We start from the raw sequence: 51966 nt of genomic DNA, 5'->3' as shown, positions 1-51966 counted from the left end.
TTGCGAAAGTAGCTGTTTTCAGTGACTGAAACCTCCGTATACAGTACCAGTCAAAAGTTTGGAAACACCTTCAAATTCGATGTTTTTATTTTTTTATTTTTTTCCTACATTGTAAATGAATACTGAAGTCATCCAGACTATGCAGCAACACGTAAGGAATCATTTAGTAAACTTTAAAATGTTAATCAAACCAAAATATGTTTTAGATTTTAGATTCTTAAACTAGGCACCTTTTGCTTTGATTACAGCTTTGCACACTCTTGACATTCTCTCAATCAGCTTCATGAGGTAATCACTCGAAATGGTTTTCCAACAGTCTTGAAGGAGTTCCCAGAGGTGCTGAGCACTCGTTGGCTGCTTTGCCTTCACTCTGCGGTCCAACTCATCCCAAACTTTTTCGGACTGACTGACCTTCATTTCTTAAAGTAATGATGGACTGTCATTTTTCTTTACTTAGTTGAGTAGTTCTTGGCATAATATGGATTAGAGCAGTACTCAAATAGGGCCATTCACAGTATACCAACTCTTCTACTTCACAACACAACTGATGGTCTCAAACACATTAAGAGGTCAAGAAATTCAAGAAATTAACTCTTGACAAGGCACAGCTGTAAACTGAAGGCCATTCCAGGTGACTACCTCATAAAGCTGACTGAGAAAATGCCAAGATGTGCAAAGCTGTCATCTAAGCAAAAGGTGCCTACTTTGAAGAATCTAAAATATAAAACATATTCTGGTTTGATTAACACTTTTTTTGTTTACCAAATAATTCCATATATATTTCTTCATAATGTCGATGACTGACTTTAGTATTAATCTACAATTCAGAAAATTTTAAAATAATGAAAAACCACTGAATTAGAGGCATTTCCAAACTTTTGACTGGTACTGTAGGTGTGAATGAAAGGTGCAACCGAATAAATAAATATGCGTCTTTTTTATCTGGCTACATGTAGGCTATCACTGCGCAAAGCCTCTAATGTTGAAATGGTAGCAATATTGATTAAAATAATAGTAGGCTAATTTCCACATTAATTGGTAAAATGGCACAAGGGATGTGATGGGGGGATGGCCGTTTTATAAGGGGGATGATTTGAGATTTTTATTTCAAAAGGGGGATGCCTCCCCCCACATCCCCCCTCAACTCAAGTACTGCGTATAAGGCCATATTTCACCGGACATAGGCCCTTCGATTTCCATCACTAGAGCGCGTCAAATTACTTTCAGTTTTGCCAGCATGGATGTGCTTCTTTTAAATGAAGGCACAGATGTGTCAGACATTGACAAAACAGTAAAGAATAAGTGGAGATGGGCTTGGCGAAATGAAATGGGCGATAATGGCAAGCTCCTGCTGCTGTGCCAAGGAAAAAGAAACAAAAACAGGCATCAGGTGTTGCCAAACTAGATGCCTTTGGCTTCACTGCGAAGAAGCAGAAAAAGTGAACTTTCACTTTACTTTTCTTGTTTCCTGGCTTTATTTCAACAGATTTTCTTATTTTTCTTTCTGTTCCACTCTTTTGAAAGCATGGTTCAAGTTCAACTGCACTTGCACTTTTCTCTTAACCACTGTTGTGCATTACTAAAGTATTGTTGAAATAAATTTGCACTTTGCGCTGAAAACTTGATGTTTCATCATTTATAGCCAGTAATGACAATGGTAAAGTCTTGCCTTAGCTTTAGTCATTGTTAAAATTATGTAAATGTACTATAAGTAGGGGCCGAGGGGATAATGGACAACATGACGTTTAAAATTTGACACATCGCTGACATGGTAGGGGCCAACGACATGGAGCTTTTTTTTCAGTCAGATGATTTTTTTTTGCTTTAATCCATGCGTCCAGGTCGTCCACGGAAGTTAATACCTCGACAGGAGTGTCTTCTGATGAGAACAGTTGAAGAAAATCGGCATGCAAGTTCACTGCAGTTATCTAAAGAAGTAGAAAGCCAAACTGGGGTGACTATTTCCCGTGACACAATACGGCGTACACTGCAGAGGAATGGCATGCATGGATGCCGTCCACGAAAGAAGCCTCTCCTAAAGCCCAGGCACAAAAAAAGCCCGCCTAGAGTTTGCCAGGGCTCATGCTGACAAAGATGAAGACTACTGGGACTCTATACTCTGGAGTGATGAGACCAAGATAAATGTTTTTGGAACTGATGGCTTCAAAACTGTGTGGCGTCGCAAAGGTGAGGAATACAAAGAAAAATGCATGGTGCCTACAGTGAAACATGGTGGTGGCAGTGTCCTTATGTGGGGCTGCATGAGTGCTGCTGGTGTCGGGGAGCTGCATTTCACTGATGGCATCATGAATTCATAGATGTATTGCTCTATACTGAAAGAGAAGATACTACCATCGCTCCGTGCCCTTGGTGGTCGTGCACTTTTCCAACATGACTAAACACACATCTAAGGCCACTGTTGGATTTCTGAAGAACAACAGGGTGAAAGTGATTCAGTGGCCAAGTCTGTCTCCTGATCTGAACCCAGTCGAACACCTATGGGGAATTCTGAAGAGACAAGTTGAGCATCACTCTCCATCCAGCATCCAGTCACTAAAAGAGGTCATTGCTGGAGAATGGAAAAAGATTGATGTTGCAAAATGTCACCAACTTGTTCATTCCATGCCTAGAAGACTTGGTGCTGCCATTAAAAATCATGGAGGCCATACAAAGTACCAGATGTCGTAGTTTTTGTTGTGGGGTGTGCTCATTTTTGCACCACCCTAATTTGAGTAAAACTGAAAAAATGTGTAATCTAAGTTATATTATTAACCTTACTTTCATGTTATAAGTTAAACAGATGTTATATTAAACTTTGTCTTGTCAACATTTTGGAAATTGTTTGTGTTCATTGAGATATTGTTTAAAATGTTACTTTTCAAAGGGGGTGGACTCATTTATGCTGAGCACTGTATTTCAGTGCACTATGAGATTTCATGAGTGCTATAGATATTCTCCAGTATACTTTAGAACATCTCATTATCTCTAGCCGCTTTATCCTGTTCTACAGGGTCACAGGCAAGCTGGAGCCTATCCCAGCTGACTACGGGCAAAAGGCGGGGTACACCCTGGACAAGTCGCCAGGTCATCACAGGGCTGACACATAGACACAGACAACCATTCACACTCACGGCCAATTGAGTCATCAGTTAACCTAATCTGCATGTCTTTGGACTGTGGGGGAAACCGGAGCACCCGGAGGAAACCCACGCGGACACGGGGAGAACATGCAAACTCCACACAGAAAGGCCCTCGCCGGCCACGGGGCTCGAACCCGGACCTTCTTGCTGTGAGGCGACAGCGCTAAACACTACACCACCGTGCCGCCCTTTAGAACATCAATCTAGCAAAAAAAAAAGAAAAAAGATTTTGGATATTTTAAAAAGATTTAAAAAAAAAAGAGGTTTATACCTCAGGGTATGTTGCAACAACCCAGTGTATCAGCTGAACATCAATCTAGCAAAAAAAAAAAGAAAATAAAAGATTTTGGATATTTTAAAAAGTTTATTTATTTATTTATTTAAAAGAGGTTTATCCTCAGGGTATGTTGCTGAACCCAGTGTATCAGCTGAACATATCAATCTAGCAACAACAAAATTTTTTTGGATATTTTAAAAAGTTTATTTATTTATTTATTTAAAAGAGGTTTATCCTCAGGGTATGCTGCAACAACCCAGTGTATCAGCTGAACATCAATCTAGAAAAAGAAAAGAAAAGATTTTGGATATTTTAAAAGGTTTATTTATTTATTTAAAAGCGGTTTATACCTCAGGGTATGTTACAACAACCCAGTGTATCAGCTGAACATCAATCTAGCAAAAAAAAAAAAGAAAAGATTTTGGATATTTTAAAAAGTTTATTTATTTATTTATTTATTTGAAAGAGGTTTATCCTCAGGGTATGCTGCAACAACCCAGTGTATCAGCTGAACATCAATCTAGAAAAAAAAAGATTTTGGATATTTTAAAAAGATTAAAAAAAAAGAGGTTTATCCTCGGGCGGCACGGTGGTGTAGTGGTTAGCGCTGTCGCCTCACAGCAAGAAGGTCCTGGGTTCGAGCCCCGGGGCCGGCGAGGGCCTTTCTGTGCGGAGTTTGCATGTTCTCCCCGTGTCCGTGTGGGTTTCCTCCGGGTGCTCCGGTTTCCCCCACAGTCCAAAGACATGCAGGTTAGGTTAACTGGTGGCTCTAAATTGACCGTAGGTGTGAATGTGATTGTGAATGGTTGTCTGTGTCTATGTGTCAGCCCTGTGATGACCTGGCGACTTGTCCAGGGTGTACCCCGCCTTTCGCCCGTAGTCAGCTGGGATAGGCTCCAGCTTGCCTGCGACCCTGTAGAAGGATAAAGCGTATCAACAGGGTGTATCAACAGGGTGTTTTTTTTTTTAAACGCGTTTGGAATGAACCTTCTCGCTTTCCGTAGTCAGGAGTGTGCGGCATAGCGGAAATAGTCGTTTGTTTTTCTTCGATTTGTATTTACGATAAAAGAAGTTCTGTCGGGGTTTCGCGTACGCTAAAAACAGTGCTATCCACAGTAGAAGAGCTGGAAGAATCTGGATGTCATTGTGTTACTGATAATTAATTACATCGCTGGCTAGTTTAACGAACCTGCCGCAGAGTGTCGGGCTGTGAGAGGCACAAGACTGGGCATTGATTAGCAATGGTAAAACACACAGTGCGGACTTGTGGGATTATATTCTTTCTGTGTTTGCTGTTCGGAGACAACAACATTCAAGACAAAACACCACAACAACAACAACAACAACACGAGCGCGTCAGTGAGCTGACACCGGACAGTGCGGACCAAAGCTGTTTTTGTCATGTGAGTACGAGGTGATGAAGTATACAGGAGTTGTATTCGCTGTGTTGTGGTCATTATTTCGGTGGTGTTTATTATCAGTGAATCCTTCTAGCACTTTCCATAGATTGGCACTTGCGTTTGACGTCATCAGTGCGCGAGCGCTCCATGTCGTTGGTGCATGTACACACTTCCTCTCTGTCCAAAATCATTAAATAACATTAAATCAACTGATATTTTATGCGTTTCCTGGGAAAAAAGGACTCGTGACCATAATTCAGTACAAGATTTCAGGCTAGCATTCTTCCTGAAGTGATTAATAACTATTTCATGTCCGTATTTACCTGTCCCTGTTCTTCAATTATTCACTTTTATATAATACACACGTGTGTGTGTGTAGGTATATGCTTTTAAAGAGGAGCCGAGGATGTGTGTTAACTGTGTAGAAAAAGCTGTAAAGGCTGAACATTTCACTTTTGTTGCTTTAATTCCTTTTTCTGTGTGTGTGTGGGGTTTTGAAAGGATGATAAATGTCATCCGAAAACACCTGAACGTGTAAACCACATTCAGAAGAAGAGGAGGAGTTGTTTTTTGTTTGTGATTTTTTTTTCATTAGTGAAGGAGAAATATTTTACAAACATGCTCAGTCCACTTTAGCAAAAATCAGAGTCCATTCAGCGGTGCTTACTTGAGCGTGGTGTTCTCTGATTGGCTGAGCACAGGATTATGGGATTTGTAGTTCTCTAAACCGCGCGCGACCAACCGCTCTCTGCTGTTCTGGACCGAATGTAGAAACTACAGCAGGTAGGCGGAGCCACGTTGGGACGTCGTCCTTGTTTGTAGGCGTGGTTTAATATGCACGCCGCGCTTGATTTTCTTTTTAAAGCGGCCGCCTGACAGGCTGTGGGCAGGATTCCTGCACGGAGCTGGGGACAGCTGTTAACTGCGTGCTGATGAGGAAGTGTGAATAATAACAGAATGCTGGACTCATTGTGCATCTCATGGAGGACGAGCCTTCTTGCTGTCAGCCTGTTTGGACTTGTAAGATTGTGCCAGCTCTCACACAGTGTAAGGATCTCCTCCTCATGACACCTGAGCAGCGCTCACTGAATGAATAGCTTTCACAACATGGCAAAGTATTCTAATATTATACAATAACCTAACACTTTGCCTGTTTTAGTGTTTCTCGGGGATTATTAGAGCTGGGCGATATGACTTGTATGTGTTTATCTAATATCCACATACACTACTGTCAAAGTCTTAGGCATCTTTTTTTTTAGTGCAAACGTTGTGATATAGTTTTGTTGAATAACTTTTATGACATTGTTGAGGGGTGGCACGGTGGTGTAGTGGTTAGCGCTGTCGCCTCACAGCAAGAAGGTCCGGGTTCGAGCCCCGTGGCCGGCGAGGGCCTTTCTGTGCGGAGTTTGCATGTTCTCCCCGTGTCCGCGTGGGTTTCCTCCGGGTGCTCCGGTTTCCCCCACAGTCCAAAGACATGCAGGTTAGGTTAACTGGTGACTCTAAATTGACCGTAGGTGTGAGTGTGAATGGTTGTCTGTGTCTATGTGTCAGCCCTGTGATGACCTGGTGACTTGTCCAGGGTGTACCCCGCCTTTCGCCCGTAGTCAGCTGGGATAGGCTCCAGCTTGCCTGTGACCCTGTAGAACAGGATAAAGCGGCTAGAGATAATGAGATGAGATGACATTGTTGAGTCAGTACAAAAAAACCTAAGCGATTAGTTTTACAGCACAAAATTAAACGTTCAAGAAAAATGTTTGTACGTCAGTAAAGAAAGCAGCATGTTACATATTAAGAGACCACTTTTTGAGGTGTCTTTGCTCTACGGCATTTATTTGCGTTGCACAGTAGTGTGTGTGTGTGTGTGTGTGTGTGTGTGTCTATCTAATATCCACATACACTACTGTCAAAGTCTTAGGCATCTTATTTTTAGTGCAAATGTTGATATATTTTTATTTAATAACTTCTATGACATCGTCGAGTCAGTACAAAAAAACCTAAGCGATTAGTTTTACAGCACAAAGTTAAACGTTCAAGAAAAATGTTTGTACGTCAGTAAAGAAAGCAGCATGTTGCATATTAAGAGACCACTTTTTGAGGTGTATAGCTCTATAGCATTTATTTGCATTGCACAGTAGTGTGTGTGTGTGTGTGTATCTAATATCCACATGCACTACTGTCAAAGTCTTAGGCATCTTTTTTTTAGTGCAAACGTTGATATAGTTTTATTTAATAACTTCTATGACATTGTCGAGTCAGTACAAAAAAAACTAAGCGATTAGTTTTACAGCACAAAATTAAACGTTCGAGAAAAATGTTTGTACGTCAGTAAAGAAAGCAGCATGTTTACATATGCACACCGTCATCAGCAACCAGAGGAGCCTGTTCAGTGACAGAATGCTCCTTCCCAAGTGCAGGACGAACAGACTTAAAAACTCCTTTGTCCCTCACGCCATCAGACTGTACAACTCGTCTCTGGGGGGGGAGGAGGGGTAACAGGAGGACAGAGGACGGGAAGAGAAGGAGCAGTAGCCTAGCCTAACAAAAAGCAGTACTGACAATGTGCAATACTTTTCCTGCAAGATTTTTTTTTTTTTCCATATTTTATTTTTTATATTTGTATATGTTAATTTATCTAGAGAATAAACAGAGAAAACTTCTAATGATGCTGTTGGAATTTTAATTTCCCCGAGGGAACCCTCCCAAAGGGATCAATAAAGATCTATCTATCGATTGATCAATCGATCGATCGACCACTTTCTGAGGTGTCTTTGCTCTATAGCATTTATTTGCATTGCACAGTAGTGTGTGTATCTATCTAATATCCATATACACTACTGTCAAAGTCTTAGGCATCTTATTTTTAGTGCAAACGTTGTGATATAGTTTTATTTAATGACTTCTATGACATCGTCGAGTCAGTACAAAAACCTAAGCGATTAGTTTTACAGCACAAAATTAAATGTTCGAGAAAAATGTTTGTACGTCAGTAAAGAAAGCAGCATGTTACATATTAAGAGACCACTTTTTGAGGTGTCTTTGCTCTATAGCATTTATTTTATTTGCATTGCACAGTTGTGTGTGTGTGCGCGTGCGTTAGTTAATGTGTGTACATCTTGACCAATTCTCAGTTATAAACTGCTAATAAACATAAATAACAAGGAGAAGCCTCAAGAGGATATAATATTGTCTTTTCACAATGCACTTCATCGAGAGGAGCACAGGTTTGGATCTATTTCTAACCCTGACGAACTGGAATGTTACTCATTGTCAGTATGTACAGGAAGTGTTTTTTTTCTTTTGTTTTTGTTTTTTATTAAAGTGACCGTTTTTCCTTATCAGATATTCAAGATCATATGATACTTTTGCCACGTCATCTTTGCTTTTATTTTTTCTCCTGCATTTTTGTACAAATAGGATGACTGAGTTTAGACCTGTTGCTTTGATTGGATGAAGGTGTTAATTATTTAGGTGCCTATCGAATACCACACCTATTTATCCCAAAGCAGCTGTTCATTTATAATGTATGGGTTGTTTGTGTTCGATGTGAAAAGGGAAAGGAGGTTTGGAGGTTTCTTGTTAAACCTTTGTTTAAATGGTGCTGGCTGATTCTATCAGCGTAATTACACTAAATTAAAAGTGCACTTTTTAAATCATGAGTGATGTACAGTACTACGCAAAGGTCTTAGGCACATGTAAAGAAACGCTGTAGACCAAAAATGGCTTAAAAATAATGACAAATGTTTTAACATTAAAAATACTATAATCAGTAAGCCATAATAAATGAAAGAGTCAATATTTGGTGTGAGACGACCCTTTACTTAAAAAAAAAAGCAGTCTCGGGTACAATGAGTGCAGTTTTATAAGGAAATGAGCTGTAGGTTTTACTGAGCATCTTACGGAACCAGCCACAGTTCTTCTGGACACTTTTATTGTCACACTCGCTTCTTAATTTTGCACCAAAACCCAGTAGCCTTCATTATGTTTTTTTCTTTTTGAATCTGAAAAGTGTTCTGTTATGTAATATGCTGCCAGATACGAACTTTTTTTTTTTTTTCTGTAAAGTTTAATTTTGTACTGGAAAACGAACGTTTGGACTCTAAAATGTTTCTGTACTGACTTGATAATGTAGAAATCTATAACAGTTTGTATGCAAAAAAAAAAAAATAGGGCACCTCAGACTTGCACAGTACTGTATGTGGTTGGTATAAACATCTGTTTCTCTTCCTCTTTTTAAATAAGAAAATATGTTGTTATCTGAAGTTGACAGGTGTTTTGGACGACTGCTTTTGTGACATTGAGAGCATCGATGTCTTCAACAACTTCAAGATTTTTCCTTTCATACGCAAGCTCATTGAAAGAGACTTCTTTAGATACTACAGGGTAAGTCAAGCTGACTAACCGAAACTCATTTTTGTAATTGCATTATCATTATTGGGTATTTCACATAATGGCCGGCTTTCGATTTGCTTCTCTGTTCTTGCAACGAAGGGACAAACTGAAACAGAGGAGCCACATTATGATCTTTTAATGCCAAAATCCTGTCCTGTATTTAAGCAGACTGTAAATTAAGACGTTTTCCTCTCCTAAAACAAATTCACACCTGCTGACTTCCCTCTTAGTCTTTTTTTTTCCCCCCCAGCATCAGAAGGTATCTAAGTGTTAAATGATTCACCGAAATTAACCACAGCACGGAGAAATAAATTGAAAAGGCTGATAAATTCATAGTCATGGGCGTACGTGAGAATGCAGTATGCAGTGCAGAAAAAGCATCCTCTGTACAGAGCTGCTTTACAGGAAGTGGCATAGTGTCAAAGATACAGCTTCAATATCTGGCTAATCTGTATCGAATCTGTCATTGGCTTCCTCCATGTTAATGAATTTGCTCATTTCTTCAAGCCATGTTAGTGCACTGTGATATTACAGAAAAAGCTGCAGTAATTTCCTGTGCTTTCTCTCGACAGGTAAACCTGAAGCGTCCGTGCCCGTTCTGGCCCGATGATGGCCACTGCTCTATCAAGGACTGCCACGTGGAGCCCTGCCCCGAGGTTAGGGCTTAACAGCTTTTCTGTGTTATTTTGTCTCTTCATCTTATTATGTGAGACATGAGGTTGATTTTTTTTTTTAATTTAACTCACCATGTGTTTCTTTCTAAAGAGCAAGATCCCTGTGGGAATAAAATCAGGCAACTATAATAAGGTGAGAGAAACTCTGGAGTGAATATGCAACTTTTTAAAAAAGTTGCATATGCAAATTTAAATAAATAAGAAAATGGAAATTATGTAGATGTATTCCCATCTATACGAGGTATAGATGGGAATACTTACAGCAGAGGCTCAAACTATTAAGGATTGGTGCTGCTCTTTAATTTATCCAGGAATTATTTTTTGTGATGTTTGAAGTTTACTGGATGTGTGGCTGAGTTCTGAGGTGTTATGATCATGTACCATGTTATATTGGATCGCGTATCATATTCAGAGGATTTACATAATTCAATGTATGTTGCAGATTAAATCCGGTCTTAGGCTAAACCTGTATTCAACCTAGGTTCAGTTGTCTGAAAAGGGATTTTTTTTTTAATGGGGTGCCATAAAAAAAAAATAGGGGCGTAGTGTTTTTTTTTGTTGTTGTTTGTTTGTTTGTTTTTTGTTTTTTTTTGTGGGGGTGGGGTGGTGTTTCAAATAATTATAAAAAAGTAAGTAAATAAATAAAGAAGAAAATGGAAATTGACATCTCTCTCTCGAAAGTAATGAATTTTTGTTGTACTCACCAGGATCTGAACTCGCACCCTCCAGATCTGTAGTCCAGTGTTTACCACTACACTACGCAGGTTAACGTTGCCCTAAAATAAAGCGAACCCAAACCCCGACAAAAAGCGAACCCAAAGACTAAAATAAAACGAACACTAACAAAATTCTAACTGTCTCAAGACATACAAAAATTATAAATTTAACCTAGATTGAATGCTGTCTATATATTTAACCTAGGTAAAATATGATTCACCAGTTCAGCCTAGGTTGAATACAGGTATAACCTGAGAACGGATTTTACCTGCAACGTACAACCCCAATTCCAAAAAAGTTGGGACACTGTGTAAAACATAAATAAAAACAGAATGTGAAGATTTGCAAATCATGGAAAACCTATATTTCATTGAAAATAGTACAGACAACATATCAAATGTTGAAGCTGAGAAATTGTATTGCTTTTTTATTTATTTATTTAAATATATGGTCATTTTGAATTTGATGTCAGCAACACATTTGAAAAAAGTTGGAACAGAGGCAATAAAAGACTGAAAAAGTTGTGTAATGCTAAAGAAAACTAATTTGGTTAATTGGCAACAGGTCAGCAAGATGATTGGGTATAAAAACAGCATCCCAGAGAGGCGGAGTCTCTCAGAAGTAAAGATGGGGAGGGGTTCACTGCTCAGTGAAAGACTGCGTGGGCAAACAGTGCAACAATTTAAGAATAACGTTCCTTAATGTAAAATTGCAAAGAATTTGGGGATCACATCATCTCTGGTACATAACATAATTAAAAGATTCAGAGACTCTGGAGAAATCTCTGTATGCAAGAGACAAGGCTGAAAACTGACATTGGATGCCTGTGATCTTCAGACCCTCAGGCGACACTGCATTAAAAGCAGACACGTGTCTGTAGTGGAAATCACTGTATGGGCTCAGGAACACTTCAGAAAACCATCGTCTGTGAAAACAGTTCATTACTGCATCCATAAATGCACGTTAAAACCGTATATTAACAATATCCAGAAACACCGGCACCTTCTCTGGGCCCGAGCTCTTTTACGATGGACTGAGGCGAAGTGGAAAATTGTCCCGAGGTCTGATGAATCAAAAGTAGAAATGCTTTTTAGAAATCATGGACATCACGTCCTGCAGGCTAAAGAGGAGAGGGACCATCTGGCTTGTCGTCAGTGCACAGTTCAAAATCCAGCATCTGTGATGGTATGAAGGTGCATTAGTGCACATGGCATGGGTAGCTTGTACATCTGGGAAGGCATCATTAATGCTGAATGATATACACATGTTTCAGAGCAATATGCTGCCATCTAGACAAAATCTTTTTCAGGGAAGGCCTTCCTTCTTTCAGCAAGACAATGCCAAACTGCTTTCTGCACATATTAAAACTGCATGACTCTGACGTAAAAGAGTCTGGGTGCTAAACTGGCCTGCCTGCAGTCTAGACTTGTCTCCCATTTAAAACATTTGGCGCATTATGAAGTGCAAAATATGACAAGGGAGACCCTGAACTTTTGAGCAACTGAAATTGTACATCAAGAAAGAATGGGACAACATTTCTCTTTCAAAACTACAGCAGTTGGTCTCCTCAGTTCCCAAACATTTGCAGAGTGTTTTTTATTGTAGATGTGATGCACCACAGTGGTAAATATGCCCCTGTCCCAACTTTTTTTGAAATGTGTTGCCGACATCAAATTCAAAATGAGCATATATTTTTCAAAAACCAATAAAATTTCTCAGTTTCAACATTTGATATGTTATCTTTGTACTATTTTCAATGAAATATAGGGTTTCCAAGATTTGCAGTTTATCACATTCTGTTTTTATTGGCAGTTTACACAGCGTCCCAACTATTTTGGAATTGGGGTTGTATACAAGTACCAGTCAGAAGTTTGGACACACCTTCTAATTCAGTGTGTGTTTTTCTTCTGTATTAATATTAATTAAGTCACTTCATGTCTTAAAGAAATGATGGATGTTGTTGCTCTCTACTTATGCCCCTTTTCCACCAAAGCAGTTCCAGGGCTGGTTCGGGGCCAGTGCTTAGTTTGGAACCGGGTTTTCTGTTTCCACTGACAAAGAACTGGCTCTGGGGCCAGAAAAACCGGTTCCAGGCTAGCACCAACTCTCTGCTGGGCCAGAGGAAAGAACCGCTTACGTCAGCGGGGGGGGGGGCGGAGTTGTTAAGACCAACAACAATAACAAGACCGCGAAAGATCGCCATTTTTAAGCGACGAGAAGCAGCAGCTGTACACACGCAAAGTAATTTATTATTATTGTTGTTGTTGCCGCTGCTGCTTCTTCCGTGTTGTTTTTGCTTTGATATTCGCACCAAGCTTTATGCAAACGTAGCGCCGTAACTTCCGTATACAGCGACGTAACTGACGTATGCAGCAACCTAATGACGTGGCTCCGCTTAGCCCTGCGAGCTATGGAAAAGCAAACTGGTTCTCAGCTGGCTCGCAAGTTGAACGAGTTGTGAACCAGCACTGGCCCCGAACCAACCCTGGAACTGATTTGGTGGAAAAGGGGTATTAGTTGAGCGGTTCTTGACATAATATGGATTACTGCAGTTGTGGAATAGGGCTATTTACTATATTTTTATTATTTACTGTTTGATCTCAAACACATTAAGAAGGCAAGAAATTTCACTAATTAACTGTTGGCGAGGCACATCTGTTAATTGAAAAGCATTCCAGGTGACTACCTCATGAAACTGGTTAAGATCATGACAATAGTGTACAAAGTGTCAAGGTAAACACTGGCTACTTTGGAGAATCTAAAATATCAAACTTTTTTTTTTTGAAACACATTTTTGTTTACTGCATAATTCCATATATGTTCCAGAGGTTATTTCATAGTTTTGATGTCTTCAGTATTGTTCTACAGTGTAGAAAATAGTCAAAATACAGAAAAGCCTATAAATGAGTAGAGGTGTCCTATAAATAGATGGATAGATATAATATTGTATTTGATAACATATAACACATGCGTATGTTCTGTCGGTAGTTAAGAAAACATTTTGTCCTTCTTTGTCTGTGGAAAACAAAATAAAAGTGATGATTATACATTGTGATGCATTTCCGTTCCATGATCAGCCGGGATGTTAAATTTGTTTTGTTTGTTAAAAGCCTACAGGTGTGTGTAACGGAGCAGAACCCTCAGGATAAGTGCACTCTTTCTAGCACTTAGTGTCGCGTCAGCACACAGCACTCTTTCAGAGAGCGCTCACTGTTTATCTTGTAATGTGTGTGCCCAGTGTGCTGAGACATCTGGTTCTGTGATAACAGTCAAGGTCACTTGTATTGCGGTTCAAAGCATTTAGACCAGTCTGTGAATTCTGAGCACTGACCATCTAAACATTTCTTAACGACTAGAGTGAGCTTATGAACTGTCCATATCGTTTATTGCATTTTTATTTATAGACATTGTCACAAAGTAGCTTGACATGAAAATCCTGATTTAGATTTAGGTTCAGATTCCTCATGAACATGCCAGAGATGATGGAAGAACTCCTTGAGATGGCATGAGGAAGGAGCGCTAAGAGGAATCAGTCTTTGCTGTAAAGACAAACAGTATGAAGTGTATTGAAAGTATGACAGTGTTGAGAATAAGAGTCGTGAGTTGAGGTTGAGCACAGGACTAGCTTTGTGATTTACAGCAGCAGTTCTTGGGTACAGAGTTACAGTATCCATGTGAGATTGGGCAGTGCAAATCTTTAGAGTATCTGTTGGATACTTTATTGGAGATACTTTGCTGGAGTATCTGTGTTGGCTGTGGATTCCATATACAGATACAGTGGTGCTTGAAAGTTTGTGAACTTTTAGAATTTTTGCATAAATATGACCTGAAACATCAATTTTCACACAAGTAGATAAAGAGAACCTAGTTAAACAAATGAGACAAAAATATTATACTTGGTCATTTTATTTATTGAGAAAAATTATCCAATATTACATATCTGTGAGTGGCAAAAGTATGTGAACCTTTGCTTTCAGTATCTGGTGTGACCCCCTTGTGCAGCAATAACTGCAACTAAACGTTTCCGGTAACTGTTGATCAGTCCTGCACACCGGCTTGGAGGAATTTTAGCCCATTCCTCCGTACAGAACAGCTTCAACTCTGGGATGTTGGTGGGTTTCCTCACATGAACTGCTCGCTTCAGGTCCTTCCATAACATTTCGATTGGATTAAGGTCAGGACTTTGACTTGGCCATTCCAAAACATTAACTTTATTCTTCTTTAACCATTCTTTGGCAGAACGACTTGTGTGCTTAGGCTCGTTGTCTTGCTGCATGACCAATCTTCTCTTTGAGATTCAGTTCGTGGACAGATGTCCTGATATTTTCCTTTAGAATTCACTGGTATAATTCAGAATTCGTTGTTCCGTCAATGATGGCAAGCTGTCCTGGCCCAGATGCAGCAAAACGGCCCCAAACCATGATACTGCCACCACCATGTTTCACAGATGGGATAAGGTTCTTGTGCTGGAATGCAGTGTTTTCCTTTCTCCAAACATAACGCTTCTCATTTAAACCAAAAAGTTCTATTTTGGTCTCATCCGTCCAGAAAAATTTTTCCAATAGCCTTCTGGCTTGTCCATGTGATCTTTAGCAAACTGCAGATGAGCAGCAGTGTTCTTTTTGGAGAGCAATGGCTTTCTCCTTGTAAGCCTGCCACACACACCATTGTTGTTCAGTGTTCTCCTGATGGTGGACTCATGAACATTGGCTAATGTTAATGTGAGCGAGGCCTTCAGTTGCTTAGAAGTTACCCTGTGGTCCTTTGTGACCTCGCCGACTATTACACGCCTTGCTCTTGGAATGATCTTTGTTGGTCGACCACTCCTGGGGAGGGTAACAATGGTCTTGAATTTCCTCCATTTGTACACAATCTGTCTGACTGTGGATTGGTGGAGTCCAAACTCTTTAGCGATGGTTTTGTAACTTTTTCCAGCCTGATGAGCATCAATAACGCTTTTTCTGAGGTCCTCAGAAATCTCCTTTGTTCGTGCCATGATACACTTCCACAAACATGTGTTGTGAAGATCAGACTTTGATAGATCCCTGTTCTTTAAATAAAACAGGGTGCCCACTCACATCTGATTGTCATCCCATTGATTGAAAACACCTGACTCTAATTTCACCTTCAAATTAACTGCTAATCCTAGAGGTTCACATACTTTTGCCACTCACAGATATGTAATATTGGATCATTTTCCTCAATAAATAAATGACCAAGTATAATATTTTTGTCTCATTTGTTTAACTGGGTTCTCTTTATCTACTTTTAGGACTTGTGTGAAAATCTGATGATGTTTTCGGTCATATTTATGCAGAAATATAGAAAATTCCAAAGGGTCCACAAACTTTCAAGCACCACTTTATGAATGAGGTGACTGAGAACATATACAAGCAGTGTGAGAACACACACTGACTACACAACTTGTAACTCGTTGATTAACTGAACTGAAAATACCGAGCACACACTTGCTTTCTTGTTACTAGGAAACAGAAATAGCAAAACGTACACAGGGGTCTCAGCAGCTTGGTTCAAGACTCCAGGTCTTGCAATCCAGCCTTATCAACAATGTTAACAATCCATTCAAATATGATACAAGGACCAGTATTCAGTACCAGCCACTTTGATGACGCCATTGACGCCAACCGTTTCTAAAATCAAAGCCTGATTGTGCATCATGGCTATAATCATTGTAAAAGTTATGTAATGTAACCCGAGCTTGTTATTTGTGAATCTAACTCTTCCTTGCAGCCAGGGTTCTGACATGTTTCTCTTCTCTTGGCAGTATTCTCTCGCTGCGAATGCTATCAGAGACATTCAGGAATGCGAACAGGCCCATGAACTTGGTGCCATTAACAGCACACTGAGGTATGTAGTTCACGCACACTCAACAGATCTGGTCATTGCTGTCCTCCTGTTGGATATAGTCACTTTTTGTAAAAGCAAAAAGCATGCATTATTACACAATTGCACTTATGTATTAGAAATCTTTCTGATTCTTTACAACTGTCTTCTTTTCTGTCTGTAGTAATCAAAGTAAAGAGGCGTTTGAGGACTGGGCTCACCATGATGATGCCCAGGATCACTTCTGTGGCCTGGATGGTAAAGTTTCACACTTTCTGTATTACAAACCCTTTCAAACACACAAGTTTTTATCATTCTTGTCATTACATGAGTAAGTTCACGCCTAGACACACTCTTATTTCCTGTCTTGGACCGTTTGCAGATGAGACATCTCCTGATGCCGAGTATGTAGATCTCCGGTTGAATCCCGAACGCTACACCGGGTATAAGGGACCCTCTGCGTGGAGAGTGTGGAACAGCATCTACGAGGAGAACTGCTTCAAGTGAGATGTTTGGATTACAGGGAAATAGAAGATACGAGTCTTTTGTGGATTCATTAATCAAGTCAAGTCAAGTTTATTTGTATAGCGCTTTTAACAATAAACATTGTCGCAAAGCAGCTTTACAGAATTTGAACGACTTAAAACCTGAGCTAATTTTACCCCTAATCTATCCTCAATGAGCAAGCCTGTGGCGACGGTGGCAAGGAAAAACTCCCTCAGACGACATGAGGAAGAAACCTCGAGAGGAACCAGACTTAAAAGGGAACCCATCCTCATTTGGGCAACAACAGACAACATGACTATAATATTAACAGCTTTAACATGAAGTCAGTTTCGTTGATGTTATAAACTCTTCATTGATGGAAACTTGAGTGCAAAACTGTTCATGATAACTGCAGTCCTAAAGTTAGCAAGTCAACTGTAGTCCTCAGCCATAAAAGCATTACTGTAAGAGTCCAGAGCGTCCTCCAGGTATAACCCTCAACTGTCCTCATGGGGCCGTCCTTCACAGGAGTGGTGCGATAAAACTCCGACCAGACACAGGGCTTAATCCAGGCTCAATTCAGAATTATGGCCCTTATTTAACAATTATTCACCAAAGGTGAAGTGAATAACAACTGAGATGAAGTCAAGGTTATTATTAGCTACTTAGTAACTGAGCACGAGGTCTTTACAGGAAAATATCAGACCGAGGTCTTGACAGTACGGGTCCGTACAAAAAGACGGAGGTCTGATATTTTCCCGTAAAGACAGAGCAAGCGAGGTTAATAAGGAGTTTATTATATGGTTTTTTTTTTTTATTTCTAAGATTAAAATAGATGGTCATTATAATGAAATGTGACACTGCTTTCAGTCACGTCATATCTGTAATGTAGTTGAGTCACGCATGCAGAATAAGCAGCTAGCGGTTTCAAAACTGAATTTCGGTTAGCGGTTAGCAGTTCCTGAACGCTCTTTGTTGCTCATTTCTTGAATAACTCAGGGACTCTTGTGTTCTGGCCGTTTTTGATTCCATTTTGATTTCCAATTAATCTATTTTGTTTCTTTTTTTTTTTTTGCAACCTTGAAAGCCGGTGCCTTGGAAAGAAAGTCCATAATCGCCCACGGGCGTTACGGGAAAATTTTGCCCGCCAAGGAGCCAATCAGAGCGCACGATTTTACCGGAAGTAGCTCATGCCATATAATCACTGATATTCACTGAGCCTGAGAGAGGTAATTGTTTCAGTATAAATACATAGGTGATTATTTTAACAAAAGGCATTTATTTCAAATTTCAAAAGACATGCAAATGTAATAAAGACGCGGCGCAGATTTGTCATTTATCGCCGAGTCATGCAAAATACTTTGTTTTGAAGTAGATAAAATAAATCACAATTCCACCTTACCTCTGAATAGTTTTAGACCAAGCTACATCACATCTTTGGCGCTTTTAAGTACAGCATTTCTTTCATAATTTGTAATTCTTCCTCACTTACGATGACGAAGCGCTTGGTTGCCATTTTGCCGAGTCACTCGGGGTGATTTATCGAGAAATAGTCCGAATCTCTCGACCAGTCAGTGCATGCGATTTTTCTATAATCACCTCCATATTTACATGAAAACCAAATATAATATTATACCAGTTATTCATCAAGCAGACAAAATGACAGTCATGGTAATAAAGCACATCATTGGTCATAAAAATGAGTCACTGCATCTATAATGTTTTTTTTTAAATTCTTGCATTTATTTCAGGGTTTAAGTTTGATCACATGAAAGCTTCTAATGCAGAGATATGCACAAGATGTACATTGTCCCAGAAATAACATGGCAGCGAATACTTCCCATTTAAACAGGACAATTTCATGGACCGCTTAAGTGTAGACCAAAAATGTTTCTATACTAAACAAAAAATGCAGCACGTCTCTTTTCATTTAGTAAAATGTGCTCCTGTGAAAAATTCACACTGTTTGAGTGATAATGGTACTTGCAGGTTCTCAGCAGTTTGAACATGAAATGAAAATAATTATGGCGTGAAACAACGTTAGAATAGGGCGGCATGGTTAGTGCTGAAATGGTTAGTGCTGTCGCCTCACAGCAAGAAGGTCCGGGTTCGAGCCCCGTGGCCGGCGAGGGCCTTTCTGTATGGAGTTTGCATGTTCTCCCCGTGTCCGCGTGGGTTTCCTCCGGGTGCTCCGGTTTCCCCCACAGTCCAAAGACATGCAGGTTAGGTTAACTGGTGACTCTAAATTGAGCGTAGGTGTGAATGTGAGTGTGAATGGTTGTCTGTGTCTATGTGTCAGCCCTGTGATGACCTGGCGACTTGTCCAGGGTGTACCCCGCCTTTTGCCCGTAGTCAGCTGGGATAGGCTCCAGCTTGCCCGCGACCCTGTAGAACAGGATAAAGCGGCTACAGATAATGAGATGAGATGAGACGTTAGAATTTCACACGATAATAACGACAACTATGAGCAATAATAGTAACGTGTTCTATAATTTCAGGGGCACACTGTGTGCTCACATTAATTATTCATTTTGTTTTATCTACTGTCTATTTTTAGGCCTAGGTCAGTGTATCGGCCTCTTAACCCCTTGGCTCCAAGTCGTGGTGAGTTTCCTTTTAAGTTTCCATGAGTTTCCTCATGTTGATAATTAACTTTACAGTTTTGAATTGCTTTACATTTCGAAAGGAAACAAATGGCAGAATTCTTCTGTATAAAGATGGCACAAGTGTGATTTATTTATTTTAAATCATTCATTATTTCTATTCCTCTTCTAGGTGATGATGATGGTGAGTATAAATCTCGAGATATTTTATATAAAAACATTTGGATGTAGAACCTTCACTGTGGATCATGTGTGTCAGAATTTCAGTAGAAGTGGGCTTTTAGCGGTTTGCTGTGTGTTTAGACCCTGGGCCAATACGGTAACATGGATAGGAGAGATCAAATCTTTAATAAGTGCTTATTATCTTGACCTACTTGCTCTGTCAGGGCTGATTTGATGTGCAGTTTGTGTTTACTTTGTTCATACAGGTGAAGGCTTTTACAACTGGCTGGAAGGTAACTTGATCCTTTCTGATTATTAGCACATTTCCACAGACACAGTTCCAGTCAGTACAGCAGACAAATACACCATAGCTGAAAACACACACTGCACAGACCAGACATTGTGAACCTTGCAGTGTAATATGCTGTTCCTATTTATATAACACCCTGCTAGAACGTATTCCCAATGAGGGTATTTGAGTTTCCTGTCATAAACAGCGCCAGTTCACAGAGATCTTGTGTAGCCCTCTGGTACATAGGGAAGGATGGCACTGTAGGGCTGCTAAGCTCACCAATGTTCTCAAAGGCACATAGAGCGAAGAGCATGGAGGAGAGTAAAGGTTTCACCACGAGGTTTTTATACTAAGATGGTCTTAAGCGCTAAATACTGCGTAGCTAAGACTAATTTTGAGGGTGGACGTTTCTGAGACGTTCCGTGCATCTTCAGGTGGGGAAGAGTCCACCAGTTCTGACAAGTGTACGAACTGGTAATAATATTGTTTCTATTGTAACAGCTCATTCAAATAGACTTGTATGGCAGACACGCCATATAATCCAATTCAGCTGTTTAGATGGAAGAAGGGTTTATTCCATACAACACTGTAAAATTTAAGCCCAGAACGTTAGTCATAGTTAAGCCTAGGTCGCAACCGGACGTACGATTTTTTTTTTTTGGCTGTGTGATTTTTGGCATTTCCCAAATCGCTGCGTTTTTTTTGTTCATGGAGAAAGACGCACATTGGCCGTAAGTTTGTCTTGCAACCTGAAAAAAAACGTAAGCACCCGTAGAGTTTGTTTGACATGACAAAGAACCTCTGCGGCCGGTCTACGGCCAGTCTGCGGCTCGAAAATCAGCACGTCACATGCGCGCCCTCCGTGCGTTTCTTGCGCTTTTTGCACGTACACCGGCCGTAGGAGCACATACGGCCGGTTGTGACCGAGGCTTTAGTCTTATGGGAACCAACCACTAGTGCCATGACTGATGCTCATAATCTAGGGTTATCTGGAAGACTAATTTGAGAACTGGGTTTGTTTTTATAATACTGGCTGTGATGATGCTTGGAAAAAAAAAAAAATATATATATATATATATATATATATATATATATATATATGGTTGGTCGGGGGCGTCGTGGCTCAGGTGGTTAAGGCGCCGTACCATGAATGCGGGCGACCCGGGTTCGATTCCGGCCCGAGGTCATTTCCCGATCCCTTCCCGTCTCTCTCTCCCGCTCATTTCCTGTCTCTACACTGTCCTATCCAATAAAGGTGCAAAAAGCCCAAAAAAATATCTTTAAAAAAAAAATATATATATATATATGGTTGGTTCTCTGCTGTAGGATTGTGTCTGGAGAAGAGAGTATTCTACCGGCTTATTTCTGGCCTCCACAGCAGCATTAATATCCACCTGTCTGCCGAATACCTCCTGGACGGTGAGTGTCAAAGAACCATCTATTAATAATTCTGCTGATGTATTATCAGTATATTATTCATTGAATGTAGGGTGTCTAAACTTTTGATAGCGTGTATTAAGATTTTAACAATGCACTTTGAGGGAAGCGTGCGATTCAGTTTACATTATGCTGAACCGCTAACTATAAGCTTCACTTTGTTAGTCACCTTAGCAATGTAACTCCTGTGCAGAGATCTCGAAGCAAAATCTGGACACCAAACATGTCTTTGGCTGATCAGCTACAAAAGGAGGAAATTATTTGTAATTCATTGTTGGCCAGAGTTTAGCAAGGAAGAAAATGTACAACCAAATAAAAGAAATCTCTCTCTTTTTTTTTTTTTTTTCCCCCCCTCCCTCCCAATTGCTGCTGCTGAAATGGTTTTCTGCTTTCTTACACTGTGTGTGTGTGTGTGTGTGTGTACACAGAGGGCTGGGGGAAGGCAGTGTGGGGCCCAAACGTGCACGAATTCCGCCGGAGGTTTGACTCTGCTGAGACCAAGGGCGAGGGAACGCGCAGGCTAAAGAACCTTTACTTCCTGTACCTGATCGAGTTGAGAGCGCTGTCCAAAGTGGCGCCGTATTTCGAGCGCTCGTTCATTAACCTGTACACGGGCAATGCACAGGAAGACTCGGCTACCAAAGAGCTACTGCTGCAGATCCTCAACGAGACAAAGTGAGACCCATGTGCATGATTAACCCCTTAATCACCCAGGATCCAGAACCTCTCGTTTCTCACTCTCATAACGACATACTTTTGTTTTGTTTTTTCAAGAGTCGTGAAAGTAAATGAATAATTCAGTTATTCCTGAATTTTAAGTCGACTCCATTGAATAATAAAGTGGTTAAGAACTAAAGCTTGGTTAGATTTGTGGGCCAGAAGTGCCCTAATAAATGTAGCAGTCATATTATAAAAGGGGCACACAAAAAGCCTAAGCTTTAATATAATATACATAATAATTAATAAAACATGCTGGGCTGTTATTTAACAATTATTCGCCAAAGGTGAGGTGAAGATCGGTGAATAATAACTGAGACGAAGTCGAGGTTATTCTTCACCGATATTCACTGAACCTGAGGCAGATAATTGTTTTAGTATAAATATATGGGTGATGATTAAAAAAAAAAAATTAAATCGTATTTAAAAAAAAAAATTTCAAACTTCAAAAGCAGCACGCAAATGTAATGTGTGCAGACTTCTCACTATCTATGCAAGTCACATACTTTGTTTTGAAATGGATAAAATAAATAACGTTTCCACCTTACGTTTGAATAGTTTTAGACCAAACTTCATAGCATTTTTAGTGCTTTTAGGAACAGCATTTTCTTTCGTGATTTTTAATTCTTCTTCACTTACGATGACAAAGCGATTGGCCGCCATTTTGCCGAGTCGCTCGAGGTGATTATCGAGAAGTAGTCGGAGTTTCTCAACCAATCAGTGCACATGATTTTATATGATCGCCTCTGTATTTATATTAAAAGAAAATAACCGGTGATGGGGTAGTGTGATGCATTACAAGCCCAAATTTGATTATTTTCACATTTTACATCCTTATTATATTTTTGTGGCTACTGCCTCATACTGTACAGGCTGTAGCCGCTATGTCATCGTGTTGTACGAATGTAAGAGTCTAACAATCGCGCACTGCGCATACGCATACAGGTGTTCCTGTTAAAATGGCCAGTGAGTGTATAAAATTCAGTTGACCATTTGAAATAAATGGACTAGACTAAAGAAATCACTTTCTGACATCTCATCTCATCTCTAGCCGCTTTATCCTGTTCTACAGGGTCGCAGGCAAGCTGGAGCCTATCCCAGCTGACTACGGGCGAAAGGCGGGGTACACCCTGGACAAGTCGCCAGGTCATCACAGGGCTGACACATAGATACAGACAACCATTCACACTCACATTCACACCTACGGTCAATTTAGAGTCACCAGTTAACCTAACCTGCATGTCTTTGGACTGTGGGGGAAACCGGAGCACCCGGAGGAAACCCACGCGGACACGGGGAGAACATGCAAACTCCACACAGAAAGGCCCTCGCCGGCCACGGGGCTCGAACCCGGACCTTCTTGCTGTGAGGCAACAGCGCTAACCACTACACCACCGTGCCATCCACTTTCAGACATGTTTATGCTTATTACCGAGGGAAGGTGCAGTCCTATTTTAAAATATACTCCAGGTTATCCCCCTTTCCTCGCCTTCTTCAGCCTGTGGTCCCATGTGTGATGTAGATGTGATGGGAAGTTGTCAAAAAGAGTATTGAGACCACTGAGCTCTAGTGCCGGGCCTTTTCCGGGAAATAAGAGTTTGGGTCATGGTGACAGCGTGTGTATGTCAGCCTCGGTTTAGAGGTTTCAGTTTCAAAAACTGTAAGAGTAGAATAATATAAAGTACAGACACTTGGTACATTTTACTTCTGTGATTTCATTTTTGGATTATGCTTCGTTTTTGTGGCTACTACCTCAGTGTGTGTGTGTATATAATACATGTTATTTTTACTGTATGGACATGGTATCAGAAAACAATTTTATTTATAAGCAGTAGCCACATGTACCTATAGGGTACCTAATTTGTTTTATTTATTACACAACGTCACATTGTACTTTTTATCTGGTTTTGGTGATGTTTAATGTTGTGGAATGTCCACAAAACAAATTAGTTCCTGTTATTGTTTGTTATAGCAGCTGTAAACAGTCATTCCCTCACCATTCTTTTTTTTTTTTCCCCCTCTCTTGAAGATAACACACAAGACAGCAGCTTGTCATGTTTCCAAGAGACTTGAAAGTTGGTGGAATATTAACTGATCATTACTGACACTGGAGTCTCCTCCACAGATTAATGTTAAATAAATGCCTCGTTACCAAAAGCATCACCATATGAACACTTTATTTATTAATTAATTAGTCTTGGATCATGTGTTCACCATGCAAGTCCCTGGGATTGAGCTGCTTCCTTAGAAATGATAATGTGTTCGAAAGAGCAAATTTATAAACATTTGTGATATGAATTACAGCCTGCGCTGCTGTTCTAGAAAACTAATCCCCTTCTGACCCTCACAGTTGAGAATTAAAGAGTGCTGTTATGTGAATTTGTAATAAATTTTATTTTCACTTCAGTACTGTTTTTCTGTCTGTCTCTCTGTAGAGCTTTTCGCATGCACTTTGATGAAAGCTCCATGTTTGCAGGCCACAAAATGGAAGCCAGAAGGTTAAAGGTGAGTAGGTAGGCTTAGTAAACACACTTGTACGTTTGCAAATCACACACAGACTGCTCTACAAGTGACGTGAAAGAGGAACTTTGTGTTTGGCAATTGTATTTAAAGTGCATATCACGGGTAAATTCAGGAGCAAGATCAATGTAATTCTCCTATTTTATATTAAACTTTGGTCAGATATCTGTAACATTCTGCATTCTCTACAACTTTTTTTACCTTGTGCAATACCAGAAAAATTCAGTTGAAATCAAGCCATTTGAGGCGAATTGGTCCACCTCTGAAAAAACTTGGCATTTGGATTTCGCGGCAAACATTGATTTTCGTGACGTCACGTGTGGGACGCCTCCTTCTGAATCCTACATCAGCACTGGTTTGTTTATGAGAAAACGACCTGGTGGTTTTCTGCAAATTTCTTCAACGTTATCGCGTAATTATTAAAATGGTTAACAGATGTATCGTAGGAGGGTGTAGCAACACCAATCTTGATGGGATTAGTACTCATCGTTTCCCAAAAGACCGGACCATGAGAGAGAAATGGGAGCGCTTGGTCTACACAGGCTGTGCACTGAAACCGTGCAAAGCTCGCGCAGCCTGCTGGCGCTTCCGCAGGTAACGTCACGAATCTGGCTCCAGACTCCCTTGGGATTTTTCCAGACGTGTTTTGTTATTTTATTTTTTTCTGCTGTAGACAGATGGCCTTGTGCAAAATTACCCTTCTGGATGAGTGTGTAAAGGGACATACTTTCATATAAAAAAAACAAAATTGGTCCAGAATATGCACTTTAATGCTATACATGTAAATAGGAGGAATATAGAAATTTTTTTTTTAAATGAATCCCTCTTTCCACCATTTTATTCAGCAAGAATCCTATGTTTCTTTACTGTTGTTTAGACCTGAACTGTATCGGCATACAAGCCAGTGTTTCTTAGGCCACACCTCTGGGGCCTTTAAATGGGCCATAGTTTTTTACTTATCAAGTAAAAATATCTGTCAGTGCAGCAAGATAATTTCACTAGTATTAAGTAATTTTCTCCTCAAATTCAGTTTTCATTTTTTTGCAGTGTGCTTCACATGATCAAGCCAAATGTGACCTGCTTTGGAGAAGTTTTAGAACAGCAATGTTTCTTTCCCTAAATTGCAATAATTTTGTTTCAATTATGCAAATATTTCCAGTGACTGAATGTCAGTTTCGAGTATTTTGTTTTGCATACACTAAGCGTTGTGTTGTTGGGTCTGTCTGTCAACAGGAAGAGTTCAGACTCCATTTTAAGAACATTTCCCGTATAATGGACTGCGTGGGCTGCAGTAAATGTCGACTGTGGGGGAAGTTACAGGTATGTGTACAAGTGTTGCAATCATTTTGGAAAGCCCCTCTTTTTGTTCAGAGTTGTTCATCATTTGTGTCTAGCGCAGAAATTGACATTCTCTACATTAGGTGTAATTATTATTATTATTATTATTATTATTATTATTATTAAATGTACAAAAAAAATCAATCATTTTCTTTCTTTATTAAAACTCCTTTTTAACTCTTTTGGGCTACATTTATATTGTCAGTAAGGATTTTGTACTAAACCCCGTTTATAGTCTACAGATATTTTCAATCGATGGAACAGATTTCAATAATCTTTATACAACTCCACTAAAGTGTTTTTGAACACACCCTAAAGTCATACATGCTGTTTCTCTTTCCTCAGACCCAAGGACTGGGCACTGCCCTCAGGATCCTCTTCTCTGAGAAAGAGATCAAGAATCTTCCAGAAAACAGTCCCTCCAAAGGCTTCCAGCTCACACGCCAGGAGATTGTAGCTTTGCTTAATGGCTTCGGGAGGTACGGATTAAAGAGTCAGAGTGTCTGATGAAATGTGGGTTAAATGCAAGTGCAGTCTGGCTGTCTCACTGGGTTTCTTTTCGTCAGCCCATGTTCTCACGCGAGAGCTTTTTTCAGTTTCATTATAAGCTTTGGTCTGTGGACTGTACTGCAGCCCTTTTGAATGGCTTTAAAGGCGGTGTCAGGGATTTTAACATCAGAACATCTTTTGTGATATTTGATCAGTATTTTCTCAAAGTGGAGAAAAAACCCCACTCCAGTCAGTCTAGGAAAAAAAGGAACAAATGATGTGGAGGTCAAGGTTCCTTCACTGGGACTGACACAAGCACTAGTAGGAGAGTACCAGTTATCACGCACACTGTCCAAGGCTAGTTTATTTATATAGCACATTTCATACACAGTGGCAGTTCAATGTGCTTTACAGAAGTAAAAGCAAAACAATAAACAATAGAAAATAAAATTACATAAAATAAATGGGGAAGAAAAATAATAAGAATTAAACAATAGTAGAAATAAAATAATAAAATGAAATAAAAGTTCAGTAAAAGAAAAAAACAGCAGAATAAAATAGAATAAAAGTTAAGTAAAATTTAAAATATGCAGAGACTGTAAAAGTTAAGAGTTTAAAACGTAGAGATGACAATATTAATAATTTAGCAGAAAGCATCTGAGAACAGCTTGGTCTTTAATCTAGATTTGAAGCTGCCAACAGCAGGAGCATTTTTGATGTCCTCTGGCAGTTGGTTCCATAGCTGTACTGCATAGTAGCTAAAAGCTGCTTCACCACACTTTGTTTTAACAACAGGTTTTAACAGTAAATTTTTTGCTGCTGCGATCTGGTAGATCTGATCGGGTTAGGCCACTGCAACATATCAGAGAGGTAATTGGGCCCTGTACCATTTAGAGATTTGTACACCAGCAGCAATGCTTTAAAGTCAATTCTGTAGCTTACTGGAAGCCAGTGAAGGGACCTTAGAAACAAGGAAACATGTTATTCTCACAGGAGAAGAGATTATCCTTAATAGTTATATTTAACTTTATATTCTATTTTTTTTTACACTTTTATGTAAAAACAGGCAACCAGCCTCACCAACAGTATTATAGGCTCTATATATCTATCTATCTATCTATCTATCTATCTATCTATCTATCTATCTATCTATCTATCTATCTATGATGGGCGTGAACAAGTGAGATATGCAGACGTAAGAATGAAGTGAATCACTGGTCCATATGAAACCAGTAGACTAAAGGGTTGGTTTTATTTTGAATAATTACAGATAGCATTCAGTATTTGTCTGAGGTTGTCACTGTCCCTGTAATCATTAGGCGTGTAATGATTCACCCAATTCATGATTCAGTTCGACTCATGATATTGGGTTCACAATTTTGATTTTTCTACAATACTTTTTGAAAAAATATTATATTTCATTACAAAAATGCAACATTTTCTTTTTCTTAATTAATTTAAATATTCATGCAAAACTTTTTTTTTTCCATTTTCTTAACCAACAATAGTTGTTTACCCACATTTGTAAAGGCTGGAGTAAAATATAACAACCTATTAACTAAATTATTCCTTTTTTTAAAAAAAATTAAAAAGGTAAGAGCATATTTCTTAACTTTTTTTTAATGAATGTGTCCTACCTTCATTTGTGTCCCTTTTCTTTAGCTTTCAACAATCCTATAAAAAGAGCTCTGATTTCTTGTTAAATTTGTACAGTCAGTTGCACAACAGCTCTTTCCCATTTTAGACCTGTTTGTTTTTTGTGGCATTAGAGCTGTGTTACTTCCATCTAAGTTGAAGTCACGTGCATTCCTGCTGTGTTAAGTTATTGTGCCCTCTGCTGTCTAATTACAGCTAGGAAAAACTAAGATTACTGAGCCTGATAATAATCATGATTCATTTTTTATTTCGTTGATTCGAATCGTCATAAATTTATATCGCGATTTATCGTCCCACAATGTCATTGCATGCCTAATGATTACGGGCAAGTTGACTGCTCGTTCTGGGCCTGTCCCGAATAGCCTGTCATCCTCCTCGAATATGATTTTGTATTTTTAAAATCTGTTTCCATCTCTCTCTCTCTCTCTCTCTCTCTCTCTCTCTCTCTCTCTCTCTCTTCCTTTTTGCCATAGACTCTCCACCAGTGTAAAAGAGTTGTACAACTTCAGAACCCTTCTAAAGGACAAGAGGTAACACACACCCAGGCCACTAGGTGGTGCCAGCCCAGAGGACACTGCAATAGTCTCCTCTTCCACAGAGCGAGGCCTTTATCAGGGACTTTAGAATTAAATGTGGCCAACAGAACCCTCCCCACGAGCTTCTGCTCTGTTCTGCTTTTCTCTGCTGCCCACCTAACAGGTAAAAAAAAAAAAAAACCACTACAACTCACAGCTTCTGATGGGAACGAGAATCAGAGGCGGGACCAGAGAGTGTGCACAGCACACATTTCATCCAAGAAGTGGTCCAAACATCCCAGCTCTTTCTCTGTGGCTCCTCAGAAAGTAGTTTTTCTTTGTTTTTGTGTGCGAGTGAGAGAGATGGAGAGAATATTATGTTTGTGTGTCAGTGAAAAGACGTATTTTATGTGTTTAACACCTTAAAAGGCAAATCATCGTGAATTATAAATTGGCTTTAATGTTAACATGTAATGCTGCCAAATAGGACCATAGGCTTCTTTATGTACTGAAATAAGGAAATGTAGCATACGTTACAACCCTGAGCAACTCCTAACAAGCAATATGGTTACATCTTTAATTTGTCTGCAGTGACAAATATTTCTAGGATGATTGAAGTTCAGTGTTTAATGTTAAATTCTCTGTTGCTTGGTTTGCAATCCAAAGCTTTTCTAAAACGTGTCTCATTGTTCGTGTCGGCTATTTCCTCTTTTGACTGTCATGTATAAGCCAGACGTGTGTTTGTTTTATTTTTAACTTTAAAAGACTAATATTACTTGTGAAGGAGTGTGTGTGTGTGTGTGTGTGTGTGTGTGTGTGTGTGTGTGTGTGAGGGAGAGAATGAATGAATTTCCTTCTTCATTACAGTGGGATTTGGACTGAAACACCCCCCCACCCCCAAATTTTGGTTCTCTTGTGAGGTCCGACCACTTTAAGTGTGTAAGTGGAAGCTGCTGCCGCATATTTTTCTGTACACATACACAATACAAACAACTGAAGAATTCTAGTCACCCTTCATGAAAATTCAAGTATGGAATAAAACCGACATACAAGAAGTAATTTCGATAGTCATACTGGAGTGCTGCATGCAGTTGTCATCATTTTTTGGCACAAAATTTGTTCAAACACGGATTGTTTATTACAAAGGAAATTATTGGCACCCCTCCGGTTAATATTTGCAGAAGCTTCCCTTTGTCTGGGAAAGTCACACAGTGTGGTGTTGTGTGTGTGTGTGTGGTGTTTTTTTTTAAAGCACACTTTGGCTTGGTTTGGCTTTTTTTTTCTCCCTTAGGAATGCCAATAATATTGTTTAAATCCAAGCAATGCCACAGCCATCCATCTCTGGGAGTCCAAGTGATCAAACTTGGCCATGCTGTCTGGGTGGGAGGGATGGAATACCTCTCCCTCCCTCTGTCAATCACAATGGCATGAGCCAATCATGGGCATCTGTGAGCTGATGTATGCCAAAGAGGGCAGATGGTGCTTTCCTCTGAGTTTCAGAGTGCTGCCCTGAAAAGATACGGTTGGCTTCATATGTCTCACAGAAGGCACATGCTCAACTTCAGCCTCCCTGATTGATAGCTGTTGTGTGATGGGGAGAGCTGGCTGGTGGGTGTGGGATTTGACTAAATTGGGGTGAAAAAGAAAAAAAATATTGCAGTGTATGTCATTTTATTTGTTTTATTTTACTTTAAGAAAAATATGAACATTAATTAAAGCAAAGCTACTGTAAGTAGTTCCCCAAAATGAGTAAGCACAGCTATTCATGGTCGTGTTTAGCTTCTACAGTCAATCTGGCGAGTTTTCATGAAGGGTGACGGCTACTTGAGTTCGCTGTTTTTACACTGGGTTGCCAGTTTATTGGGTGCACTTTCTAAGTATATCATTGCTGATTTCTTGCTGTGTGTACGCTGTCAGTGGATGTGAAGGGAGAATCATAGTACCACCCCCGACCATTTTATTTTATTTTTTTGGGTGGTCCATTACAGCAAGTAAAATTAATCCAGATGCTAAGATGTGTCTAATAAACTGGCAGCTTACTCAGTGTGTGTTCATTTTTGCTTATTCTCATGAACGGTGCCAATAATACTTGAGTTGACTCTACATACAACACTGGTCGATGGTGTTCATGTGGGGAGATGAGAATGTACAACCTGTAATCGTGAAGATCCATGACTAAGAGCAGCTATGTGTGTGTGGCGTTTGTATGATTTTCTCGAGCTCCACAGCATCCTGCGTGTTCCACTTGTCTGCCTTAAAGTTACAAAATGCAATTTGTAAAGCAGCTCACATACAGGAAATTTCACTACTAAATAGATTGAGTTTAAAGTCTATGTTCCTATGTTTTCTTATCATTTTCTTATCTGTTCTTCAATGAACATCAGTGATGAAAAGGGGACTAAAAGGACTCAAATATGATCCTTGCGAAAACTGATTCATTTTCCGTGACTGTGATTTTGGCCTTCTGTGCTTTAAATGAGCAATACCGATTTTGTTTTTTTTTTTTTTTTTAATTGAATCGTTTAAGAAAGGATTGTAAATGTATTAAAGTAGGAAGTACTCTGAGTACAGCATCTGAGGTCACCTGAAGCCAGTCTGCAGGTGACGAGTCACAAATACACTCCTTCAAAAAGAGTGGCTGGTGTGTGATTTTTTTTTTTTTTTTTTTTAATTTCTTTTAATTAGTCCTGATTTTGCACCATTTGTAAAAGTGGTTTTTTTTTCCAGCTCTCTTCACTCTGTGCATTCTAATGACTCATTTGTTTTTGTGAACTTGTCAAATCTATTTATTTAAAAGGAGGAATAAATCTGTCAGTCATCGGATGTGTCTGTGTTCATTCTTTGATTACGTGCAAAGGATTAATTTTTCAAAACACTCTTAAGATGTGAAGCAGTCTATAAAAACCAAATATAGGTTTTCAGAGTTCTTGATCATTTATAATAAATCATAGAAAATGCATAGAAAATTGATCAAATGTCATGGAAATGTGAAAGAAATGTGTGAAATTTTGCTATTTGCTCATCTGGTCTTGAATACATATTGGTAGATCTCCATACCAATTCACAGTTTCAATGAGCTTATATTTAAATAGGGAAAAAACATTAGAGTGTACTGTTCTAAGAGAATAATCAATGACTGATTATTTTCCAATAACAGCCTGTCCTGAATTGTTTTATTCCTCCTGTATCACAGGAAATTGCCAATGTTTGTTTGGCATTTTTATTAATTAAAGAATAGGTCATACATTTTCTTCATTTATAGTTATCTTTTAATGTTGTGAAACATCTGTTAAACAAATCAGTCCCTCATTTCAGTTAAGGTATATCAGCTCGAAACCATTGTACTCTTAGGTGGTGTTTACATTAGACCGTATCCGTATCGTTTTCGTTGCAGATGCACTGTCCGTGCACATTAAAACACCGGAAAACGACTCCACAGGCGGAACAGTTTGAATCCGCCAGGGCCCACGTATTCAACCCAGTACGTATCTGATCCGGTGCTGTGTAAACATTGAGGAACGAGGATACGCAGTGCTGAGCTCTAGCTGACGTCATTGGACAACGTCACTGTGACATCCACCTTCCTGATTCGCTGGCGTTGGTCATGCCACGTTGGTCATGTGAATGAGCAATACAGGAAGTGTGTTGAGGAAGTCATTAAGTGAATGAGCAATACAGGAAGTGTGTTGGTTACTGTAGCACTAAATAGTCTTGTTGTAATCGCAAAAAACGGCCGTTCTGCGAGGTGAAGAGTGTACCGAACACTGTTAGATCCTTCTAGCATAAACACGAAGGCCATACACGGTGTAAAAAAGGCGTCATTGTAGTACCAGTACCGCCGATAACAGACTGGCATACTTCATTTTTTACAACGACATCCTTCCTCTTGCAAGTGGTGAGTGACTTGCGCATGCCCGATATGCACTGGGATCATGTGACGTGCCATCTAATTGGTCATGTGATTAGCGTATCCATGTATTGGCGTTGCTGTGTGCACGGGGAACGGTTTTGTTGCGGGCACAGAAATTTTGTGTGTGTACGCGAATCGTTTTAAAAATGTTAATCTGATGATCCGCTGATTCGAAATAATGTAAACAGGGCCTTACTTAGCCTTTTTCTTTCTCTCTCACTTGAAAGCCACTTCCCTGAAGATTTTCCTGTATCGTAATAAATAAATAAATAGTATTACAATTTAATTTTTACTGTTACAAGCACCGACACTGGAGACTCCTTCTGAAAATGTTAAATAAACAGATTTCTCCTCACAGAAAACTTCAACAGCCATGTCAGCAATTTATTTTTATGTGGAGCATCAGCCATGTACACAAGCCATTGTATAAATTGTTAAAAATGAACAACTATTAGAGTGAGCGCATTTAATATAAACTTTGCAGCCAGAACTAGTGTCAGAGCTGCTTTTATAGAAAATTAATCAACACCTTCTGACCAATCAGAATCGAGTATTCAATAATGTCATACACTCACTGGCCACTTTTAATAGGAACTTGTTTTGATTCTAAGATTCCTGTTCTTGGCTGGCAGGAGTGGAACCCAATGTGGTCTTCTGCTGTTGCATGCTGAGATGCTTTTCTGCTCACCACGGTTGTAAAGAGTTGCTATGAGTTACTATATCCTTCCTGGCAGCTCGAACCAATCTGGCCGTTTTCCTCTGATCAACAAGGCGTTTGTTTCCACCCACAGAACTGTCGCTTACTCAGTGTTTTTTGTTTTTCGCACCATTCTGTGTAACTCTAGAGACTGTTGTGTGTGAAAACCCCAGGAGATCAGCAGGTTCTGAAATACTCAAACCAGTCCATCTGGCTCAAACCAACACCCATGCCACTCACAGAGATCACAATTTTTCCTGTTCTGATGTTTGAAGTAAACATGAACTCAAGCTCTTGCTTTGTATCTGCATGATTTTATTCATTGTGCTGCTGGCAAGAGATCGGCTGATTTAGATGACTGCGTAAAACAGCAGGTGGATGGGTGTTCCTAATAAAGTGGCTGGTGAGTGAAAATGGTGCTACTATTAAAATATTTGCTTTAAGGTAAAACTAACAGTAACAATTTAGCTGTTTCAGATTTTTGGTTGTGGCAAACAACACATTTCCTTTTCAAACATCAAAATATTTCTTTATTGGTGAACGTTTACAATCTTGTGTTGAACAAAATACAGTACTTTTAACCAACAATCCCACTGACGGCTTATTTTCACAAATAGCTTGAATAAAGGGTATGAAATACTGCAGAATAAATAAAGACTTTTTATTCCTTTAACAGGAATAACTGCTGGAACAGGAACAGTATTTCTTGTCTTTTTCTATTTTCTATTATTATCAACACAAATATAGCAAATAACGTGTTCATGCTGTAAATAATAGCTTATTTTAAGGTTGTTTTCACTCGTGTATATGATAGTGACCTATACCGTATGTTAGGTGAAGTTATTAGTGCTCAACAGAGTTAAAGGTACTCCAATTAAGATTTTTTTAAAGATTTCTTTGATTCCATACGATGATTTATAACTGAACTGTGTGTGTGTGTGTGTCCGCGTGCAAGCAAGAATAATTAGTGTATACAGATTCCTACTAGGTTTACCTATAAGTGTGTACTACAGTAACAGTTACAGCTTACATGTGACGTTTGTGGCCTTTTGATTGAAGACGTGACGGCTGAAATCTTGATTAGTGTACCTTTTTACATTAGTTACAGTGTGAGAGATTACAATGCAATCAGACAGGGTTACCATGGTAACCTGTGCATCACTTAGCCATGATCACCATGGTAACCCATGCCTAACTTAGATCTCGCTTTGCACAATCCCCTTCCTGGCTGGCGTGTGCCTCAGAAGTGTTAGTCAACTGTAAAGGCCCATATACGCAGATGTCCATGTTAAAGTGCAGTGCATCAGAGGATTTACAAACAGCAATATACGGAGCTCTGGTGTTAATGGTTTAGGCCTGGTGACGATCGCTGATTTTCTCCACCCAGGTTTATAAGGAAGCTGCTGCTTCGGCTGCCCCAGTCATAGCAGTCTGAGGACAAACTGAGAAACAGAAGCTATTCATGGTCTTGTTCGTCTTACACCGCAACAATTCGCCAAAACTAACTATTTTATTTCCAGTATGCAGACGTTTATAGACACCTGACCATCACACACACACACACGTGCTTTTTGAACATCCCATCCTTGATAGTCCCCTTTACTGTTATTATAGCCTCCATTCTTCTGCGAAGGCTTTCCACTAGAGTTTGGAGCGTGGCTGTGGGGATTTGTGTTCATTCAGCCATTAGTGAGGTCAGACAGTGATGATGTGTGATGAGGCCTGGGGTGCATTCAGCATTCCAGTTCATCCCAAAGGTGTTCAGTGGGGTTGAGGTCAGGGACACTCGAGTGCAGGACACTGAGCTCGCATTGTGCACAGAGGCAGTGTCATGCTGGAACATGTTTAGGCTTCTGAGTTTAGTGAATGGAAAATGTACAGTAAAGCTACAGAATATAGACTTTCTAGACAAATGATTGCTTCCCTCTTTGTGGCAACAGTTTGGAGAAGAACCACATATGGGTGTGATGGTCAGATATCAGCATACGTTTGACAATACGCTGTGTGCACAATTACAGTGGTACTTGAAAGTTTGTGAACCCTTTAGAATTTTCTATATTTCTGCATAAATATGACCGAAAACATCATCAGATTTTCACACAAGTCCTAAAAGTAGATAAAGAGAACCCAGTTAAACAAATGAGACAAAAATATTATACTTGGTCATTTATTTATTGAGGAAAATGACCCAATATTACATATCTGTGACTGGCAAAAGTATGTGAACCTTTTGCTTTCGGTATCTGGTGTGACCCCCTTGTGCAGCAATAACTGCAACTAAACGTTTCCGGTAACTGTTGATCAGTCCTGCACACCGGCTTGGAGGAATTTTAGCCCATTCCTCCGTACAGAACAGCTTCAACTCTGGGATGTTGGTGGGTTTCCTCACATGAACTGCTCACTTCAGGTCCTTCCACAACATTTCGATTGGATTAAGGTCAGGACTTTGACTTGGCCATTCCAAAACATTAACTTTTATTCTTCTTTAACCATTCTTTGGTAGAACGACTTGTGTGCTTAGGGTCGTTGTCTTGCTGCATGGCCCACCTTCTCTTGCGATTCAGTTCATGGACAGAACTTAGAAGTTACCCTGGGGTCCTTTGTGACCTCACCGACTATTACACGCCTTGCTCTTGGAGTAATCTTTGTTGGTCGACCACTCCTGGGGAGGGTAACAATGGTCTTGAATTTCCTCCATTTGTACACAGTCTGTCTGACTGTGGATTGGTGGAGTCCAAACTCTTTAGAGATGGTTTTGTAACCTTTTCCAGCCTGATGAGCATCAACAATGCTTTTTCTGAGGTCCTCAGAAATCTCCTTTGTTCGTGCCATGATACACTTCCACAAACATGTGTTGTGAAGATCAGACTTTGATAGATCCCTGTTCTTTAAATAAAACAGGGTGCCCACTCACACCTGATTTGTCATCCCATTGATTGAAAACACCTGACTCTAATTTCACCTTCAAATTAACTGCTAATTCTAGAGGTTCACATACTTTTGCCACTCACAGATATGTAATATTGGATCATTTTCCTCAATAAATAAATGACCAAGTATAATATTTTTGTCTTATTTGTTTAACTGGGTTCTCTTTATCTACTTTTAGGACTTGTGTGAAAATCTGATGATGTTTTCGGTCATATTTATGCAGAAATATAGAAAATTCTAAAGGGTTCACAAACTTTCAAGCACCACTGTATTAGGCAAGTTGTATTCCTGAGAAGTAATTTTATCGTTGAACAAATAAGTACTCTCAGTCAATCCAAATTGTTAATAAACCTAAAACCTGTATGTTTAACAAAGGAAAAGGGAGTTTAGGCTTTCTCAGGGGAATATATACAGTAAGTGTGCACAATTATTAGGCAACATTTAGTATGCAGAATTATTATGCAACAAAATGAAAAGCTAAAATTTTCCCATCTCACTTGTTTATTTTAATTTTTAGAGTAAGTGTAACAAATAAACACTTGGCATTTAAAAAATATTCAGTGACCAATACAGTCACCCTTCTTTTCAATAACTGCTATGAGCGTTCCATCCATGGAGTCTGTCTGTTTTAGTTTTTTGATTTGTTGACCATCACCTTTTTTGTGCAGCAGCAACCACGGCCTCCCAAATGCTGTTCAGAGTGGTGTATTGTCTTCCCTCACTGTAAATCTCACGTTTAAGAATGGCCCACAAGTTCTCAAAAGGGTTTAAGTCAGGTGAGGAAGGAGTCCATGTCATTACTCTGTCATCTTTAAGGCCTTTGCTGGCTCACCAAGCAGTGGAGTACTTGGATGCAAGTGATGGTGCGTTGTCCTGCATAAAAATCATGGCCTTCTTGAATGATGCAGACTTCTTCCTGTACCACTGCTTGAAGAATGTATCTTCTAGAAACTGGCAGTAGGTTTGGGAGTTGATTTTAAGTCCATCTTCAACCCAAAATGGTCCAACTAGCTCATTCTTAATAATAGCAGCCCATACCAGTACCCCTCCTCCACCTTGCTGGCTTCTGAGTCGACGTGGTCCTGTGTGTCCATTAGTTATCCAACCATGGGCCCATCCATCTGGTCCATCAAGAGTCACTCTCATTTCATCCATCCATAAAACCTGTGAAAAATCTGTCTTCAGATATTTCTTGGTCCAATCTTGACGTTTCAACTTGTGAGTCTTGTTTAGTGGTGGTCGTGTTTCAGCCTTCCTTACCTTGGCCATGTCTCTGAGCACCGAACACCTTGTCCTTCTGGACACTCCAGGTAGGTTGCAGTTCTGGAATATGGTGGCACTAGAAGATAATGGGTTCCTGGTAGCTTCATGTTTAATCCTTCTCAAGTCTTTTGTGGTTAATTTGCGTCTTCTCCACATTTTTTTTTTTTTTGCGGCTCTGTTGACTATTTGCAAGAAAATGCTTGATTGTTCTGTGGTTACGTTTCAATAGCTTAGCTATTTCAAGAGTGCTGCATCCCTCTGATAGGCATTTTACAATTTTTATCTTTTCAGTGTCTCTTAAATCTCTTTTTTGGCCCATTTTGCCTGAGACAAAGAAGCTGCCTAATAATAATGCACACCTTTAATATAGGGTGTTAATGACTTTAGGCCACACCCTTCCTCATTACACAAATAAATACCACCCGAGAATGCTTAAATCCAATTAGCATTCAAGTGTGTGTATAGCTTGGGGTTGGAAAATATGTATAGAAATAATGGTAGGGTTGGAGTACTCATTTGCTTAATAATTGTGCACACAGTGTATAGTGTACTTTTACACCTTCTAAACAATCAGATTCATGTGTTCAACAGCATTCAGACAAAATACTGCAGTAAACAGAATATCGGATTTGATTTTTTTTTTTTTGTGGTTTTAAATTCGTCCGATATAGCATCTCTTCAGGAACGCTGCAATTTCCCTGTGCTGTGCTGAATGTGATACAGTGTGTATTGACGGGCTGTTTTTACCTTGTTGAAGAATTCTGAGGATATGATCCCCAGGCCAGATCGTCGTCACTGTCATATCGTCGAGGATTGTCAAAGAAGTAGCGTTTGGTGGAGAATACATGACTGGGGATGGCAGATGCACTCTAGACAGGAGTTAAGAGATACAAATGCAGTGGGGCATTAGTCCTTCAATATTACGCACTGAATACACAGTGCTGTGGAAAAGTCTTGGGCGCATGTAAAGGAATGCTGTCGACCAAAAATGGCTTAAAAATCTCATCTCATTATCTCTAGCCGCTTTATCCTTCTACAGGGTCGCAGGCAAGCTGGAGCCTATCCCAGCTGACTACGGGCGAAAGGCGGGGTACACCCTGGACAAGTCGCCAGGTCATCACAGGGCTGACACATAGACACAGACAACCATTCACACTCACATTCACACCTACGGTCAATTTAGAGTCACCAGTTAACCTAACCTGCATGTCTTTGGCCTGTGGGGGAAACCGGAGCACCCGGAGGAAACCCACGCGGACACGGGGAGAACATGCAAACTCCGCACAGAAAGGCCCTCGCCGGCCACGGGGCTCGAACCCGGACCTTCTTGCTGTGAGGCGACAGCGCTAACCACTACACCACTGTGCCGCCCCCTGGCTTAAAAATAATGAAATTAAATGTTTCAACATTTCAAAAATACTATAAACAGCATGCAGTAAGCCATAATCAATGAAACAAAGTCAGTATTTGGTGTGAGACGACCCTTTGTTTAAAAAAAAAAAATAGTAGTCTGAGGTGCAATGAGTGCAGTTGTATAAGGAAATGAGCTGTAGGTTTTACTGAGCATCTTACAGAATCAGCCACAGTTCTACTGGACACTCTGACTGCCACACTCGCTTCATTTTGCGCCAAAACCCAGTAGCCTTCATTATGCTTTCTTTTTTTAATCTGAAAAGTGCTCTCTTATGGAATATGCTGCTCAGATACAAACTTTTTTTTTTCTCATCTCATTATCTCTAGCTGCTTTATCCTGTTCTACAGGGTCGCAGGCAAGCTGGAGCCTATCCCAGCTGACTACGGTCGAAAGGCGGGGTACACCCTGGACAAGTCGCCAGGTCATCACAGGGCTGACACATAGACACAGACAACCATTCACACTCACACTCACACCTACGGTCAATTTAGAGTCACCAGTTAACCTAACCTGCATGTCTTTGGACTGTGGGGGAAACCGGAGCACCCGGAGGAAACCCATGCGGACACGGGGAGAACATGCAAACTCCGCACAGAAAGGCCCTCGCTGGCCACGGGGCTCGAACCCAGGACCTTCTTGCTGTGAGGCGACAGCGCTAACCACCATGCCGCCGGTGTGTAGAAGATATTATTGTAAAATTAAAGCAAGTCAGAATGATCAGGTAAGAATCTCATCTCATTATCTCTAGCCGCTTTATCCTTCTACAGGGTCGCAGGCAAGCTGGAGCCTATCCCAGCTGACTACGGGCGAAAGGCGGGGTACACCCTGGACAAGTCGCCAGGTCATCACAGGGCTGACACATAGACACAGACAACCATTCACACTCACATTCACACCTACGCTCAATTTAGAGTCACCAGTTAACCTAACCTGCATGTCTTTGGACTGTGGGGGAAACCGGAGCACCCGGAGGAAACCCACGCGGACACGGGGAGAACATGCAAACTCCGCACAGAAAGGCCCTCGCCGGCCCCGGGGCTCGAACCCAGGACCTTCTTGCTGTGAGGCGACAGCACTAACCACTACACCACCGTGCCGCCCGGTAAGAATCTATTTAAAAAAAAAAAGGAACTATGTATATGGGCCAAATGTTTATTGTACAAAAGAGGACATACTGATAGTCCCTAAGTTTAGAGAATCAGCCCAGATACTTTTGGTTGCTTAAGCGTTTATCAATTTTCTATAGCAGTGTCTCTGACAGCAGTGCCAACTGCAGGGAAAGCACACATTTATAGTAATATGCTTGTTCTAATTACATTATTGAAATATGTTCATGTTTCTATAGTAACGACTAACTGAAAATAACTTTGAGTGGATGCTCCATGTATTCTAAGCTTAATAATAAACCGATTAAAAGACGTGTTATTTATGAAAGAAAAAAAACCACCTAAAATCATTCATATAGTGAAGCTTTCAGGAAGGAGTCTCCACTATCAGTGCTTCATAACACTCAGAGGTAAAGCTGTTGCTTTAAGTTTTCTGCCTTGGGAAGTTATATTTTGTGGTTTCTCAGTTATTCACTTTATGAGAAAATGAGGGAATGACAACTGTACATAGTAAGTGCTAACAACTAACTTGTCTCGTGGCTGTTTCACAATATTACATGTAACTATAAATGGATAAAAAGTGCCACATTGTTTTTTAATATGTAAAACCGCATGATCATTGTAATTGCCAAATTGCTGTGGTATAAGAGGAATAAAACAGTTCAGGAAACACGGTTATAGTTAATAGAGTATACAGTGGTGCTTGAAAGTTTGTGAACCCTTTAGAATTTTCTATATTTCTGCATAAATATGACCTAAAACATCATCAGATTTTCACGCAAGTCCTAAAAATAGATAAAGAGAACCCAGTTAAACAAATAAGACAAAAATATTATACTTGGTCATTTATTTATTGAGGAAAATGATCCAATATTACATATCTGTGACTGGCAAAAGTATGTGAACCTTTGCTTTCAGTATCTGGTGTGGCCCCCTTGTGCAGTAATAACTGCAACTAAACGTTTTGGGTAACAGTTGATCAGTCCTGCACACCGGCTTGGAGGAATTTTAGCCCATTCCTCCGTACAGAACAGCTTCAACTCTGGAATGTTGGTGGGTTTCCTCACATGAACTGCTCGCTTCAGGTCCTTCCACAACATTTCGATTGGATCAAGGTCAGGACTTTGACTTGGCCATTCCAAAACATTAACTTTATTCCTCTTTAACCATTCTTTGGTAGAACTACTTGTGTGCTTAGGGTCGTTGTCTTGCTGCATGACCCACCTTCTCTTGAGATCCAGTTCATGGACAGATGTCCTGATATTTTCCTTTAGAATTCGCTGGTATAGTTCAGAATTCATTGTTCCTTCAATGATGTTTCATCAAATGATCGTGTTTCACAGATGGGATAAGGTTCTTATGCTGGAATGCAGTGTTTTCCTTTCTCCAAACATAACACTTCTCATTTAAACCAAAAAGTTCTATTTTGGTCTCATCTGTCCACAAAACATTTTTCCAATAGCCTTCTGGCTTGTCCACGTGATCTTTAGCAAACTGCAGACGAGCAGCAATGTTCTTTTTGGAGAGCAGTGGCTTTCTCCTTGCAACCCTGCCATCCACACCATTGTTGTTCAGTGTTCTCCTGATGGTGGACTCATGAACATTAACATTAGCCAATGTGAGATAGGCCTTCAGTTGCTTAGAAGTTACCCTGGGGTCCTTTGTGACCTCGCCAACTATTACACGCCTTGCTCTTGGAGTGATCTTTGTTGGTCGACCACTCCTGGGGAGGGTAACAATGGTCTTGAATTTCCTCCATTTGTACACAGTCTGTTTGACTGTGGATTGGTGGAGTCCAAACTCTTTAGAGATGGTTTTGTAACCTTTTCCAGCCTGATGAGCATCAACAATGCTTTTTCTGAGGTCCTCAGAAATCTCCTTTGTTCATGCCATGATACACTCCCACAAACATGTGTTGTGAAGATCAGACTTTGATAGATCCCTGTTCTTTAAATAAAACAGGGTGCCCACTCACACCTGATTGTCATCCCATTGATTGAAAACACCTGACTCTAATTTCACCTTCAAATTAACTGCTAATCCTAGAGGGTCACATACTTTTGCCACTCACAGATATGTAATATTGGATCATTTTCCTCAATAAATAAATGACCAAGTATAATATTTTTGTCTCATTTGTTTAACTGGGTTCTCTTTATCTACTTTTAGGACTTGTGTGAAAATCTGATGATGTTTTCGGTCAAATTTATGCAGAAATATAGAACGTTCTAAAGGGTTCACAAACTTTCAAGCACCACTGTAATATAATAATAGTATAGTTATCTTCGGGGGTAGGTTTCTTGATTAACGTTGCCCTTTAGGGTGGAAGAGCGAGTTGACAGACACTCTGAAGCAACAAACATTGTCTCTGTGCATGGTTTTCCCGAACTCAGTCATCAGAAGGAGTCCGAAGAGCAACATTACCAAGAGCTTCTTTGCAATTTACGTCCCCAATATAGTCATTAGTAGTTGCTAAATCCAGTTAATGAGGTCACATGGCATTCGTTTTTTACCAAAAAAACAATGAAATATAGTGTTTAAAATACTGTATCATCATTAAGCATTACATAAGTACATAACATTATTGATATAATATGGTCATTAATAATTGAAACTATTTTTTACATTTTTGGGCAATACTTTTTTTATTCCAAGTGTGTTTTTTTTATTAAATGAATAAATGTTTGCATGAAAGAATGAGCATATAATAAACTAAATAATTAAGTAAATGTGTTCCCCGTGCTCGCTCATTTCACTGTTACCTAAACATGCAGTCAGGGTTATTTCAGCTGTTATTCACAATGCCAAGTTGGCAATGTTCTACCTAAGGAGGTGTGGGTGTGTGTGTAGTGCATCTCAAAAAATTAGAATACCATGAAAAAGTTCCTTTTTCATAATTTAATTCAAAAAGGTAAACTTTCATATAGTCTATATTCATTACATGTAAAGTGAAATATTTAAAGCCTTTTTTGTTTTAATTTTGATGATTATGGCTTATAGCTCATGAAAATCAGAAATCCAGTATCTCAAATTATTAGAATATTCCCTAAGATCAATCAAAAAAAGGATTTACAATACACAAATGTCCAACTTCTATTCATTTATACACTCAATACTTGGTTGGGGCTCCTTTACCATGAATTACTGTATCAATGCGGTGTGGCATGGAGGTGATCAGTCTGTGGCACTGCTGAGGTGTTATTGAAGCCCAGGTTGCTTTGATAGTGGCCTTCAGCGTATCTGTATTTTTGGGTCGGGTGTTTCTCATCTTCCTCTTGACAATACCCCATAGAGAATCTATGGGGTTCAGGTCAGGCAAGTTGGCTGGCCAATCAAACACAGTAATATCATGGTCAGCAAACCATTTGGTAGTAGTTTTGGCACTGTGGGTAGGTGCTAAGTCCTGCTGGAAAAGGAAATCAGCATCTCCAAAAAGCTCGTCAGCATATGGAAGCATGAAGTGCTCTAAAATCTCCTGGTAGATGGCTGTGTTGACTTTGGACTTGATAAAATACAGTGGACCAACACCAGCAGATGACATGGCACCCCAAATCATCACAGACTGTGGAAACTTCACACTGGGCTTCAAACACCTTGGATTCTGTGCCTCTAAACTCTTCCTCCAGATTCTAGAACCGTGATTTCCAAATTAAATGCAAAATGTACTTTCATCTGAAAAGAGGACTTTGGACCACTGAGCAACAGTCCAGTTCTTTCTCTCCTTAGCCCAGATAAGACACTTCTGACATTGTCTCTGGCTCAGGAGTAGCTTGGTATTAGGAATGCGAAAGTTGTATCCCCTTTCTTGAAGATGTCTGTTCATGATGGGTCTTGATACACTGACACCAGCCTCAGTCCACTCCTTGTGAAGCTCTCCCAAGTTCTTGAATCAACTTTTCTTGACAATCCTCTCAAGACTGTGGCCATCCTTGTTGCTTGTGCACCTTTTCCAGCCACCCTTTTCAGCATTGACCTTTTATGGTTTACCCTCCTTGTGGAGGGCATCAGTGATCATCTTCTGGACAACAGTCAAGTCAGCAGTCTTCCCCATGATTGTAGTTGTGTGTACTGAACTAGACCGAGAGATACACTGTGTTCATACTGTTTTACTCAAACTCGAAATAAAATATTCTAATATTTTGAGAAGGGTTTTTTTTATGTTTTTCTACTGTATGCCATACTGATTAAAATTAAAATAGAAAAATGCTTGAAACATTTTAGTTTATGTGTAATGAGTCTATAATAACATTTTCACTTTTTTAAATAACTGATGGAAAATATTGAACTTTTTCACAATATTCTAATTTTTTGAGATGCACTAGTGTGTGTGTGTATATATATATATATATATATATATATATATATATATATATATATATATATATATATATCAAAGTCCTTCCCACGCCATGTGGCGCATAGGGCGGCTCCGATCTCCGTTTCCATAGCCCTCGGCCTCTCGCCCATTACATAGCTAGGGTTACAGTGGGGGGCTAGTCCTCTGGTAACCGCGAGAGTTGACTCCCCACTCGCATCTGTATTGCAGCGTGCTTTGCCAGACGGAAGTAGGTACCATTTTTAAAATTTATATATATATATATATATATATATATATATATATATATATATATATATATATATATATGAGGTCAATTCAACTACTTTAGGTAGAGACAAATCAAAACCTCTCTCTCTCACACACACAAAATGTTACAGGTGTAGTGGTTAGCACTGTTGCCTCACAGCAAGAAGGTTCTGGGTTTGAACCCAGTGGCCAGCAGGGGCCTTTCTGTGTGGAGTTTGCATGTTTTCCCCGTGTCTGCATGGGTTTCCTCCGGGTGCTCTGGTTTCCCCCACAGTCCAAAGACATGCAATTAGGTTAACGTGGGGCGGCCTTGGGCTGAGGTGCCCTTGAGCAAGGTCCCTGACTGCTCCCTGGGTGCTGTAGTGTGGCTGCCCCCTGCTCTGGGTGTGTGTGCGTGTGTTCACTGCTTCAGATGGGTTAAATGCAGAGGATGAATTTCACTGTGCTTGAAGTGTGCATGTGACAAATAAAGGTTTTTTCTTCTTCAAAATGTGTCTCATTTATGACAATAAATGAGATAATCACTCGCCTAATGGAGTTAAATTTGATGAAAATGTGGCAATATCAATGTAAGATTCCGATATCCATACATGATTCCATAACATATTGAAATATCTTCATAATGTCTTCCGTATATTTATTTAATAATTAACTCAATGTACTTGCAATGTACAAGAAAAATAATTGAACACCGGCAGCAGATTCAACACTTGCTTCCCCTGTTGACCGTGAGAGTCCCTCAGGGGTGCAGCGCATTCTGTGTATTTGGCTGTGAGCGAATCGCTCTTTGTTTTGAACGAGTGGTCCGGGTCCCTCGTAAATTCAGAGCAAACTAAAGAACTACTTGGGCTACGATGTTGTTTGGGAAAACCATGTTAGCTTGACGATGGATCTTAGGAGGTAATTAAAGACACTCTTGGCCTTAAAGTGCATATCCTAGACCAATTTCGTTTTTTTATATGAAAGTATGTCCCTTTACACACTCATCCAGAAGGGTAATTTTGCACAAGGCCATCTGTCTACAGCAGAAAAAAATAAAATAACAAAACGCGTCTGGAAAAATCCCAAGAGAGTCTGGAGCCAGATTCGTGACGTTACCTGTGGAAACGCCAGCAGGCTGCGAGAGCTTTGCACAGTTTCAGTGCACAGCCTGTGTAGACCAAACGCTCCCATTTCTCTCATTGTCCGGTCTTTTGGGAAACGATGAGTACTAATCCCATCAAGACTGGTGTTGCTACACCCTCCTACGATACATCTGTTAACCATTTTAATAATTACAAGATAACGTTGAAGAAATTTGCAGAAAACCACCAGGTCGTTTTCTCATAAACAAACCATTGCTGACGTAGGATTCAGAGGGAGGCGTCCCGCACATGACGTCAGGAAAATCAATGTTTGCCAGGAAATCCAAATGCCAAGTTTTTTCAGAGGCGGACCAATTCACCTCAAATGGCTTGATTTCAACTGAATTTTTCTGGTATTGCGCAAGGTAAAAAAAATTGCACAAAATGTGACAGATATTTGACCAAAGTTTAATATAAAATAGGAGAATTCCATTGATCTTGCTCCTGAATTTCCCCGTGATATGCACTTTAAGATGCTTTCAGGAAACCCACCCCAGATTAATGATTGGTCTCACACCACCATGTTTCATTATTATCCTGTAACAGCATGCGCCAAGCATTTTACTTATTTAATTTGCTGTTATGTAACAAATGTTATTACTGAGTTACATCATGGTTTGAAGTGTGTATGTGTGTGTGATGATTGAGGCATGCAGTTTACACAATGCTAAACTGGTGGCTATAACCTTCCCTTAATTATTAGTCTAAAAAAAAAGCAAACACCAAACATGTCTTGGCTGATCAACTACTTTTGAGGTGAGCGAAAAAACTGGGTCCAATAAATTTATGGTCGGATTGTTCCTTTAAACCATAACTGTCTGCATAACTGCTTTCTCTGACACGCCCACCCTTTATGCCTCACCCTGTCTTGTGCTGGCTTGCGAACCCTGAAGAAGAAGACCACAAGGGAGGTGGGCAGAAGTTCCCAGACAAAGAGAATCACCCCAAACACCACGTATCCAGCATCACCCAGATTGGATCTCAGGTCTGCCTGCAGGATCAGAAACAAGACACATGAGAGTGCTTGTGAGTGTCGGAAGGAAAGAATTGTCTTTTTGTGTGTGTAAAAAGAGGGAGCAGGACAGACTTGAGATCAGAGTGATACTTACCTGGTCAGACACATTGTACCAATCATAGTCGAAGGAATTAATATTTTCAATGTCTGTTAAAGCCAGAACGACGAGATTGTAGCAGGCGCGTGATGTATACAGGAGAATCACCATGATGCCAATCAGGGTCACCTGACACACAGAGGTCCCCTGTAACCAATAATATTGAAGAGGTGATGTAACACGTAATAATAATGCATAAGCATATATTTCAGTCGAGGAAGAATATATGTTTTTATTCTGTCCACATTCACTGGATATGAGCAATCGTGGCCTCTGATTGGCTACTCTACTACTAGGCTATCAGCTTATATGCTGTGAGTAGAGATAAACAAAATGGTGGCGCATGTTGCTCAACCAACTGAGGATGAATTTAAAAACTCAACTTGAAAACAAAACCCCAAAACATACAAAAAAAAGACGACAAAATATGGAATAAAAGTATTTGATGGTAAGAATGTATCTTTTTTCATTTTTCAAGAATTATGATTATAGCATTTTCTTTTTTACAAATTACGACTGTCATTTCACCGGTTTGTTTACATTCTAAGCAGAAATTATTTTGTTGGACGTTTTGTATAAAGTTCTTATTTATCAAATTTGCAAAAAAAAAATGCTCTGTTCGCCCGTAGTCAGCTGGGATAGGCTCCAGCTTGCCTGCAACCCTGTAGAACAGGATAAAGCGGCTACAGATAATGAGATGAGAGATGAGAAAAATGCTCTGTTTCTCAAAATCCAGTGAATGTGGATAGAATAAAACAGTTATTCCACTCAATCTCATCATACATGGCTTATAGCCAACTCGGCTATCAGCTCATGTACAACTCAATTTCGTGGAATAACCGTTAAATGTAATGGCTTAATATGACACACTGTGTTCTAATATAATGTCTGTGAAATGTATAGGGATTTGTCAAACTACTATTTCATTACATTTTATTATATTCTCTATCTCAAAATAATGAGATTTCAAACCTTGTTAGATAAGCATATTGCTCTGATTGTGTTAATTGTCTCTCTCGAGACATATACCTTGGACTCTAGGTAGATACTGGCAAGGGACATCTTGGCCACCTTGTAGAGACAGATGGAAAGAGAGATGGCACAGAGCACGAACAGGGAGTCGTTAATGGTGACGCGCACCAAGACGATAGTCTTAACTTGCGCATCCGTCATTTTAACCAGCAGAGCACAAGCCAGATTCACCAAGAGGAAGAGCAGACTAGCACCTACAAAGACCAGGTACAAAGGGAACCTGAGACAGAGAGACAAAACAGAGACAGAGGACATTTTTTGAACACGTTTTGAATATTTTAGCATGCCTCACTAAACAAGTTATGGGCCCACTTAATGTAAACGACATAAACTGTAATAAAACATGAACACTGTTATGAACACATTATATTTGTTATTATTGGTGTAATTGTTGGTGGGCTGTTTATACCATTAGAATCAGTTAAAGCTAGACGGCCTTTCAATTTCATAAAATCGGTGAAATTTAGTTCTCTCTGAAATTTGGTCATTGTGATATATGTTTATTTCTGTAATATCTCACAAAAATATCAGGCCATTCTGTGGCTGGGAAGTTATTTAATTTGAGGGGATTCCCGAGCAAATATTGTGTATGAACTCGCTTGCTTCGCGCAGTCAAGCAGACAGAGGAAGTCCATGTGCGCATGCGCAGGTTTATCTTTTACTTCTTCTTTTGGGTTTTACAGCAGCTTGCATCCACAGTGTTGCATTACTGCCATCTACAGGTTTACCTTGACTGTGCACTGAGAGTTCCATCATTCTGTCGCTAAACAAACAGCTGATCACACCGAGATGCTCGCTGACCACCGATATTTATTAGTTTGGTCCTTCGTTTCCTTTCTTTCATATATAATATAACATCTTTTCTTCTTGCTTTCCATTACTGTAGTCGGTCTTTCACGTTTCATTCACACACTCACATACTCCATTTTCCTCTCATTTTTCAAATTTGCATCCCACAACGCCTTGCGCGAACAGGGAAAGCCCACCACTTGGTGCATGGCATAGTATCTTGATTTGGGTCATGGTGAAGCAGGAAAAAATAGCGGAGAATTTAGGGCCACGTGGCCCTAAATTCATTAATTATTCTATTAAAATAAAACACCTAATAAAATTTGAAGTCTGTGATTCGAATTCAGTAGCTTTTGGTCCATGAAACAAAAATAATTGGGTGTCGGGGAAAATTCTTTTTATGACCTAAACTTGAAAAATCTGAAAGGTAGTCTAGCTTTAAGATGAACTTAGCAAAGGTACTATGAGGGAAAAGGTTAGAGTTCTCAATAGTGTGTAATTATGGAAGGCTAGGAGTTGTGTCTAGAACAGAATATGAAGAGTAGTGCCATCTTAAGGGGCCCTTACTTGTACTTGAGCAGATGAGGAGAATACTTTGACTTGGCCTTAAAGAAAACCTGTGAATAATAAAAAAGAGAAAAGGTGTGAGGGGATGTCCACGGAGTCTCCTGTATAACGCATGAAAACAGTTTGATAGATTTATTTTCAGTTACCATTTGTAAAATAGTAGTTCATTCACACTTACTCTAAATACTGCTCTCATAAAATGGAAATGTAGCAGTTAGTAAGCTGGAGAATGTACAATTCGGCAAACTTGGCAGCAGGCCACACCTCCAACCTGAGTCTGATGCTTGTGTTGGAGTGATACCAAAACGATGCGCTGAGGAAGAACCTGATTTCCGGCTTCCAGATGGCCGATATCCATTTTTTTTTAGATAACAGCGTGTTATACAGTATCAGGGACCACATAAAGAGGTTTCGAAAAGACAACCTCAAATCAAAACTGACCCCTTTTTTAATATATTGTTTCAGTTTTTCAGTCTCCTGGCTATATTTGTGCTTCATTTATCAGAGAAAAAAATTCTTGACTTACCATAACCTTATGCTTAAATGACTTTTGTCATGGGGTAATGAAAAAAATAATGTTAATGTTGTCCTGCTTTACGTTCCTTTTCACTTACCTCAGCTCAATCAATAAGCAAAAACCATACAAGTGTGTAGTGATTTAAACATGTAGTTTGCATGATGTTAAACATTGTAAAGGTTCCTTTCTTTGTTAGCTACATTAACCCCATAACTTCAGTACAAAACCAAAGAATCAAACTTTAGACCTCAAACATGTCCTGAACACCTACTGTATATCTGTAAGTAGAAAACAGTAAATGTAAAAATCTATATTTAATTTTTCCTGAACCATAATTTTAACCAACCTACAACCATGTTCCTGCTTGGAGAGTGATATTTAGGCAGTTAAGTGACTCCATCCATCCATCCATCCATCCATCCATTACCTGTAGCCGCTTATCCTGTTCTACAGGGTCGCAGGCAAGCTGGAGCCTATCCCAGCTGACTATGGGCGAGAGGCGGGGTGCACCCTGGACAAGTCGCCAGGTCATCACAGTTAAGTGACTATCGTGCATTATTCTATCCACATTCACTGGATGTCAGCAATCGTGTGCTCTGATTGGCTACTCTACTACTAGGCTATCAACTCAAACAAAATGGCGGCGCGTGTTGCTGAATCAACCAAGGACGAAATAAAAAATAAAAATAAAAAAGCAACAAAATATGGAATAAAAGTACCTGACGGTAAGAACATATCTTTTTTTATTTTTCAAGAATTATTATTATAGCATTTTTCACAAGTTGCTCCTGTCATTTCGCCAGTTTGTTTACATTCTAAGCAGAAATGATTTTGTCAGACGTTTTGCATGAAGGGTTTATTTATCGAATTTGCAAAAAATAAAAATGCTGTTTCTCAAAGTCCAGTGAACATGGATAGAATAAAACCAGTTATTCCACTCAATCTTGTCAGATATAGCTTACAGCCAAATTGGTGCTACGTGCCTCGTCAGCCATCAGCTCATGTACGACTCGATTTTGTGGAATAACTGTTAATGAGTTGAGTTCGACACTTCATTTCAAGGCCTGCACTGTTATATGTAGACGCATAGCCTTTAGTTACTATTTCAAAATCCTTTTAGCGGGTTCATTTTTCTGGAAACTGTGATTGTCCGTTGGGATTTTGCAATGCTGTAGCCAACACCATCACTATCCAATACTGAGCATTATCCCAGTGATGTCATTAATATTTAATGCAGGTGTGCTCTGAAATGTAGGTCACACTTAAACCAGCATGTACTTCATTTCTGAATATTCTAGAAGACTGTAAAAGAATCTTTTGTCATCCTTAATTTATTCTGGGGTCCTACCACTTTTTAACCCTTTAATTCCCGGAAAATTACTCACCCATGTAATTACAGGCCTTTCACTGTAGCTACTTAGTAATAAGCTTGTTATCGAATACCTGAATGATAATCTCAGACTTAAAGGGATTAATCCTTCCTCACTGATCTTCCCTCATCGTAACGCTTCGATTATACTACTATCTCTGAAAAAGGTCCATCCCTCATTCCTTGTCGTCTCACCTGTGCACAATAGAGGTTCATCAGGCTGAGTGTGAAAAACTGCAGGCACACTGGAAAGCAGTAGAGCAGCCAGAAGGCAAAGGGCCCAAGAGCGTTGGCTGTCACACAGTCCCTGAAGTAAAAGGAGAAGAGCAGGGCACGCAGCGCCGCCCACAGCAGGCACAAGAAGAGGAATACTGTCTTATAGCTGAAGCGCTTGTGCCGGTAGCGCAACACCAGCCACAGCTGGGCATAAACGAAGGCAAAGAGAAGTGAGTAGAAAGCCGTGTAGGCCACCGTTAAGCCCAGCTTCACATATGGAGGAACAGCCGGGCTTAAGGTTGCCGGAGAGAGGGATGCGTTAGCTCCTGAAGCCCTCGAACCGTCCTCCCTCCTCTCCTCTGTTGGCTGAGTCTCCTCCATCTTCCTGCACTCACTCACACTCACACCCTGTCTTTCTCTCCTGGCAGTTGATTAAGGTCTGGTCTCACCAAAAAAATGCACAGCTCCAGATCTGTTGTTCTTGCTGCTGTTGCATTCATCTGTTTCTATGTCCATGTTCATGCACTTACCCAAGACCTAGAAATGTGAGAGAGAAAGGCAGGGGAAGAACAGGGAGAAAGGATGAGGCAGGGAGGAGGAGGAGACATGAAAAGGATAAGCATGGCTTCCTGCAGCCGTAGAGAGAGGACCAGGAGCATGTGATCTGGATATGGAGAG

The 51966-nt window shown here is 39.9% G+C and overlaps 2 protein-coding genes across 2 annotated transcripts; one reads left to right on the top strand and one right to left on the bottom strand.

Annotated features, from left to right (window-relative positions):
• Window positions 1-4427: 4427 nt before the first annotated feature.
• ero1b (endoplasmic reticulum oxidoreductase 1 beta) lies at window positions 4428-31476 on the top strand. Its single transcript, XM_060941044.1, has 16 exons — window positions 4428-4820; window positions 9078-9197; window positions 9779-9862; window positions 9972-10013; window positions 16383-16465; window positions 16626-16699; window positions 16824-16944; window positions 19485-19531; window positions 19703-19714; window positions 19959-19985; window positions 21311-21403; window positions 21850-22096; window positions 24574-24643; window positions 25892-25978; window positions 26342-26475; window positions 28615-31476. Exons 1-16 carry the CDS (start codon window positions 4659-4661, stop codon window positions 28673-28675), a joined length of 1464 nt encoding a protein of 487 aa, XP_060797027.1. The 5' UTR covers window positions 4428-4658; the 3' UTR covers window positions 28676-31476.
• A 3129-nt stretch (window positions 31477-34605) lies between these two features.
• Window positions 34606-51669, bottom strand: gpr137bb (G protein-coupled receptor 137Bb). Its single transcript, XM_060940466.1, has 7 exons — window positions 51268-51669; window positions 49187-49236; window positions 47828-48050; window positions 46796-46945; window positions 46549-46677; window positions 38205-38326; window positions 34606-34705 (listed from the first exon to the last, which is right to left on the bottom strand). Exons 1-7 carry the CDS (start codon window positions 51667-51669, stop codon window positions 34606-34608), a joined length of 1176 nt encoding a protein of 391 aa, XP_060796449.1.
• Window positions 51670-51966: the final 297 nt, after the last annotated feature.

Source organism: Neoarius graeffei, chromosome 15 (assembly GCF_027579695.1).
Source record: "Neoarius graeffei isolate fNeoGra1 chromosome 15, fNeoGra1.pri, whole genome shotgun sequence".
Taxonomy (NCBI): Eukaryota; Metazoa; Chordata; class Actinopteri; order Siluriformes; family Ariidae; genus Neoarius; species Neoarius graeffei.
The sequence above is the reverse complement of the archived record's forward strand: the minus strand, read 5'-3'. Positions and strand labels throughout refer to the sequence as shown.

Excerpts from the sequence above, each read along its gene's own strand:
- gpr137bb (XM_060940466.1), bottom strand. The coding sequence starts at position 51,669 with ATGGAGGAGACTCAGCCAACAGAGGAGAGGAGGGAGGACGGTTCGAGG. Across the intron at positions 48,051-49,186 it reads CCTCATCTGCTCAAGTACAA|GTTCCCTTTGTACCTGGTCT; the intron begins GTAAGGGCCCCT and ends TCTCTGTCTCAG. Across the intron at positions 38,327-46,548 it reads GCAAGCCAGCACAAGACAGG|AGTGCATCTGCCATCCCCAG; the intron begins GTGAGGCATAAA and ends ACTCCTGTCTAG.
- ero1b (XM_060941044.1), top strand. The coding sequence starts at position 4,659 with ATGGTAAAACACACAGTGCGGACTTGTGGGATTATATTCTTTCTGTGT. Across the intron at positions 21,404-21,849 it reads TGCCGAATACCTCCTGGACG|AGGGCTGGGGGAAGGCAGTG; the intron begins GTGAGTGTCAAA and ends GTGTGTACACAG. Across the intron at positions 25,979-26,341 it reads GACTGTGGGGGAAGTTACAG|ACCCAAGGACTGGGCACTGC; the intron begins GTATGTGTACAA and ends CTCTTTCCTCAG.